At 40.3% G+C, this 72,089-nt stretch overlaps 1 protein-coding gene across 1 annotated transcript; it reads left to right on the top strand.

Moving 5' to 3' along the window:
* Nucleotides 1-13,372: 13,372 nt before the first annotated feature.
* On the top strand, nt 13,373-62,810 carry LOC126395970 (metalloprotease TIKI1-like). Its single transcript, XM_050053772.1, has 6 exons — nt 13,373-13,459; nt 13,721-13,867; nt 14,362-14,536; nt 50,985-51,075; nt 55,394-55,666; nt 61,268-62,810. The coding sequence occupies exons 1-6, from the start codon at nt 13,373-13,375 to the stop codon at nt 61,470-61,472; spliced, it is 978 nt and encodes a 325-aa protein (XP_049909729.1). The 3' UTR covers nt 61,473-62,810.
* Nucleotides 62,811-72,089: the final 9,279 nt, after the last annotated feature.

Genomic DNA, 72,089 nt, shown 5'->3' with positions numbered 1-72,089 from the left:
GCCCCAAAAAATCTGTATCGGTCGGGCTCTAATTTAGACTGTGTTTTTATCAGTTCTTTTAACAGTTGTTCTCATGTCTTGTCTGTTTTAATTCTTGACATGTAAAGCACTTTGTAACTGTGATTTTAAAAGCGCTTTATGAATAAAGATTATTATTATTATTACTATGTTAAAGAGGAAAGAGATAGTAGCCCAAGTAGATTTGAATTTTTCAGATGTTTCCGCAACAAAAACTTGATATTCTCCAATTTTAGAAAAAAAAAAGCAAACACTAGATCCCTCAACCACATATAATTGGATTTGGATGGTCCCCTTAGTATGCTCCTGTCTTGGCCAGGTCTCCCCCTCAAAAGAAATTTCTGATTTCAATGGGACTTCCCTGGTTAAAACTGGGTTAAACAACAGCAACAAAAAAGAAAAGTCCTGAAAAGGTTTAGAAAGCAATTATGGGTTGAAGATTTTGAATACTGTATCTTTACTGTATCTGAGTTAGCCCACATGTGCTAGCTGCTAATTCTTACATTACACAACAGAAATTTTCACAATATTAAACTAAGTTTCTGCCCTTCAAATTCACCTGCATGAAATAATAAAAGTATGAATGAAGTATTTTCCTCCTGTAAGATTCAGGCTTCTGAAGTTGATCAGTGTAATTTATGTGACCGTAGTCATGCAGTGGTCCATGGGAAGTCCATTAGTGACCTTTGGAGTCTTGAAGAGGTCAAACTGTCTGACCTCGGCAGAAACTACGTGTATATGTGTATGTGTATTTATTTCTGCTTTGAAAATAAGAAATGAGTAGTGCTGCATTGGGTCAGTGGACGAGGTGTTGGTGATGAAGAAAACTAGACTGTTTATGTGGAAACACGTTGGTCATCCTTGTATTGATAAAGGATTTTTACTTACAATCAAAATGCCTGGGATGCTTTTCAGACTTCCAACTGATGCCATTGACTTCTACTTTAAGTAAGCTGTCATTGACAGTCATAAGATCACATGAACTACTGTATGACAGCATGTTGTCTAAATACTCGTGCACTGATTATAACTAATGTAGTGACACTGGAGACCATTTGGCAGGTGATAATTAATCTTTCAGTGGCTGCAACAGACATTTTGCTGCATGAATGCGGCTAATCTGAATCTTATTTACTTCTCTCTCTGTTTGCGTGATAACACACACACGCGATATGAATGCTCAGATGGTCAGTGTGTATCATGACTAAGTGCTCGCAGCTGCCTCGGTTAGAATCTCGGCATGAAACAGTGTTGTTCTTGACTCATGCTGTCCTAAAGATTAACAGCGCTCCTCCAGTCGACAGACAAGTCGCAGAGATTGATGGCTGTTTTCCTTGTGGCTCGCTGTGTTTTCAAGACCCTCATGTTGTTTCTTAGGGGACTGATGGGCTCGGTGGCTCGCTAGCTGCTGTGCAGAGTTTTGTATGTGCGTGTCTTTGTGTATGTGTATAAGAGAGATAGAGAGAATGAGAGAGAAAGGAGGAGTGACAGACAGAGGCAGAAAGTCTCTGAACAGTCGACGTCTTTTCTCCTGTTTGGTCACTGAGTGTGTGATGACAGGTGCCATCGTAGTGTGTGTGGTGTGTGTGTGTGTGTGTGTGTGTGTTTACAATTGTTTGCATATATGTATATAATAATGAAAGAATTCAATTTTGTATGTTGTTAGGCTTAGAAAAGTTATGTTTCTCATGTTTCCGCTTTTTTTCCATTGATAATCAGGTGATTCTATCGATAGTTGCAGTGTCACAGACATTGATATTGTCGGTAACTTTTATTTAAATAATTGTACAATCTATAAAATGTCAGAAAACAGTTCAAAGAGTCCAAAGTGACATTTTGAAATGGCTTGTTTTTCGTAAGACGTGCGATTTTTAATGATGTAAAACAGAAAATTTTGCACATTTGAGAAGCTGAACCCACCTAACATTTGACATTTTTCCTTATCAATTGATCCATTATCAGAATTGTTAGCAAATAGTTTTCTGTCAGCTCACTGATTGGCTAATCGCTGACTATGACTGACCCTTTTTTCTTTCAATTTTCATTTGTCATCCAATGTTTTATCATGATAGATGTGTGTACATATAGTGTTGGCATGTGTGTGTCTGAGGGTGTGTTGGTTGGGACTCATGTTCAGCTTGTTCAGGGTGTAGTGAAGCAGGATAGAGTGGGGGGTTTGAGAAGTCAACATTTCAATCACCACAATCCCCACTACACACACACACACACACACACACACACACATGAACATGAACACAGACCTCCAGCCATTTGGTTTGAGGCTGATTCCCTGTGACAGCCTAAATATTTGGCTGCGTCCGGGCACCAAGGTAAGTGCACCCCACAAGAATGTTTTTACAGGGCGAGAGTGCGAGCAAGAGAGACAGAGAGAGACAGAGAGAGAGAGAGACAGAAAAAGAGGTTTTGGACAGAGATAAAGAGAGAAACAGAGAACACACACACAGAAAGAAAGAGAAGACCAACTGTATTCACAGCTACATATAAATGTGGTTTGTGTGCTGGCCATCAGTGTGACCTGCATGGATCAAATGTTCATTGTAACAGACCTCCCATTTATCATTTCAAGGCAGTGACAGTTGTAGGCACATATAAGCATATATTTATGTATTTGCCAACATTTAGGCTGGAGTATAAACAGATGATGAATTTGAATATAGTAAAATACCAACCTGTTCTCAAACCCAGGGCGTAACATGCAGCAGTCGCCATCGACGTCTTATTCCGATGCACAAGGCACCGTTTAGCATCTGTATAGGTATGGAGCTAACTCAAGTGTAAACCTATCTGCGGCAATGATGTAGTATAAAGAGCACAGAATGGGTCAAACAAACACAGGACTTTCACCTAGGACGGGGGCAGGCAATGTGCAGCTGTGTGTATGTGGCTTTTACAAAAAATGATGTGGATTTGAATAACAGTTATTTTTTTTAAAACATTTTAATAATTCATTGCTGTAGGCCTGAAATGATTCTTACATTTTCCAGTTGAAAAAATGTGTAACCTATACACCCAAAGAAAAAAAAAAAGTTACATTCCGAAAACTAAAGTGTGCGTCATATGTCTATGAGCTAACCCTTCTCCTAAATTTTGGTGAACCTAAATAGTGGTGGCTAGTCATAGACATGACACGTATAATGTCATTAAAAATGACGTGCTATCTATACGCCTTCCCATGAGATTAGGTTGAGGGGACCAGTGCTTGTCACCTGTGTCACATGTTCTGTAGTTAGCGTCACGAGACATATGTGTCGTGTCATATATGTCACACACATGTGACACGTGACATAGTCGTTAGCTTATTTAAATTATGTAACAAAGTACTTATTTTAACCCAAATCGTGATTTCCTTTTCTAAGCCCAGTTTTGTTGCCGTAACTGAAAGCAGTTTTGGTGACAAAGCCCACATTTCCTGTGAACGCTGAAGTTTACTTTGCAGAAAATGAAACGCCACCCCTTAGTTTTCAAATCTGAGAGAATGTGTTGTAAAATAGACTTGTAACATCTTTAACATCTAAATTTCTAAATAAACATGTAAATGTCTCCATAGATGCACACAACTATATAATTTGACTACTGACTAAATGTTATTTAGTGCTTATAAATACTAAAATAGGGGGGTTAAAGAAAGGTGTTCCATTGGTGGACTGACAGAAAATGAACAAACAATACATGATAAAACATAACTTGAACTTTGATACATAAAACAATTTGTCAATTTGATAGCATGGGGGTTAAAATGATTTCTTACCCTGTTAGACCTTTCCTTCTATAAAGTTTTTTTTCAAGTAAAAAAAAGTCAAGTGTGCAGTGGTTGAAGCCTCTCAGATGAGTCGAATTATTACTTTTTTTTATCATTGCAAACTGATTATTTTGGATTTTGACACATACAATATGAATATGGTGTTGTGTTGTACGGTGTGATGTGCTGTCATTGTCTAACATTTTATAGATTAAAAGATTCATTAAATCATCATTAGAAATAACTGAGTAATCAGTGGAAATAATCATTAGTTGCAGCTATGGTAGAAATGAAAATACATCGTCTACTTAAGATCAAACCCGGCTTAAATATATTCCGTCCAGTGAAAACTAAAAAGAGAAAGAAACTTTGTGTGTGCACACAGACCTCAGCTGTCTGGCTCTGTGAAAGAGCTGTTCATGTCAACATTCATTGATTGAACTGTTCAAGATCAAAAGGAATAGGATATATCAATTATACCCGAGGATGGATTTTCCTTACAAAAAGAGGGGGAAAAACAATTTTCAGTCATCATTATTGTCAAAGATGTAGGCCTGGGGATTTTTCTCTGTGTGGCTTGGCGATGAAATCATCATCTTTCTTTTTGTCTTTTTTTTCTCGGTCTCTCGTATGTAGCAAAGCTAGGCCCCATATTTCCTTCCTTTTGTCTCGTATTTGAAAATTAATAAACTTATCTTCAAAGGTCGGCTTTGAGCTCTGGAGAGGCTGCCATAATCCACGATGATGAAGCATTTAAACACACACACACATGTTCATATATACATGGTCAGACGCATACATGTACATACGAACACACAGAGAAAAGACCTAATTTTGCACAGGTGTACACACACTTACATGCACGGAAACACACACGTACGCATGCAGCGAGGAGGTCACGAGTTACCCGAGGAATGCAGGGGTCAAATCTTTAAAGACCTGGCTGATAGAGGGGATGTATAGGATCAAAGGAGAGAGAAAGGGAGGGAGAGATGGATGGAAGAAGGGATAGGAGGAGGAGGGAGGGAGGGAATGTACAGGATCAAAGGGGAGAGGAAGGGAGTTCAATGATGGGAGGATGAATGGAGGAGTGAGAGTGGAGGAGAAAAGAAGGAGAAAATGTGCTCCGGGGGGAGTTGGAAGGAGGGACTGGAGGAGAGAATAGGTGGAGGTAGGGGAGGAAAAAGAGGTGGATGAGGAGGGATAGAGGGACAAAGTGTAAAAACAATATAGATAACTCAAACTGACAGGTGTGTGTGTGTGTGTGTGTGTATGTGTGTATGTGTGTGTGTGTGTGTGTGTGTTTAAATAGTGGGTTGTCAGCCAGAAAGTGAAAGCTCACTTGTGCAGTGGTGAAAGATTTATGCATGTGCAGATGTGTGTGTATATAAGTGTGTGTGTGTGTGTGTGTGTGTGTGTGTGAATGGGGAATGTCCGTGAATACCTGCTGAAAGAAGCTGTGACCATTTGTTGCAGCTGTGGTACCCATTGGCTGCTCTTGACAATCATTTCTTTATAAATGTGGGTTCATTTGAAAATAAATATATTTTCCCCATTTTGGAGCCCAGTTCCAGTGGTGGGTAGTAACATGGTAAACTTGCTCTGTTACATGTACTTGAGTCATAAATGTCACATTAATTGTTCTTCTTGGAGTCACTGTTTTGGAGAATATGTTTTAGTCTTAATCGAGTATATTTGGGCTAAAATATATGTACTTCTACTTTCCATTATTCAGAGCAACACACTTCTTGCTACTTTTACTGACCCATTTAGTGATGAGATTCCCTGACATGAGACAGCTAACCCGTTCGTCTTCCCAGGTCATCAAATACCAATGCTTTGCACACCCCCTTACACATTGTAACATATGGTCAACATTAGTAGGCGGACGCTTTTAGACCTAGGCAGTAAAAAAAACCCATCATGTTTTGGGTTAAGATAAGTACGCTACATGACGTAAATATGTCACATGACTGAAGTACATCACATACCTACATAAGTTATGTAACGTTACGTTAAAACAGCGTTAACCTTTGGTTTACCATAACATCAGGAAACGATTATGTGGAGCGCCCACTAGCTTGCCTAGTAGAGTGGACGCCCCATGTACAAAGGCTGTGTCCTTGCTGAAGTGCCTGCAGGTTTGATTCCAACCTGTGGCCCTTTGCTGCATGTCGCCCCCCGTCTCTCTCCGCCTTTCATCCTGGATCTGTCCTGTCCATCCATTTTCATTTACTTATCTGGGGCAGGGTTTTGGGGCCAGCAGGCCAAGCAAAGCACCCCAGACGTCCCTCTCCCTAGCAACGCTTTCTAGCTCCTCCTGTGGGAACCCAAGGTGTTCCCAGGCCAGATTAGATATGTGTCCAGCGTGCTCTGGGTCTGTCTCCTACCAGTGGGATGTGTCCGGAACCCCTCCAATGGGAAGTGCCCAGGGGGCATCCTAATCAGATGCCCGAACCACCTCAACTGACCCCTTTTGACGCAAAGAAACGGTAGCTCTACTCCGAGCTCCCTCTGGATGTCCGAGCTCCTTACCCTATCTCTAAGGCTATCTCTAAGATCTCATTCTTTTGGTCACTACCCAGAGCTCATGGCCATGGGTGAGGGTTGGGAGGTAGATGGGACTAGTAAATCGAAAGCTTCACCTTTGCTGTCCTGTCTAATACTCTACTACTTTATATAACAAGTTTGTTTTGACCTCACTCCCTCTAGACTTTAGCTCTTTGTTTACTTTGCTCACCTCCGTTTCTCTTCTAATGCACTTAGCTGAACTGCCAATGAGAGTGATTTCATTACTGATGGGCTCCGCTGTGCTTACACCAATACAACTTGTTGAATCGGCCAAAAAAATCTGATTGGGGTGACAAGGGGCAACAGTGTGGGACACACTGCACAGACAAAGGCGGCACAGGCTCACCAATCGCCCAACTTTGACCAACGCCCGACCATTGGCTTGGTGTGTCAGGGCCTTAGAACTGTGACCTTAGACCTCACCATTTTTTGGGTCCCATGCATTTTTTACAACCCTGAATTCTACTCAAACAAACAAAATCAGTTGTGTGTCTGTATCTGCTGCTGATATGAAAACCTAACCCCACGTTGTCTGGAAGATGACATAAAGGGCAAGTTATTTCCTGCAGTCCAAAGAAAACAATGTCGTCAAATAACCAGGTGTTGGTGTGCAAATGTTGGACAACCTGAAGACTATACTCCAGAGTCTCTGTCACACCCTGGCAGTGCTGCCGTGCTCCTGATAGGTCTTGTTTTAAGGCTGACTGGCCCGACTGACATTTCACTGATAACATCACTCAGCTCAGAGTCCCTATCCTTGTCTGTTTCTGTCTGCCTTCATGCTCTCCTCCTCCTCTGAGATTTCACTGATAGCATCAGTACGGAGGGTCCATTTCTCTCATTATCTCTCTTTCTGTCTTTTCTTCTCCCTCTTATTGGTTCAGCTGTCATGTTTCTTTCTGGTAGAAATCATAGACTGCTCCCCTCTCTCCGTCTTACTTCTCTGTGTATGATAGAGAGGGGGAGAGAGTTGTATTACTCTGATAACATCAGGGAGTCAGGAGGAAACAGAGGAGTTGTTGGAAGTCTTCATTTGTATTTGGGAGATGGCCAAGGCTCATTGAATTGGCTGCAAGTGCTGTGTGTGTGCATGTGTGTGGCTGTCTGAGCACATGGTTTGTCAACACATTTTGGACAGGAGGCTACTTTGAAACTCTTGTTTCAACCCAGACACACACTTCTCTGCTAACACACACACACTCGCTCACAATCAGTCAAAAAAACAAGAGAAAGATAGTTGCATACAGGCACACACACGCTCCTCTTTCGTTTCCTATCAAAATTAAATTGGAAATCAAGTTATCGAAACATTCTCCAGCTCCAGTGCCAGCACTTACAACCAGAGCAACATTAATTAGCCAGAGGCTTTACCATACAAGGAGTTTATCAAGTGTGTTTACAAGCGGCTCACATTGCACCAGATTCATACTGTGACAGGACCTCACATACAGTTTACATACTCTATACATTCATATACAGGCAAAATGTGTTGCTGACACATTGAGATTAAATACCTCAGGTTATCTTATCTACGCTTGTTATGTCTATAGCTTAATAAGACAGCAGAATTGAGGCTGAAATACACTGGAGATGAAGCATGAAAGAAGTCCACGGTGAACTGCGTTTGAATGTTTTAGGCTCTCATGCCGTCATCCATCCTGCTGTCTCCTCAGTACAGTTCAAGTAACTAATTATCTGATGTGCATAGATTAATACAGGTACACTTAACATTTAATGTGTAATGTATCCATACTAGGATCAAGCCTTCTCAAATTTCGGGGTGACACATAGGCACCCATCGAACCCAATTTCATTCAGATACCTTGAGGTGCGAGTTCAAAGGAGCCGTTTGGAGATGGCCGTGCCAGTTACCTTGCCAAAGTTGAGCCTAAATTTTGAGTAGTATTTAGTCGCCTTCCTGACAAGCTATGCTGACATGATTCGTACCAAAGGACGCCTTAGGTTGTCTAGTTTCAAGAGATACCACCTTTGTGCTAGCTTAAAGATGATTAGCCACAGCCTCTTAAAGACTGTAATGTTGGCCTTCATTTGTTTTTGCCAAGGGGACAAGTGGGGGGGGCAGCACTTGAATCCTCCCCTCACCTTGGGGGTGCCACTGCCTCAGTAGGGCTGTCGCTTTTACTCATATACTGTATGAAATAATGGACGTAGCTATCGTAACATCACCTACTTTTTGAGGGCTGCCATTGAAGCCTTGAGTTTTATCATTTCGGTCATCCCCATTGTATTTTTTTGGAGCCAGACGCGACCATATTTGGACAAGAGGGTGGAGCTGTGGAGGAGCAAGGGGTGAACCTGACTCAGAGACTGTGGTGACGCCTCACAGACAGCCTGTCACTCATGTAGTCTCTTCCTTAAACATGTGTAACGTTAAGCTTTAATAAAATGTAAATGGTTGAGCAATACAAGAATTCACCCCCATACTGTTGTCATGAATGTTGAAATTAGCTATAGAGACCAAAATCGATTTTTGTACCATGCTGTAAACTTATTGGTTTTAGCTGTAAAGTTGGGCATTTTAACACGGGGGTCTTTGGGGATTTACTCCATTTTGGAGCCAGCCTCAAGTGGTCATTCGATGAACTGCGGTTTTTGGCACTTCCACATTGGCTTAATTTTTTCAGCCCAGAGGTTGCCGCTTGGTTTCACGTCAATGAATGAATCACAAGTAAAGAAAATGCAGTAAGTAGTTCAAATTTCACCCCACAGATTTCATCCCCTAACTCTAAACTGTGTTGTCAAGTTGCCGTTGCTCTGCTCATTTATGTATTTGTATTGTTAAGGCTGCATCTGCCTCATTTCTTTGAGAAGCAGACAGGTGACTCCTCAGATTTGTTGTCATGGCACAGACTACTTGATATCAGCTTGATAATGGCACAGTGATGTAAAATTTTGAGACCTAATAGGAGTATTTTATCCGTTGTGCTTATAGACTATGAATTTTGAATTTGACTAGATTATCACAAATTGAGTATTCACTTTTTTACATGGTCCAATGATGAATTTCAAATAAAAAGTGACAGCGCAGAGACTCATTAAGCTGCCTCCCTGCTGTAGGTGCTGTAGGAGCTGTAGGTGCTTGTGTTGAGTGTGTAGTATACTTTAATGGAACTTCGTGAAGCTGAAATGTCTCACTTCTAATGATTTCGCTGCTGGCAAATTGATATTTGGCTCCAGTGCGTGCAGTTGATGAATGGACGTTACTGTTCTCAACAGACTAATGGTTTTTATGACTGTTGGAAAGTGATCCACCGTTTCATAAATGCAATTAATGTAACCTCTCCTCAGAGATGCTCTGCTAAGCATGCTCGCTACTTTTCTTGCAAATCCTAAGCTAAGCCAACACACTTCAGAGCGAGAGCAGCGAGGGTTTTTTCAGCCGAGCCGCCGAACACTCCAAATCTCCACATGTGGGAATCTGACTGTGATGATGTTTGCTCTGGATGCACACACCCACCCCACTCCATCTCAACAAGAGGGGACATTTCCATGACAAAGGACAATTATTGACTTTCATTGGCTCCGCTTGCTTTGATATCAGCAAGGGGTGTGTCTGTGTGTCTGTGTGTGCGTGCTGGAGGGGGGGACAGGGGGCAGTGGTGGAGGAGAAGAAGAAACAGGGGGACCTGATGAAAGGAGCCGAGTGGGAAAATGCACCCGCTGACCCACGGTGCACTAACAGAAGAGGAGGATCACAGCAGAAAGAAAGAAATCATTCATTAAGGTTTTCTTTCTTTCACTCCTCCTCTCTGCTCCTGTTTTCTGTATCCTTCCTCACTTTCTTGCTTGTGTTTTCTTCCTGTCTATCTCCTTCCATCCTTTAACCTCCCCCCCTTTTTTACTTTCTTTCTTTTTATCTGCCTATGACTGATCCTCCCCCTCTCTCTCCCCCCTCCTCCTCCCCTCACAGCCATAATTTAAGGGGCTGAAAGGCACGGCGAGCGGAGAAAGAGGAGAAGAGAGAGCTGAGAAAAAGGGGAGACCCTGCAGATGAGGGCCTTCCTTCACGGACGTGGCACAGATGTGAGGGTGTTTTTGTGAAATGAGTTGGGGAGGGGCGGCGATAGGCTAATTTGCGTGGCATAAAGACGGGGCCCTTTTCATATGCAGAGCGCTACTTTGATGCGCGGCCGATGAAAGCTGGAGGGAGCGCAGGGGAGAGGAAAAGAGAGGGTGACGGAGGGGTTCTTTGTCCCATGACAAGAAGGCATCTGCTCCAGGCTGCCCTCCTCTCCTCCTCTCCTCTGCTATACCGAAGCTCCCACAATGGGCCAGCCCAGAGAGAAAAGTGTCATCAGAGCACCTTAGAAAACAGAACGTGAAAAAACCACAGTCGCTTGGGTCGGCCTGTTTGGAGTACGGGCATGCATATCAATACTGAATTCATTTGTCAAAGATCTGAGAGTACGTACACAGATGCACACTGGATTGTAAAAACACGCAGACATACTGTAGACACATTTACATACGGTAGTTCCACAGCTGACAAAACACATCTTCACTTTGACTGATTGCTCCCATTGAGAAACAAATAAGCCATACAAACTTTCCTCTTTTATGGGACTGGAGATCAATGGCTTGCAGGGTGAAAGGTGTGCATGTGTTTGTGTGCGTGTGCGTATGGTGGAGAGATCAGAGGGAGAGCATGTGCTGAGGTGAGTGGCGGTGGTTTCTGTGCGTCCGTGTCAGTCTTGGCTGTGTGCGGACTATAGGACCTTTAGAGAGTGTGTGTGTGTTTATGTGTGTTTGTGTGCATGTATGCATATGTGTGTCCTCGTGGTGCTGATCACAGGCGGCAGGCTCACCAGGGTCCTCTCACCAAACACTGGCCGATTTCACGCTCGCACAATAGCTGAATCTCCGCAGCAGAGCAGAGGGAGTTTGGCAGGAAGAACTCAAACTGTCTGCTTTGCTATAATAATTAGTTCAGCAGATATTTTACTTAGTTAACCCCCTGTTTGGGTTTAAGATCACATCTGGGTTGCTGTCACTCAAGAAGGTGTCATAAAAAGATGTGTGTGAGATGTGTTTGTTGGTCTGCCCACCACTTTGGCTTCTACTCACGATAACTATTGGACAGATTGAGATGACATTTTGCACAGATGTTCCTGGTCCCTTGATGATTAACACTACAGACTTTGGCGATCATCTGACTTTTCCTCGCATGCCACCATGAGGGTTACACATGTTGCTTTGAATGAAAATTCTCCACAACTTTGACTGTCATGACATTTTGTACAGACATTAATAGTCCCCACAGGATAAATCATCTTAACTTTGATCCCTTAACTTTTCATCCAGTGTCATCATCAGGTCAATGTACATACTTTTTCTAATACTTTATGACCAGGGATCTCATTTTTAAACATTGCGTACGCACAAAACGAGACCCGAAAAAGGCCAATTCCTACGCAAAATGTGTGACCTATAAAAACAGACTTGATGGGAGAAACCTTGACCCACACTTACGAACATTTTGGAGACAGGAAATTGGCGACGCAGATGGTGAGGAAGTATTATTTGGCACACAGCATTTTTGGCTTTGTCTGTACGTACCTTTTTAGTTTGGGTCCTACCCACTGTTCTATAAATGAGACCCCAGATACTCAAAAAACTTGTGACATTCCCCTCATTCTCAGCTGTAGTTTGATTTCAGTGCAAGACTGTATTACAATGATGGATGCATCCCCAGCGATGTCACGACGTTTGTGGACTCCTGTTTTGAAGCCTCAAGTTTGGCATTTTGGCCGTCGCCCATCTTGGATTTTTGAAGCGACTATATTTGGACAAGAGGGTGGAGCCAGGGGAGTATGCCTTTCTGTTTTTGTTTTGGTTGTTTTGTATATTTCTGGTTGAGTTTTTTGGCATGAATTCACCAGAAAACATGGTGAGCAGCATGGAGCCTAATGAAAATGTTACTGTGGTTACCTCTTTTTTATATCTCTTATTCAGTCTGTCTTTCAAACTAAGTGCCGAATAATTTGGAACAATGTTTGAGTGCTGCTTAGATGGAGACAGATGGAATTTGTGGTGGCGCGTCATTGCATCTCATTGGAAAAGGGGTGAAAATTAGCACATCCACCCGCGTGTCATATTTCCATGACTGCTGATCTATAGAATCGGAGCTGGAGTCGATAAATACCTGTGACTACCGCAGAGTCATTTGTCCTGGGAATGAGCCTGATTTTAACCTTTCCCATTAAAGACAAAAGTCAGATGTTAGTGGGTGTTTGTCTTTTTTCTCCAGTGGGAAAGGGGCTATAGACTGTGGTGATGGCTTGCAGACAGACTATCAGTCACTGAAAGCGGCCATGCTCCTCGTTATGTGTAACAATTCACCCCTCGTACAGTACACTTTGGGAAAATTAGCTACAGAGACCAAAATTGTGTTTTGTACGAGGCTATAAACATGTTAATTTTTAGCTATGAAATTGGGCGTTTTAACATGGGGGTTTATGAAGCCTGAGTCACTCTCGGAGCCAGCCTCCAGTGGCCATTCGAGGAACTGCAGTTTTTAACACTTGAGTGTCAATACACATTTGTAGTACGACCTCACAGAGCCCCCAGCATGGCTGTGGACTGTTGGTCTTGGTTGGATATGTTTGCATCTGTGATGAGCTGCAGATGAAACAAATCTTCTGCTTCTTGAACTGAAACCCATTTTCAGCTTTTTAAAATCTGTTTTCTGTCCCTTAAGATCACATCATCCATCTATAATCCCCCTTCGAAGGTAGAAATATGAGCATTATGAGCAACATGAGCAATTTTAAATTTCTTGAGTCATTTTAAACTCAAGGAAGTTCTCCAACTTAAGTTAAACACATCCATATTCGTAATGCATTATTGATTCTGTAGCTTAATTTATTTACTCAACGTACTTTGCTATGCATAAGTTGCATCGATACTAATAAGTCAAATTCCTCTGCGTGTACTTGCTCTTGCTGAATCTGTACAACTATGGGGTTTGCAAGGAAAGAAAGCCTCTGGGGCTTCCAACTTACCATGGGGCGGCTGTGGCTCAGAGGTAGAGTGTCGTCCACCAATGGGAAGATTGGCGGTACTATCCCTGGCATGTTCAAGTATCCTTGGGCAAGATACTGAACCCCAATTTGCTCCTGAAGGCTGTTCCCTTGTTATGTGAGTGTGTGTGAATGCTTACTGAGTAGCAGGTGGCACCATGTACGTTAGTCTCAGCCACCAGTGTGTGAATGGGTGATATTTGTGACATGTGGTGCAAAAGCATTTTGAATGTCAGAGGATGAGAAAAGCGCTATACATGTGCAGTCCATTTACCATTTACCATCAGGGTAAAAAAAACCTAATAAATAAATTGTTGTTGTCTCATTCTAGGTGATCTTTGCCCTGAACCAGACGTTATTACAGCAGGAGTCTTTAAGAGCAGGAAGCCTACAGGTCCCGTACACCACCGAAGACCTCATCAGGCACTACAACTGTGGAGATCTCAACTCCATCATCTTCAATCATGACACATCACAGGTCAGTCTTACATATTGCTTGTCTTGTTTTTACCTGATCTTATCTGATCTTATCGAGTGGACTTTAACTACTTTCCCTCTAGTTATTAAGCTAAGGGTCATTGTGACCCCTTGACCTTTTGGAGTGTCCCAGTGACATGACCCTTCACCTTTTACCTTCACCCCTAACCCTCTGACCGACCTTTCATCCCCCCACACCTCCTCCTGCCCACTCCCCTCTACCAGCTTCTCTATACTATCACCAATTTAGCTCTTCTGTTCCTCCTTCCATCATCCTCATCTTGCCTTTCTCGCTTTTACTGGCTGTTCTTCCATCTAATAATCCCTGTGCACCTTGGTTAGTTCAAATACACATTTTGAGTAATGGGTTTTTAGATTTCTCTTTCTTTTGAGAAAGTTGTTTGAAAGCGCTGGGAAAGCCAAAACAAATCCGCTTCCCCTCTTTGTCTTTTCACCTTCATGGATTGACTGAACCATCACCCCTACACCCTCCAGGTCCCTAACTTCAATAACGTGACGCTGCCACCCAGCGAGCAGGTGACCGCCCAGGAAATAGACAGCTACTTTCGACAGGAACTCATCTACAAGAGGAATGAGAGGATGGGGAAGAGGGTCAAGGCGCTGCTGGAGGAACACCCTGATAAGAGCTTCTTCTTCGCCTTTGGAGCAGGTTGGTGTTAAACACACACTGTCAAGGAACGATATTTTGTGATATTAAAGCATCAGCTCCACAGATGCCAGTGTTTCGGGCTAAAATGTCAACACATAGGTCTTAAAAGTCCCTGTTCATCAAAGCACTCAATAAGATTACTTTTATCCCTACAACAAAATGACTTGAATTCCTCTTTTTGTTAGCAGAGCACTTCTGCAAAGGAGAGCTTAACAAACTGAGCAGCTTAACAAACTCATGCAGAGAAAGAGAAAACAAAGACAACTTAAGAAAGCTGAGACAGAAATCCCACCTGATCAGCTTTCTCTTTCTGATCTGCAAAGCATTACAGCTCCATTCAGACGTAGAATTAGAGTATATACTATAATATACAATATGTTTCCTCATCCCTCTTTTCCTTTTTGGATGGGAAAAATATCAGGATTAGCAGATTTCACATTGTACCTCAGGACACATCTCAGATTTTTGTGTTTCCCATCTCCTCCTTTGTTGACTCTGTTTGTGAAACTGGTATCGACAAGCAGTCCTGCAACTCATCAGCGGCTTAAATGACTAAACTACACTCGACTAGACTCCGCCATTGATCCACAGCTTTATCAGCTCAGGGTCCAAATAAGACAGAGTTGTCTTTCTCTAAAGCTTAGGCTCAATAAAACATCCTTTTATCAGGGCAGGGCTGACCAGAAACAGACGTCCGGCCTGTTTGAGGTCTTTCACATAGTTTTGGAAATGTCAGTTCAATTCTTTAAATACCTCATAAGTAGCAGTTGCCTGATAAGAGACTTGACTTTAAACAGGGAGGATAAATAGACCAGATAACAGCAAAGAAGATTCCACATAGTTGTCTACTTAAACATGGATGCCTCTGTGTGTGTGTGTGTATGTGTGTGTGTGTATTCGTGTTTCTTGGGTGGACAATGTATATCTAAGGCAGTCTTTATCTGGTGGTTGTTTCATCAAAGCACAGTTAACACCCAATAAAAAAGACAAGGCTGTTTTGTGATAATTTACACAGGCAGGTTTTCAGTCTAGATAAAGTATTTTAAATAGTTTTTATGTCATGCCAAACACGTATCCCTTCCCACACAAAATGGGGCTACATATCCAACAACAAAAATAGAACAAGACTTCTTGGGCATATGCACACAAAACCAAAGAATAAACATTAACTGTAACACCATATGTACCAGTGTTAATTTTGACAGCTATTTTAGTCTTAGTCATAGTCATGAGACAAAAATGCTTAGATTAGTTTTAGTCACATTTTAGTCATTTTTATCCTCCATAGTTTATCTTCAAACTTATCCAGTGAGTCTAATTCATGTGTTAGAAAATATAATTAAGGTGACAGGTTGTTTAAAAATTTCAATTAGACAGTTTTTTCCACAACTACAAATAATTTCTACACACTTACAAACTGTCATTTCCAGCAGTGTTTGACAGGTTTAAGGGGGGATTTACAAACATACACTTACTGATCGTCATTTGAAAAGCTCAACATCTTTTGATTTATGCTCTCAAAAACTTCGGCACCACAAATAACTAATCTGAGACAACTAGGATTTGTACCCAGGTTCATTTTAAACACTGATTTATCGATCTCACTGTTACGAAGCAGAAAAATAACTTGTGTACCATGTTAGTCTGGATGTCTCACAGAGTTGGTGATTAAGACTTAACTTTCATCTCTGTCTGAGAAAACTCTGCTGAGTTCAGACGGTTTACTCGCAGCACAGCTACACTCACAGATAACTCAGCCTCCTACCTGCCTGTCAGACAGCAATCAGTCCACAAACCCTCTTGAGACAGTCTGGAGTTAGTGGAATCCTGCGGAGATCAACAGATGTGAAGTCTGGCGGCTGATGGCTGCTTGCTCTGCTGCCATTCAGCGACTTACAAGCAGAGCTAACTGCTAACAGCCACCACTGCAACCAACAAACTTCCACAAATCCACTTAACACTTCTGCCAGTTACAGTCAGACACACACGGCTGATTATTTACTGCTGAATTACAGCTTATAACTCAAACCATCGGCTGACGCTGCTCTGGTGTGCATGTTTTCCTAGCTAGGGGAACATCCCGGCACAGACTACTCACTGGAGTTTACCAGCCTGTCGCTCATGCAGCATTTGAAGATATTTACAAACACGGCCATTCTTGGCTTTCAAAGTTTGATAGTCCACCACGAACATTTTTGTCATGTCTCGTCTACGAAAATGAAACATAGATATCGTCTTAGTTTTTATGATCATGATCCATTTTTAGCTTGTCATCGTCTCGTTTTTGTCATGGAAAAAGGTTGTTGATGAAAAGATTTTGTCATAGTTTTTATATGTACATAGGGTTAAATTATAGACCACATAGCAGCAGAAAGAATAAAAATGCTACAGGCCTAAACACACATCTGCAGAAGTAGATAAGTAGTCTTAGTTGTAGTGGCCAGATGTCTTCAAACTTTATTTTATTTTGTTTCCAGCAGGGTCCCTGTACCAGGAATGAGACATTCAGTAAAACCTTCGTTGTTGCTTGGAGAAACATCATTTATAGGGCTGCAACTAACAATTGTTTTCATTGATTCTTTTCTTGATTCATCAGTCAATCAATTACTTTGTCAGTAAATTGTCAGAAAATATTTAAAACAACAACACAAAAATAGCGCATTACACTTATTTGGCCCTCAGTCCAAACCCCAAACAGATTACATTTTCTATCAAATATGATACAAACATCAAATACTCACATTTGAGAAATTAAAAATGTGCATATTGGCTTGGCTACTAAAATGATTAATCAACTGTCAAAATAGTTGTTTACTTTCAACTGACTAATTGATTGATCTTTACAGCTGTAATGACTTTTTATTTACAGATACACATATTTGTATTTACAACTGTTTTGTAAATAATTTTGAAAAAACTTTCACTCAAGGAAATCACCAGAAATCAAGTGTCCATGAGTCAGTTTCGATGCAGACTTTAAATACTCACACAGAGAAACCAAAAATAAAATCCGGAGTATTAATTCATTAATCTATCATCAAGTGTGACAAAATAATGGTGTCGACATTATAATTTAATGAAAGTGTGCTACAGATTAATGCTTCAGCACATCATAAATTTGTAGTTCATCACACTCCCAAATAAACAGCACAACGTGGACTCGTCAATTTTTCATTGAATCCATGAAAACCATCAGATAATTTATGATATTTTTACAGAACACATACACTTTGGAAAGAATCTGTTCGCCCCAAATTTGATTTAGCTCATTATGGGATATGTATGCAGGAGAGAGGATCACGTTTCAGTGCCATCAATTTCACAGTCAGATTTTCCTCTTGATGACATCGTCAGAAACGTCCTCATCCAAAGTTTCTTTGGTCATTTAGAAGCAGAGAAGCAGCAAACTCTGAGCAGCGAGAGAGAGAGAGGCCTTCACAGTCTGTTGGTCTCCGAGCTGGCAGGAAACAGCTGAGGAAAAGCAGACACACACACACATGCACACACACACACTCAAGCCCTAACAAGGAGTACATTTCACGGCGTGTCCCTGAGGAGGTGCCTTTACAAGGGCTTGGTCTAAAAAGGTGTGTGCCTCTGTGTGTATTTATGAGTGTGTGTGTGTGTGTGAGAGCTGGTGAGTGAAAGTGATACGGGCAATCAGCCCAGAAGCACTAGTCTTAGACGTACGGAGGGCAGGTTGGGTCGGCGTGTACAAGGAACGGGATGAGGCACATTAGGGTGCATGCACATGTGCATACACACAAACACACACACACACACACACACACACACACACACACACAATGAACGAACACACACCCCCCAGCCCCCAAGACGGACATGGGTAAAATGTGTCCTTAATTATCCCTGGAGGGGTCAGAGGATACACACACATAGACACACACACACACACACACACACACACTACAATGGAGCCCATTATGTTGGCGTACTCAACTTCCCTGTTACATCAGGTGTGAGACCGCTGTTATCCGTGACCATCTCATGTCTCTCTGAATCTGTGCAGAACAGCGTCTTGACAGATTCAGGATGTGATTATTGTCTGTTCTGCATTTTATACTTATATATTTTTTGGCTAATAATTTACTGAGCTGTCTGTTTGACATGTTGCAGTGGCCAGAGAGAACTTAAATTGTAATGCTGCAAGCTTTAGGTAAATTATGATTACTTGAAATTCATCCAGACTTCAAACTAAATCGGATTCGGAGGAATTAGCCACATATTTAGCATACCTCTCTTCCCGAGTAATGATCCCATTAGCCTGCAGGGGTTGGCCTGCAGATTCCTGACTGACCTATGTGGAAAAATGTTGAGGGTTTTCATTTTCCCCAGTAATAAGCTTTATTGCCACAACAAGTTAACAAAACAGTTTATACATGATAATTTATTCCCTGTCAAATTGCCCAGTTGGATGTAGATTGTGCTTTGCCAAAGGAAACTTAAGATATCACGAGAGTTAAGCGCAAAAGGGGTTTGGGTATCCTGGTGATCTGGTGTTTATGGAAGCCTCATTCATGTTTGTTTGTCAGGATTGATGACCGGACAGAGAAAAAGTACATTGCAGTAACTTTTAATCCAAGACGGAAAGCAGCGTAACCTTTGCCAAAGAGGACCATCACATACACAAGATGATGAGCCTGCACTGTTAATCATTTCTTAAATGAAATATATTTTTGCTATTCATTGCTGCTGCAGTAAAACAAAACATTCCTCGATCAAAAATCTTGATCCGGGGCCAGATGCATAAAACTCTGTGTAGATTTATGACTAAAACTGTGTGTATGCACCAAGGCAGAAATGTGCATATGCATTTTTTTGTCAGATATTATATAACCATGTGTACGCCTGATTCTGTTTTATTAATCTTGATTATTGTGGTGCTTGTTGTACGTACACAAGCCTCATTTCCTCATCCACAGTTCAGCATACATGGAGAAACAGCCATAAACATAAGCCCCGTTTCCACCAAGCATTTTCGTATGGTATCTTTGGAACCAAAAGTAACCCGTCAGACATGGTACCTAGACCCTAGCGTTTCCTCCGCAAACAGTACTCTTAAATGTGGGCCGGGTTGTTGTCACTCACTGCTCCGTTCAGCACTCACTGTACTTCCTGGCTCTTCCCCGGTGACACAGATGGAAGTCTGCACCTCATTTATCGTCCATACAACGGGGCTGCATGCCGACATTTGCAGAATAAAATAGAACAGGCGAAGTGAGAATCTCTCTCCATGGGATATTTAAAAATAGCGAGTTTGTGCATTTAGTCCTTCTCAGGCAAGCTCAGGGGTTTAGTGTTGTCATAGTTCATAGGAATGGCCCTCCACTATGCTTTTTTTCTCCACGTGAGGATTAGAATATATGCAGTTCACATAATCTGGTCCAAATTAATATATATTTTTAAACACTTGAAGATCCACTCGTTACTAAAAGTGTCTAAAACTAGTAATGGTCAAAGTTGCCATATTGAAATTTAAGGCGTGTTGATGGATTCACGTCATCAACTCATGTATTAAGTAACACGACAAGTTATCGTTCCACCTTAAAAGTTTCCAGCAGTCAGCCCAGTGAATTAATTTTTTTTTCTCAGTCTACAGCTGCTGCATGAGGCAGCAAAACATCCTTTATTTTTATAGTTACAGTTTGCTAATATATGTAAGACTTGCCACAATTATGTTATTATTATTATTATTATTATTATTATATTATAATATAATAATATATAATATAAAATAATATATTGTTATTATTTATTAATATGAACAGTGGTTACAGAACCAGCCACAACTCAGCTCTGAGCAGAGTGACTGTCTGCTATCGACCAATCAACAGACTGCAGTGTTCACAGCTCCACCTTTTAGTACCAGATCTGTGTGCTAGGTACCCCAACAGAGGGGGGACCAAAAATGGGNGCATGCCGACATTTGCAGAATAAAATAGAACAGGCGAAGTGAGAATCTCTCTCCATGGGATATTTAAAAATAGCGAGTTTGTGCATTTAGTCCTTCTCAGGCAAGCTCAGGGGTTTAGTGTTGTCATAGTTCATAGGAACGGCGCTCCACTATGCTTTTTTTTCTCCAAGTGAGGATTAGAATATATGCAGTTCACATAATCTGGTCCAAATTAATATATATTTTTAAACACTTGAAGATCCACTCATTACTAAAAGTGTCTAAAACTAGTAATGGTCAAAGTTGCCATATTGAAATTTAAGGTGGGCTGATGGATTCACGTCATCAACTCATGTATTGAGTAACATTACAAGTTAACGTTCCACCTTAAAAGTTTCCAGCAGTCAGCCCAGTGAATTAATTTTTTTTTTCTCAGTCTACAGCTGCTGCATGAGGCAGCAAAACATCCTTTATTTTTATAGTTACAGTTTACTAATATATGTAAGACTTGCCACAATTATGTTATTATTATTATTATTATATTATAATATAATAATATATAATATAAAATAATATATTGTTATTATTTATTAATATGAACAGTGGTTACAGAACCAGCCACAACTCAGCTCTGAGCAGAGTGACTGTCCGCTATCGACCAATCAACAGACTGCAGTGTTCACAGCTCCACCTTTTAGTACCAGATCTGTGTGCTAGGTACCCCAACAGAGGGGGGACCAAAAATGGGGACGTACGGAACAGTGCCATTGGTACCATCCACAACTTTTAACAGTGGAAACGTAAAAAATGTGTACTGAACTGAACTGAACTATACCGTACTGCTCAGTGGAAACGTGGCTTTACCGTACTGCTAGGTGGAAACGTGGCTTTACAGTATGTTTGCATATCAGTACTTGTGTTCCTCCACATTCATTAGACCTCTTAATGAAAAAAATATGGTTAAGTGCAATTTCACTGAGTTCTCCAATGGTGCCAGAACAGCTGTTATTACGCACAACTGTTGCTATGCGTAGCATCCGTACCACTAATTCTTTCTGCAAACCATCATGGTCAGAAGGATGATCAATGATTCATTCATAGCTCTCTTGTTGAAACTGACCTTATACAGAGCTTCACGGGATAACAATAAACTATCATTAACAGGGAGGTGATGGCTCAAATGTACATCTAAGAGAAGGAAATTCATCACTCACAAATTTAAAAATAAATGTATAAATTTGCCTTTGATTAACATTACAGAACACGGTGAGGTGCGCACATTCTCACCACACATTCTTCCTTTATGAATTCCAGTTTATGTGTGGGAAAAGGCATGCGCATGGTTTTTGTGCGTACACATTGTTTATGCTTCTGGCCCCTGTAGTTGAATAACTTCTCTTCATATGAAGCAGAAATGTTCATAAAATCATAATTGAAAGAAGCTGAACTCCACAACAGTAAGATCATGTAGTTTATTAAAAGTGAAACAGTAGTTAAGGAAAATGGATAAAAGTTGCTGTTTCTCATTGTTATCTGTGTTTATGGGGAAGAAATATTTAGTGATTTTTTGCGGTTTTGGAAATTGTTTATGGAGAAAGCATTAATGGTTGACAGTCACACACTGCCAAACCAGAGCTAACGTTTTCTAACCCTAAATGATTTCTCATGTGCTTACAGCACAACACACACACACACACACACACACACACACACACACACACACACACACACACACACACATAGGCCTACTTAGTCTCTTGTTTTCTCTTGTCTTGTTTTCTGTGAGTGTCTGCACTTTGTGGACCAAGTCTTGAGCCACTATTAGATAAGATCCATTTTTATGCTTCCACGCCGGCGATAGCCGTGGCCGGAGGTTTTGTGATTTTGGGTTGTCCATTTGTCTGTAAGTGATATCTCAGGAATGCCTGGAGGGAATTTCATTACATTTGGCACAAATGTCAAGTTGGACTCAAGGATGAACTGATAAAGTTGTGGAGTTGGAAGGTCACCGTGACCACACAAAACACGTTTTTGGCCATAACTCAAGAATTAATACACTAATTATGACAAAATTTTACACAAATGTCTGATAGGATAAAATGAAGTAATGGCATTTTAAATCCAAACGGTAAAAGCTCAACACTCCTGTAGCCATTATCCAACACCCATGACACTCATCTTGGGTATCCACCTTAAAACTGTGTTGACTGTATAGATCCTCTGTGCTGACTGGTTGAAGATGTGTATGAAGAATCCACATTTTCAAATGTGTAGCTTCTTTACAGCTACATCCAAATTCAAAGCATTGTCTGTCATGGCTATACACATGACAGATATAGATGTAAACTGCAAGGGTGGCTTTATACTGCCGAGCCTACGCCGTAACCTATGCACTTGGCCTATGCCATTGTGAGCATTTACACTTGTGCGGTGGTGTGTCTGGCTCTGCAGATACACCTCCAAAACACTAGTCGGTGGTGGGGCTTCTGTAAAGTGCTTTAAAGTTTAGTTTATTCAAAACACACATCAAACATGGCGAAATAGCAACAAGTCAGCTTCACTATAACTCGCAGCATTCACAGACAAACCACTTGTCTTTTGCTGGACACATTTTTCTCACAAATACAACATGCTCATATTATTAGCACAGGCCTATGGCATTTTACATTGTATAAATTAGCCTAGCGGCTAGTGGAGATTTCCTCTACTCATATGAAGCCAGGAACACCAGCAACATTCAACAAAAGTAATGTCACAAAATGTGGCTCCATTACAACTCACAAGGTTCACTGACAAAACAACTATCTTATACTAAACACTTACCAAAGCAAATACAACAGGCTAACGTTATTAGCACAAGCCTATGGCATTTTGTATTGTATAAATTAGCCTAGCGACTAGTGGAGATTTCCTCTGCTCATATGAAGCCAGGATAAATCACACACAAGACTTACAATGCTATTTTAGTGGAGGCTGTAAATGAAAGCTTTGTTTCCACTGAGGGAAGTTGTTCCAGCTTACAAAAACAGACAGGAGGTCTGAAAAATTCCTCCCATACAAAACTTCCTCACACCAATTCTTAGATATTGATTCTTTGGTTGTATCCAGACTCACCAGAATGAGGCCTGTGACCAATGTTGCATCCCAGCCCTGGCTGTTGGAGAAACATTGTTTTTACAGCGGTCTGGTCAGAGTAGTGGTCAGAAAGGCAACAGTCAAACAAACAGAAGTGGTCACTGGTCAGCCGAGAGGAACACACACATCTTTCCCTGCCTCTCTCCTTCTCTCTCTCAGCACACTTGCTCTCTGTCTTCATCCCCACCTCCACCGTACTCTCAGTTTTATTTCGTCTGTCAACGATCTGTCTTCATTTAACCAAGTTGTGTTCTCCAGAGACTTTGTCAGACTGCATTTTTAGCTTCATTACACAGAACAGAGAGACGTGAACAAAGAGAAAAAGAGAGACTGGACGATGATAACAGCTGCTTACAGCAATGTTGTGCTTATGTAGCAAACTCATGATGACCACCCAGTAGTTTGTTTAATATTACGAGGGTGTGGAGAGATGATTCATGGAATAAGAAACTTGTGTGCATGTTACACAGAGTTCCTTATCATATCATGTTTTTTTCTGATTTTTCTGAATATCTTTCAGCCTCTCTGTGCTAAATTAAACAAAAGAGGGTCAGTAGGGTAACAGCACCGTTGCCTCAACCTTTACCGACAGCCACATTTAACAATCTGTGAATAAAAATGCTCTGACAGCAGTTTTGGAATTTGGCAAGCTTACAGTGATCTGCTTATTTTTGTTACGCAACATTACTCCAAAACTTGCATACTGGCTGGGATAGTATTTTTGACAGATAAGATTTGCCAGTTTTTACACTCTGTCAGGAAGCGTTTGAGTCTCAGCAGGCCTGCAGTATTTTTGGAAGGGTAACTTAGATGGGACTTATCATAAAGAGTTCTAGTCTTCAGAAGTGTGGACTCGAGTCAGAAGACTTGGACTCCAGTCAGGGCCAAATCACAAATTTGATGACTATAGACTCGACTTGAGGGAACCAAAAAAAGACTTGCAACTCAACTTGGACTTTAACACCAATGATTCGTGACTTGATAATACTTACTTCTTCCTTCCCTCAAGCCCAAACCATAGGCTGTAACTATAATGGACGTAGCTACCATTAGGTCACCCATTGGTTTGCGGACTCCCACTCTGTAGCCTCGAGTTCAGCAGATCACCACATGATTCCCGAGCGCGGCACCGCTGCTACTCACCGCTCCCTCAGGGGATGGGTCAAATGCGGAGAACAAATTTCACACACTCGTGTGTGACAATCAGTGGAACTTTAATCTTTAATTTTTAACTTCGGCTTTCGCCATCTTGGTTTTTTGGAGTCAAAAGTGACCGTACTTGGGCGAGAAGCTGGAGCTGTGGAGGCATGAGGGGTGGATTTGATTGAGAAGCCGAGAACACTACAGACAGACAGCTTATCAGTCAAAACAGCTCACCTTTAATTATGTGTAAATTTAAGCCTTAATGAAATGTAAATGCGCGAGTTAAAAAAAAAAATTAGCCCCCCATACAGTTGTAATGAACAGGGAAATTAGCTATGAATACCAAAACCGTTTCTTGTACCAGGTTGTAAACATGTTAGCTGTAAAGTTGGGCATTTTAACATGAGGGTCTATGGGGACTGGCTGGCTTCTTGAGCCAGCCTCAAGTGGCCATTAGAGGAACTGCAGTTTTTCATACTTCCATGTTGGCTTTATTTTTCAGCCTCAGAGGTTGCTGCTTGGCCCAAACCATTGAAATGCCAAGAATCAATTAATTTCCCTTCATTTTCTGAATCAGCTAACATTAACACTCATCATTCACAGTTGACACTTAGCTCTCCAGATCCACTTTGTCTGAATCAATTTGACATCATTTAGTCAAGTTGCAGTAGAGAGCCATGAAGAAGTAACGTTATGTTAAAAGCCAGTTGGAAAAAGTGAAACCAAGCAGTTTTGTTCACATACAAAACCTATGCGGTCGCCAACAAAAAGTTTATTGCATTATGCAAAATGTACAGGTCAAAATTTACAACCTGTTTCTGCAAATAAGTACAAATTTTAAAAAGCATTTATGATTTTTGTAAATTTAATATTCTGTTATAATGGCATTTCATTTGGTGAAGAGTGCATCATGACTTGTTTCGGAATAAAACAGTTTAGGGCTTAGGGCTTTGGACTTGACTTTGTACATGAGTGAAAAGACTTGAGACTTACTTGTAACTTGCGAAACAATTACTTTGTCTACCCTGGCTAGTCGTATCCATACGGACAGAAATATGACAGAAATATGAAGGTTTTTCCAGTTTTCTGATGCATAACTAAGCTGCTGCCCTGTCTTACCCTGCTTTGAATTTAGGGTATTGTCATGCCTCGCTATACTTTACTGTACTGTAAGTAAATACCTCCTGGAAATTTGTCTTTTCCCCCCATCTGTTTGTCTGAAATACCACGGCCATCACTCAACGTAAATGATGATGTTTAAAAAGCGCCATATGTTCAGACAGCCATATGGAAGCGGTTATTGCTGCGCTCCATAGGTACAGTAACCCAATCCATGTATACAATCTGAACCCGTGTTCCCTTTATAATCTCTGCCATACCCTGGCACTCTTGACTTTAATAAAATGATGTGTTTACATATCGCTGAAGGCCGAGGGCTCCGTTTCTGCAGGCTCTTACTGATTCTTGTCTTTTTTTTTTCCCCCCTCGCCATGCTGAACTTGAATGCATCCATGTTTCAGTTTCAACCCCAAGCTGCTTAGCACATCATGATTCCCCTCAAACTCCGCTCCAAAACCACAAATTTAAATATTTGCGGTGGTGTAATTGCCAGTGTGGTTGACAGGCTCTGACGGTTACTGTACTTTGAAATGTTTGACTCTTTTCACAGACAATTAAGGTTCGCCTTTGGATCTTTTGCTATTTAGGTTGGTAGGGCCACGCTAAAGTGAATACCCCTCGGTCAGTGAGCTGTTTAGTGTGGTGGGTAGCCTGTAATAAATGGATGGCTCTTGGCCCGTGGGCTGCGGCTCATGACAGAGGTTGACATGAACTCATAACTCACACAGAGCACCTTGAGTTGTCAGTCTGTGGGTAGCTGTCGGTACTGGAGCGGGGAAATAGTCACTTAATACATTGTACTTCTCTGCAGTTAAGAGTCAGCACCATGTCCTGCTTGAGCCAAATTTATATTTATAATAGTGAAGAAGAAAAATGACATAATGAGTGTTAAAGGTAGCATTTTTTAAGTGTTTTTTGGTGCAGAGTAACCTTTAGCATGTGATCCTTCGTGGTATCTGAAAATAGGAATATATAAATGAGACAAAAGAAGAAACAAAGAGACTAAAACAGCAGTGTTTTATATTTTAATTTACTGTGTGTGACACATGCCCACAAACCACAGGTGCTTCGAACCTTATGCAATATATATATTGTTCCCTGCCCAAGATAAATTAACTGTAAAATGAATAAATATAATTAATGAGACTGTAGTAGTGACAATTGTAAATTGTGGTGATATTAAACAAACTGCAAGACTCACAAAGTTAAGCTAGTAATCACTAAATACAGTAGTAGTTCTCACCTAGGGCTGAATATCGCCACTGATTTTACTGAATCGATTCGATTTCCATTCACAAAGTCTCAATTCCATTTGATTTCCGATTCAATAGTGATTCAATTGAGGATATATAAGTTACAATACCAATTTTCACTAGAATGTGAGAGAAATTCATAGATCTATATTTACATCTATATAAAGTCACAATATCAACTCAATACCTCACTTGAAACAAATCTAAAATGTCATAAAATGTCATTACACACATTACATTACACCAAAATAGAAAAACAGTAAGTTAACAGTTACAGATAAAAGAACTGTTAATATGGGAGCTTCTTAATCCTACTGTCGTTAATAATTTAGCACCACAGCTTGTTTGGCCTACTATCGGCGAGATTAACAGGGTCAATGTTTCATACATCCATTGGAAAAAGCGTATATTAAAAGATGGATTTTATGAACCGATATCGGGTCATTCCAGTGAAGATTGTTTTGAATCGGATGAATCAATTATTTTAACCCAGCCCTATTCTCAACCACGGGGCCGGAAACTCCCAAAGGGGGAGTTCCAAGCGGTCCCCAGAATTGGAAATAGCTTATTTTCACTGCTCAAGTCATTATAGAAATGAGCCCAGTATTAGTAAAAATCAAAAGAGCGACTGTTCTGATGATAGATTTAATTTCCTCCATGGTTATCTTCTCAACTGTAGCTGACAGCGATAGAGGTCTGGTCTTAATGGAATGCTTATCAAATGGGGTCCATGACCTACAATGTGAATCAGTTTAGGGGCCCATGACACACATTTGATTGAAAACCATTTAAATACTGTATGACATCATGACACACTCATGCAGTGCAGCCAAACTTCATTCAAACCCACAGAACTTATTTTGAATTCTAGTGGCAGCTCAGTCTCAAGAGGAAAATATCGGCAATGTACATTTCTGCAAACCATAGATACATTAAATATCTACTTACTGATCATATCAATGTTTCTAAAGTGACGTAGTATTTGAGTTGTCATTGGGAGGTGGAGGGGATGGTGGATGGCATGGCACCTAGGTGAGATGACTGGCAAGCTGCAGACGACTGCTTGAGAGTCATTGCTGTATTTTTGGTGGCGTTTGTGCCACCAAACGTGGATGTTTTAGGGCAAAAAAATATCTTTGCTAACCAAGTGGTTTTTGTGCCTAAACATTAATAACCATACTTCAACCACAGCGTTGTCGAAACGTAAAAAAGAGTAAGGTTTCAGTGTATCCGCTACATAATAATTTCCAAGTGTAACCTAGCTGTGGTTTGCAGAAACGTACAATGCCAACATTTATTCTGGAGTTAGGCTTGCCAGGGTAGATCTCAATATGTCAGGCCAAAGTGTATGGAAATGATGCACAGGACATCTAGTATATTTCTACTGGATTGAAAGATGCAGCCAAAAAAAGATGGAGTATATCCCTCAGTGTAAACATGATATAGCTTCAATAAAGAGTTGGAACAAACTGATGCAGAATACACAGTAGGCTATATGAGACTGTCAGACAGTGTGTGGAGATAATTTAAACTAATTTAGTGAGCAGACGAGAGAATTCAGGGAATTTAAATAGATGTCTTTCCAATGTATTTTGTAAACTGTGCTTTAACTTCCCCTGTGTGCAGAATAGTTCAGGCTCAGAGTTATAGCTGATCGACTGGACATTCCTATTCAAATCCCCAGCCCAAACCTTACACATACCTGGCCCGAATCCCTCCAGTGTGTTTTCACACTGAGCACTACATCACTGCGGTCGCTTGCCCTCTTTCACTTTTTTCTTCCCCAGATGGTGTGAAAGTCAAAAACATGGTGCTTTTTTCACAGCACCTCACCCTCATAAACAGCCAGTTTACAACTGTTTAGGGCAGTCGCTGACATGAGTACACACATGTCATACAGCACCATTAAAATCCAGACCAGACCTACCACACACTTGGTAGAGAAGCGGGCATGCAGGGACGAAACGCCTGCCAAACCTGGATTAAGTCCCGGATTTAAGTTTGAATGACACCTTTATGCTGCAACTTATTTTTTTAAAGGGTTTTCAGTTTTTAAAGTTACATCTTGTGGGACTTTTTTTTTTTGCTGGAACAGAGAATGTTTTGCTGTTCTTTTTTCTCTAGTGCCTCCCAATGAGTTTGAGATCAAGTGGCCATTTCATATTTCACTGTTACCTTAGTGTGTGATTGTGTGGTATTGAGTTTGCACGGTAGGCATTTGTTCAAATACCACATTCTGTATGTGTACGTTTTCCTGACAAGGACCTCTAGTGGCCATGTGAATTATGAGTCTAGTCTGTGAGAAGTAAAGGTAGATGTAGTGTCAGTTGTTGTAGCACTGCAAAACCTCAAAGGGATGGATGGTTCAACAAGACACAGGACTTGGTTGACATTGAAGACTGACACAATCATATCCACAAAATAACCAAGTAGAATTTTACCTAAACCTCACCAAACAGTTGTCTGAATTATTTACTAATCATTTAATTAATGTTCTTTTAGGCTACTGACAATGATGTCCAGCCAGTAGGGGTATTTGAACAGAAAATGCTCATATGGCTGATATTGAAAAGCAATGACCAACAACAAACAGTATGTGTTGGATGGTTTGTTTTTTCACCACTCTGCCACTCTAATTTTATCAGATTGGTCTTGGATTTAGAGTTAAAATCCTTAAGATTTCAGTCTTGGTTTATTTGGCAACACCAACGGCCACTGGTGGTAACAGCAAGCATGGTTGAAGGACAACCCAGTCTCACTGTTAAGAAGTCGAGATTTGGTGCTTGGGTAGTGATTTCCAGCGTCAGACACAGATGAAAAAAAAACGTCCTTTAATGTCAGCATGATACACAGCCAGTCGCCAATATAGTTTAACGGGGTCCGGTGGCATCAGAGGGGAACATGACTGGACTAAAACCAAAGTTAAGGTGGCAAATGTCCGGTCCAAAAGTAGGGTTAGTGGGAGCGGTAGTGGGTGGATCCAACAAACACTGGCTTTCACCTGGGAGAGCGGTGTTCGCATCCTGTAAGATTATAAAGCCGAACCCTGTTCTTTTTTACTAAACCTAAACACATGTTTTTGTTGCCTCAACCCAACCACGTGCGTTAGTTGTTGAAGGGAAAAAAAAGTCAATTTGGGATGTTGTATTGATGTAGTGCGTTTATTTTCAAAGAGACTGAATGTAACGGTAAATTTTCTGTGAAAACCGAAGTATATTTTGAAAGAAGACGGTGCATTAACAAGCAGAACTTGAAACAGTGTCCTAGAACGTCAATAACCAACACACCCAGAGTACCTTGTACATATCTGGATGTGGAAAGTTAATGACCAAACGTCAATATGTGACAAGGTCAGAGTGAGAATGTGTTGTAAAGGAATACTTCACCCCCAGATGACCATTTGTGTAACAATTACTCACCTTGTGTTACATTGAATTTGGCTAGAAAACTTTGTTTTTTGATCATGCCTCCATGGTGAACAAAGAATCCAAAAACTGAGAAAATTCTTAATAAGTTAAAGTCATAGGAGTAAGCATTTAACTACAGCAATACTATGTATTTTTGTTACATTTTGCTTCTTATCCCCTATCCACAGCAATGCATTGCTTAGCCTCCGTGGTGGTGCTTCTGTCTGCTTCTCCAAACTAGGAGCACACAGACCACCATCTACTATATGTAATAAACTAACTATGGATAAGTACCTCATATAACCCCATTTAAAAACAAAACAAAACAAAACAGAAGTACAGAAATACAACAGAGGAGCATCTTCTGTTCCTGTTTACAGTGCAGCCAAACAAACCTGCATTGCTTTCATGAAGAAGTCAGGCAATAATCAAATGCACTTCCTGTGACTGCTTTACAATAAAAGCCCTGTGTTTCGCCAGTTGAATGCTTTTAATGTAAACTAGACGAAAATGTTTGCTTTGCATTATTAGTAACTTATCTACGGCTGTAGGAAAGTGAAAGTAGACCGTGATATGAGTGAGACAGAATTACAACAGCATTAGTCTTACTTTAATGGGACATGACACACTGACTTACTGACCACCTGTCACTGTTTGCCTTTCTGTCAGCATGGATCTTCCTCTCCATCTCCTTTCTCCCCAGAAGCGTAATATTAGCTTACATATTTACAATCCTAAATACAACACAGACAACCATGAAAAACATTTAACCGGTGGGATGTTAACATGTCAGGAGCATCTGCAGTGTATCATGTGGTACATCTCTGTCTCTTCTTAAATGGGAGGATAAACCTGTCAGCCGCTCTGAAGAACTAACTGGCTGTTAAAGCTGCTGAGTGAGAGGCACCTAAACATACACATTTTGTTGCACTCATCGGGTCAAAGGCCTCAGTCTCTGCACTTGAAAGACATATTTCATACAGCCCACACTTCTCTCCCAGTCATAGCAGTGAACGCTTGTCACAACAGCTTGTGTTGATTTATTGAAAGAGTTGAACTCCTCACCCCTGACCCCATTCAAACCCAGCAGTATTTCCTTATGCACCTGGAACGGGCTCTTAACATGCCTGCCCAGGGGCTAAACTTTCATTTCGACCAGAAATACCTCACCACTCTATGAAAGGGAAAGGGAAGGGAAAATTATATATGTAGCTAGCAAGCAGCAGTGCATCTATTGATGATTCTGAGTGGGAATTGTTATGAAGGAGCTGTCCCTTTTCATTTTGAGGCGAAAACATAAAGGAGAGCAACACGCTGCCCAGAGGGGATGAAGATATGAAGAGACAGAGGAAAACATGACTTGTGTGATTTGTGGCTTCCACTCTGCCTCTCACTGTGGAGTTATTGAATACTTTATTGTTTCGCTGGAGCGGAGAGTGTTCTGGTTCACCGTATGAATGAGCCTGTGTTGTTGGCCGTGCATGGCGTGTGCACAGTGTCACACAAGCTGTGTGAGTCCATGCTGGATTCTGGGACGCCACAGAGCACCAGTTTGAGTTTTTATACTCAAATTAGCCTCATTATATTTAAATGTGGCATCCTGGTGGGAGTGCCAGCTCAAGATTTTAGGTTTCTGGGTCTATTTCTGCACCGATATGGATATTTTTGAAATGACAACTTCCTTTCTCAGCTTAAGTGCACACAGCATAAGAAATCACAAATCGTGGCTGAGTATTTGCAAAGAACACAAATAGATATAGAAGGACGTGAGGTCAAAACCAGTGTTGGGCAGTAGCATCACTACAAGTAGAGTAGCCCTTCTGTGCGGAGTTTGCATGTTCTCCCCGTGTCAGCGGTGGTTTTCTCTGGGTACTCCAGCTTCCTCCCACAGTCCAAAGACATGCAGGTTAATTGGTGACACTAAATTGTCCGTAGGTGTGAATGTGAATGTGAATGGTTGTCTGTCTCTATGTGTCAGCCCTGTGATAGTCTGGCGACCTGTCCAGGGTGTACCCTGCCTCTCGCCCAATGTCAGCTGGGATAGGCTCCAGCCCCCCCGCGACCCTCAAGAGGATAAGCGGTTAGAAAATGGATGGATGGATGGATGGTGGTAACATCACTACTTTCTGAGCCAAATAGCTTCTCAGTAGCGAAGTTAGTAACATCACTACTTTCTGAGCCAAATAGCTTCTCAGTAGCGAAGTTAATTAATTGACTGATAGTGCGGTGCCGTCCATTAAAGTTACAGGCTAGCTCTGATGTGCAGTGGACTTATCTTCTGTGGAAGTCTGGATAAACGTAAGGATAATAAAACTGAGGATAAGTAATGTGACTGACGCTACTGACGCCACACCGAGGCATGTAGACGAGGGAAGCACTTCCCCATGACATCACATACTAATACTTCAGTATTTCTGCTTACTGCTTTAGCTATTGGCTATTCTTGGCAAGACCCGCCCTACTCTGCCTCTTATTGGCTACATCACACTTCCTGATGTGTCTCTTACAGGTTTTGCCCATAGACTGTGTCTATTTAGTGGATTTGCAGTGGACACCAGAGAAAAAACAGCCCCATTTCCACCAACCGCTTTTGGTATGGTACCTTTGGAACCAGAAGTATCCCTTCAGACATGATACCTAGACCTAGCGTTTCCAATGCAAACAGTACCCTTAAATGTGGGAGGTACCCCAACAGAAGGGGTACCAAACATGGTAACGGTACGAAACGGTTCCATTGGTACTATCCACAACTTTTCGCAGTGGAAACGAAAAAAAAGTGTGCCGAAGCGAGGAGTAAGAGAGTGACATAATGATGTCACATGTTATTTACAGGACATGTCCATGTTCTAATGTCCGCAAAAAAGAAAAGTTCTAATTAAGGTCTATTATTTTTATTGTCTATATTACTGTCATGGTTTTATTCACTGAAAAATACATTTTAGAATTCTGTTTTTGAATTACTGACAGAGCCAGACAGCCGACTGAAAGAGGCAGAGACAGAGAAATGCATTAAGTAGGCAGAGGAGAAAGAAAGAGAGACAGAGTAATAGGCCGACTGATGATGTCATGTTATTGGAGGACATGTTCAAATGTCAGAAAGTCTTCAAATTTACGTCTGTTATTTTATAATAAACAGGTTAACTGAACATTTTTTTGCCTGCCTATTTGTCCTATCTGACATTTTTTCTTATCACTCAGATACTTTTGCCATTTTCTAGTAGCTCAGTTTGCTACATTTCTCCTCGGGGTAGTGAAACTTCAATTTGATGTGGAGTAACTGGTAGCATAGCTCACTACATTTTCCAAGTAGCTTGCCCAACACTGGTCAAAACTCAAAGAAAAATGCTCTTTGCGATGACGTCCTTGTTCGTGATTATTGATACGACTCTTTTATATCTTATAATAATCCTGAAATAAATTATTTAATTCACCAAGTGCCTTCATCCGTTTATTATTCAGAGTTTCTTAAAGAGTTTCATTGATCCCATATCCCAAAAGATATTACGCAAACAAAAGCAGAGAAAGCTTTGTGAAATCGTGCGATGCTATTCTCTGACTGTGTTGAGTGCAGGAGATTATTTTTTATTGCAGAATCAGCAAACAGCCTCAGTTCTAATTAACTTATGTCGGAATTACTGTAGTAGGTTTTGTAACTTCTGTTTTACGTCACCAAAGATCTGCAGCAAATGAAAGATTGTAATCATAAAAAACACAATTTTCTGTTTTTGTTGAGGCTGTTGCAGATGCTTTAGTTGGAGCAGATGTAAAAGTTGGCCTTGTTTGGTTGTGAAATATTTGCAGGGAGGCCGGAGCCTTCTCTGGAAAACTAAGCCTGCTATTCAATCCACAACACACTCTGGTTATCTAGTTAGTGAGGGACAGAGGAGAGAGTGATTAGAGATGAAATGGGATGAACAGATGTTTGGTAATTGACACAGGGAGACATACTTTGTGTTATCGTAATAAAGTCTGTCAGAAAAGGAAGATAAAAGGAAAAAAAATGACACAGGGAGAGATAAGACAGCCAGAAACAGCCTGTGTGAATCTACAGGCCTGTGGATCTGCTCTTAGTTATAATCTAAACCTAAATCACTGATGATCTGCAGGCCTCATTTGACATCGACAAGATCTCTTGCAGATTATGCAAACTAAATAGGCACAAAATTGCCCTTTAAGCCACATGTTTTAGATGGAAGCTCTGTGAGAGAACATCTGAGAAAAACTACGATGTGGAATGCCTTTTAAAAAGCGAGCGGGCATCCCACTCCCCCTGGTATCCTTTTTCTGGACTGGGACAGTTGAAAGGCTGAGCTTAGACGCGCAGCAGGACGCGAGGCTGGCAGGGGTATGTGTGTTTTCAGAGGAAGCAGTCTCGAGGCCGCAGTATGCAAACTGCAGGAATACATTCTGGCAGGTTCGGACGAGAGAAAGCACACGTCTGTAGAAAATAAGCACTGTTATGGCTTCAGAGCTCCTGCTGCGTGAACGCTTGTGATCAAACCTCCAGTGCATGACTGTCTGCAGTTTATTTTGAAGTATATAACACTGCGGATCGTGTTGTTAGATAGAAAACAATCTCAGTGTCCTACTTCAGTTCATTTTGGATGAATTTCTCTTTGAATAATTTAAAATGTTTTGTTACTTGTTTAGTTTCACAGCTGCCAATTGTCCTTTTGAACCTGCTATTTATCTTTTTAACTCTGCAATGTGTGTAGCCTCATTCAGTCAGTACGATTTCTGACAGGGGTTCACTACTTTTTGGCTTGTAACTCTTTAAACTTACACTTGTATCCCCTTATCACAAATTGCATCACAGTCTGTCTACTGTGTGTGTGGTGGCTGTTTCAGCCAGAGACTGAGATCATTTTATATGGCCCCAAATATGTAATATTATCCAGTAATTCATCAGCAAAGTGCAAAGATTAGAAAAAAGTCAGAAAAAGTGAACATAATTTGTGTAGCAGAAATGTGTCTTTCTGCTTTCCTATCTCATTAAAGGAACAGTTCACCCCCAAATCAAAAATACATACTTTCCCTCTTACCTGTAGAGCTATTTATTAATCTGCACCAGAGTTTGTTTGTAACCTGACCGAGACCACCTCTTTAAGAAAGTCTCGGTCCGGTTGTTTTGGTGCACACCTGAGTGTGATTGCTTTGTTTACACCTGCCCAAACGAACCACACTTAGGGGGCAAACAAACTTGAGTTCGATTGAACTGAACCAAACAGGGCAGATGTGAAAGCACCCTTAGCCTCTATTAAATTTGGATCTGGTGGTGCAGTGGGAGTGGGTGCTGCTCTTAAGTACAATTTTTGAGGAGCTTTATGTACTACTTACACTTCTTCTACTACCGCAAGGTGTAATATTGTACTTTTTACTTCCCTAGGTTTATTTGACAGCTATATTTACAATTCAATTCAAGATTTTACACACAAGCTTTTACATGGCACTTTTACAGTCAATATGAAAACCTAAGATCAAGTGGGCAGGTATCCCCCCACCTCTCTTAAACTGCGTATAAAATCTCCTTTCACTTGCCTCTATAGTAAGAATATTCTCCGAGACAGTATTTCTAAGTAAAACGAGACGCTCAGTGGCAGAGACATTCAGAGCTGGCAGCACTCCGGTTTACTTTGTCAAAAACTGCTCACTTTTACAGAATTTTCTTACTTTGATCACTCTCTCATACGACCACAGTGAATGAGCTGGTGTGTGCTCAAGCACCATAATTTCTTGGCAGCAAAGGGCAAAACTGAGAGAGAGTGTAGAGACTATTGCAGCCTGACAGATGTAATCCCTAACACGGCTCCAAAGTGCTGTGTGCCACCACAAATTTTGAGTGAGGGTTTATTTAAAAAACAACCTCACACCACAGGCCTCTTATGTGCTCTGCTTCTCATTTATTCTCAGCATAAATACAAAAGCTAAAGTTGCTCGGGAGAACTCGTGCAGGCGATTTAGACACTTTTTACTCTAACGATAAACATGGCGAGACATAATTCACGTAAAAGAAAAGACAAAGTAAAAATCCGTGGGCATGTTTAATGATCCATCTTTTTAATTTTCAAAAGTGAACATAAAGCTGCTGCAAATTATACTTTTGCTTGCAATTTTGCTCATCAAACTTTCTTTGTAAGCTAAACAAACCACCTCTCCCATCATTCCTGCCAAATTCCCCAAATACTAACCATAATAAATTTCACTTAGATGCTTTTTAACAGAGCATCAGTCCAAAACATTTGTCTGGGGCGGCGACATTAGTCCCAGAAACCCTGAGATGATTCAACTTTGAGTTCATAAATTAGCTCTCATAAACATAAGGTGTCCTGATATGTGAAGATGACAGATGAGGTGGAAGTGAAGGAAGCCACAACCCACATTTCCTCCGCCGCAGTAACAACTACTGTATGTTTAAAGTTTTCTGATAGAGGATTTTAAGAGGTGAGGAGATCTGGTTCGCATTGTTTCAAAGATTCCCTCGACCCAGCCTTCCTGATTTAGCTTTGGATCAAGAGATTCCGAAATAAAAATGGTTGGAAAACCTGCATGCCAAACTGAGATACCACTTCAAGCAGCCGCGGCTCCACTCCTGTTTTGTATAGCAGACTTTACATGGGCACCGTGTCAAGACACAGTCTACATAGTCTTAGCGGAGAAGTGTTTTAGTCCTAAACTGAAGGCCTCACAGGATGCTCAGCTATCACAGTCTGGCATCTGACGTCTTAACATTCCTGCGTTGTTTTGTATGCCTTTCCCTTTTGTCTCTTTTCCTGTTTGTCTTTCCGTGTAAAATTGACATCAGCGCTCGTTTTGCTCCTCCAACATCTATCTGTCTTGAATTGCTTTTTGTCTGCATCTCCATCCAGCCTGTTGTTCTTGAATCTTGCTTGTCTCTCTTTTCCCCTCCATCTCTCTTTCAACAGCCTGTGTCTGTATACGAAACAGCGATCGGTATCAGTTTTACAATAAAAGAATAACCTATTGAATCATCCTGGTTCTGAACTGTGTGCCTCACTATGGCTGAGAGAAACAGAAAGAGAGATGTTTTGGTGGTTGTGGAGTTGTTAGCATTCTTTGGCTCGCCCAAAGAAAAGCTTAATTCACAGGGCAGAGGTGTGTTTGTGCCTTCGGCTTGCTGTTTTGTGTCTTTCAAATTCACACAACCATATCACAGCTGTCTTTTATCACAGCTTTCTCATATCATGGCTATCTCACATTCAGAACCATATCCTGGAGGAGTTTGAATTGAAAAGCTGTCTGATTCTTTGGAGATGTTGTTTATTTTCGCCATTGATGGTGCGCTTCAAGAAGTGCCAATAACTATAATGACGATTTTAAAATTTTGTGGCCCTCGGCAAGTCATAACAGATGGTGAAATGCATTTTATTGTTTGAAATCACATCACAGTGACGTGTATTTTAAAAGCATATATCTTCCAAATGTCTCTTTTGGCAGATTGTGGGAAATAATGCAGCATTTGATACTTTTTTTCTGTTTGTTCAAGTCTTCAATAAAAAGAAGGCAGACAAAATACAAACCATCATTTAAGCCCTATTCGCACGGGAGTAGTGTTACTATGGAACCTCATGTGATTTAGAAATTACGCCCCCATGTCTGTGTTTTATGCGGCACATTTGCACGGAATGAGCAAAGTCTGCATTTTACTGGAATTTACTGACGTTATTCCCTGGATACGATGCACAACTGTATTCTACACAACACAGAAACACTACACAGCACCACGAGGGGTGATGATGTACAGTGTGAACCTTGGGTTCTACTTTTTTTATTTTGTCATGTGGGTTAAAGAAGCAGAACTGATCCTGCCACATATTGTCATCCATCTCATCATCTTTTGAGACTTCACTCGTCTGATGGATTTGAGTGTGCTTTTGCTGCAAACGGTCTCCATGCTGTGTAGTGAAATGAGCCTCCAGCACCCAAACTCTTTCAAAACTTTGATTTATAAGGTGGCGTCTGTAATGCTTTACGATCCTTCACGAGTCTAATATTATCACATGACCTCTCGAAATACGGTAGGCAATTTGCAGTCGGATTTCTACTTGACAAATTACGGACATGGCAGATTTGCACGAGATTAAGTTCAAGACTACCTCTGCAAATATAATAGATTATTTAATTCGGCTCTATAAAGAATATTTCCGGTGTTTAACAGGCAAACATAGACTTTCAATAAACAAAACAAGGCACAAACATGAGTTGGGATAAAATTATTTTACAGGTAAGCTATTTAAACTGTATTTTTTTATCTCACATTTTACTGCTGTATTTATATCCTCCTGAGACCCCGGCTTTTGTTTGGTATGCATTTTTAATTTCTCTGAGCTATTTGGGAATGCAGGACCTGGTAAGTGTTAAAAACTAAGCATTGTCTTTGAACAGTAGTTGGGGAAAAAAAGATGTCCTAATATGGGGACGATGGGTTTATTTTTAATAGTCATAAAGGTGTAATAAATTATAAAACTGTTTTAGTTATTTCAATAACTGAATATTGTTGTGCAAAAAAAAAAGGCAATAACTTACTCTGTATGTACTCAAACGAGTACTTCCTAATTAACAGCATTTTAGCTTGTTACTGTTGCTAAACTTGGTCAAATTTGTTTGCAGTATCAAACTACAGACATTATTTAGCACAAACAATTAAGTTTCAACCATAAAATTTGATCAAGTTTTGTACCTTGTCCAATTTTGTGTTGGGATCGGCTGCAGACTGAGGATTAAAGTGTCCACAAACAAGGACAACAGGACTAAGTTAGGCAGAATTAAGTATAAGGTGCAGGAAACCCTAAATGTGATGTCCTCATATGAGGATGCAGAGTCTCAGGAGATATGCATGAATTGTAGAACTATTTTTGTACAAGTTTTAACTGACCTATGATACTATTTTGAGTGATAATCACTTGGAAACTGTAAATTTTGAGAGGCGTCTATCTATTTTTGGGGGGTTCCTGGCAGGCTGAGGTACCTGAGGTTGTGCTGAAAAAAAGAAAAAAAATGGAGTAAAGACAGTTTAAAAGGTGCTAAACAAAGACAAAAATTAATGCATAGAAAGTCAGCAAAATGTACCAAAATCAACCTGAACTGAGGGTAAAACAAATCTATATATGATTTGTTTAGACATGCTAAGACTGTAGCTCCGTTGCAGATGTTGCAAATGTTTTTCATCTATGATCTCGTACATTGTCTTAAGGTTGTGCTCAAAAATATAGATTTGAAATGTTTTATGTACTGAAGGAAATTATGACATCATCCTCAGAAACGAGGCCCATACAGTAGGTCATTAATGACTGAGCAGCAGAAGCACTAAAACAACATGTGGAGGTTTAGTTTGGCTCCGTCGGCAGTTTCAACCTTAGGCTGGACTCCTCTGACTCACGTCAATCTAGTTTTTTTAATATCCTTACACATATAAGTGGGCTAAATCATATGTAGTTTTGTTTTTAAACTGTACCATTTAATTTTATGAGATAAAGCACAGAGGAGGGAGGATTGAGAGATGCAACAGATTGGAGCTAAAATTTAATATGCTGTAGGTTTCAGACTTATTTGAACCAATGACAGCCCAAGATTTTTTTCTTCCAAGATGAATTTGTGGGCTTGTATGCAGACACATTTACCCAAACATGTCTTGGTTTTGGCTACCGACGTTCTCTCCTCTGCTATTATATTAAGAGTATCCTTATCCTGCAGGGAGTTTGGATCAAAATGACAACATATAGTTGCAAGTAACATCATACTAAATTGATTCCAGGCGAAAACATCCATTTTTTGGACCTATTTTTCCATGGCCCATCCAGCGGTAAAGAATCTTGGTGCCTGCTAGGATGAATATTATATTAACATTAAGAGACTCTTAGGTCTCGACACCACAAGTTGGCTACGTTACATAAATTATCAAAGTTTGACTTAAAAAAACAACATTAACTGCTGCTATCCAGTAATTGAATTGTGGTTAAGATTGCTCAACTTAGAAAAATGTAGTGCTTCTTTGCTGCATTCCTGTCCTCCTGTCGCCATCTAAGTTTTTTAGCAATGTGGCTATGGGGATGCCAGTGTTGGTAGGTCCACCACTTTGGTCCAGACTGAAATATCTTAACAACTTTTTGATGGATTGCCATTAAATTTTGTGCATTCATGGTCCCAAGAGGATGAATCCCTCTCACACTGGCGATGCCTTGACTTTCCCTCTAGGTCTCTAATAACGAATTAAACAAACCATAAATAAAATGTACAGAATCAGTGTGTTTAACTGCAAGCTATGGAACTTTTAATGTATCTTACCACAAATGATTAAAGAGTGAAATAAAGACTGATAGACTACATTAGAAAGCTACCACATGTAATTACTCTCAGCCAGCTTGACAGTATTTAATCATATTGTCTCTGTTTTGAGACCAGCGGAGTCCTGTTCTTCTCAGACAAATTGCACTTGACTGATAATAGATGAGGTTTACATTTAATACAGGGAGGAACTGACTGTCCATCACAGACATAAAAAAAAAACAGTATGATTTCACCAGGGATAAGAAGAAGTGCTATGTAAGCAGAGCCTGTTTTTCCAGACACATGATATGTGTGTTAATATAGAGCTGGCATTGTTTGCAAAACACCAGGATGACTTTGTGATCTTTATGCCAGTGGATAACCAATAATTTTCCTGTTATTTGTCTTTGACGTGACTGTCACTTTTATGGATGGCTGCGTCTCCTTGACTGTTGAGGACACTGAGGTTTTATCCGACTGTTAGCGGCTCGGCAAGCCAAAACAATGATGTTCCAGTAAAAATCTTTGGCTTGTTAGTACTTCCGATGTCCTAGAAATGTCAAGTCCTACGATTCAGCCTATTATTTAGTTTTGACAATAGTTTGAATCACTTAAATCTCTCTTTTTTTAATAGCTCTCTCTCTGCCTGTGTAATTTATGCGCGATGGATGTTCCTAAAACCACTGTAGTGTCAAGTATCTACACACGAATGAAAATTTGGCCAGTTGCAAGGTATATCTAAGCCAGACGTTTGTGGCTTTATGTCACTGGCAATAAAAGTTACTTCCAGGAAGTAACACACTGAATTCTGGACTGTAGAAAGTACCAGACACCTCGCTGTCATCTTCCTCAATATAAGGCTTCATTCAGGTCTTAGCAGTGGTGATAATAGGCTGCTGGGGCCAGCTGACTTGCAGGGAACATGTGTACATAAACAGCTAGCAAAGACTATATGGGGCAGAATGGCCTCAGTGCTGCCTGTGGCGTTTGTTTATCCAACATGCTGTAATGTTATGAGAACTGCTGCTCGGGCCCTGGTTACAAGTTGTAATGTAAATATTGATGCGTATGGAAAAGGAACGCTATTTAAGGCTTACCATATGTTCTAATAATTTGAGCCGCTGATTGTGGAGACTGAATGTCTTTCTAAGGATGGATACCGCTGTGGTTCTCATCTGGTGTTCCTCTGACTGAGCACAGGTGTGCAGAAAGGTTTCATTCAAGATAGATACAAATCTGTTTTCAGAAAGGTAGATATATTCCTCACTATTTACTCTAATAAAAGACATTTATTAAAAAGCATTATCAGTTTCATGGTGGTATATGAATGTAACATCTTTGGGATTCAAAGAGGAAGATTGAGAACAGCTGCTTTTATTTGAATTATCCAACCTTGTCTCCAAAAATCGCATTAATATACAACAAATTTACTTTTGGAAATATGCTTTTCAGGAAACATAAGGCAGCAAGATGAAGTATTTTTTAACAGCATAACAACGAAACATATGTAGAAAATGTACAGTACTGCAAAATGTCCATGGTCAACATATTTCCTCTGTTATGATTTTGTTATCTTGACTTAAAGGGCCCCCCTCAGGCACGTTTTACTTGTACTAATACTAGTATTTTGTTTGACATGGTTTCCCAAAATAATAATAAAAAAAAAATCCACTCTATCTTCTTCATTGAGAAATTGGCTTATGGTAAGCACCTCCTGCTTTCTCTGGAGCTGCCTGGTAAAAGAGCAGTGTGCATCAAGATGGCTAGCATTAGCTTTAGAGGAAACATTTGAGAGATTCAGTCATACATGTTTGACCCTCAGTCAGATCCAGACTCAGCTGAGAAATCTGTTGTGCATCAAAATTGGCGACTAACAGACGTATCAGAATAGTAATTGTATTTAAAATCTTTCTTTTATTTTGTTTGTTAGCTTGTAGGCTAGCTGGCAGCAGCTGGTAGCAGCTGACACATTGTTAGTGTTGGTGAAACATAAAGTAATATTAGATACGATGGGGTTTTTGGTAGACAGTGGAAGGAAGGAAGCTCCTTTGGTTTGCATCGAAAAACTGCCTCTCTACTATATTTGCTGTCATAACGTCCACTATGGTAATATAAACTCTCGCTCTCTGACAAGTTCGCTCTGCACTGGAGGTTTCAAGTTTCTTAGCCAGTGTTGTGTCACAGTCTGTTCCTCCGTCGACATATGTTTCTCATAATATTAGAGTTTATACTTTATTAAGGATTTATACTTGTATGTCAGCTCTATGCAGAGCCTACGCTGTAGCCTACGCACATGGCCTATGCCATTGTGAGCATTTTGTGCGGTGGTGTGTTTGTGTCACTCTGCATTTACACCTCCAGACCACTAGTTGAGGTTTCTGTGAAGTGCTGTAAAGTTTAGTTGATTCAAAACACACATTAAACACACATTAAACATGGCTTAATAGGGACAGTTTCAAACACAAGTACACAAATCAGCTTCACTATAACTCGCAGGATTCACAGACAAAGCACTTGTCTTTATCTGGACACATTTTCCCCACAAATTCAACATGCTAATGTTTTTAGCACAAGCCTATGGCATTTTACATTGTATAAATTAGCTTATCGGCTAGTGGAGATTTCCTCTACTCATATGAAGTCAGGGACACCAGCAACATTTAACAAAGGTAACGTTACAAAATTCGGCTCCATAACAACTCACATGGTTCACTGACAAAACAACTGTCTTATACTAAACACGTTTTGAAAACAAATATAACATGCTAACGTTATTAGCACAAGCCTATAACCTTTTACATTGTATAGATTAGCCTAGCAACTGGTGGAGATTTCCTCTACTCATATGAAACCAGGATAAATCACACAGAAGACTTTAAATGCTATTTTTGGGGAGGCTTTATTGTCTACACAATTTATTGTTTCTTATCTGTGAAATTAAAGTAAATAAAAGCTTAATTTCCACTGAGGGAAATGGTTTCAGCTTACAAAAATAGACAGGAGGTCTGTGTTGCCGCAACATGTAGTTACATTTCTAGGGAGGTGCACATCAGGCTACAGCGTAGGTTATGGCGTAGGCTCTACGTCAACACAGGTATGGTGTCAGTTCGACGCAGAAGTATAAATCCCGCTTTAGACAGTGATTGACTTTGAAAGTAAAAGTGTGCCTAATCTAGCTTGCCCGGCATACATTTGAATCTCATATTTTAGGGAAGTGCATGGACGTCACCCCCTCAGTAGAGATATGTGAAAATACTTCTCTAGTGAAAAACTTTGCACAGATACAAGACAGAGTAGTCAGACTTTTTAGTGGACATAAACAGAAGAAAAACAAATTTGTAAGTGAAAGGGGACTTTAAAGGACTTGGTCAAGGTTAGGGTCATTTCAGAAACTGAAAAAGTCAAGTTGACTTGAAGCAGAAGATATCAACTTCAAGTCTATCCCCTAACCTTTACCAAATGTGTTAGGAGCCTTAGCCTAAGAACATGTATAAGGGAGGACATGAACTCTAATGTGTAAGAGTTGTGTGCTTTGTACATTCAGCCACACACACATGCCCTACAGTACCTCCTCCTCCTGCAACTCCTGTGCCATATAGGGAATGTCCCACTCGCTGGATCGAGGCAGCAATTGTGTTTCCTCCAAATGGAGGAACACTTATAGACTGTTATAAAAACTGTCACTTCATAGAAAAGTTCAGTAAACATATAAAAACTCTGTAAGTTTCTATAACCATGACATGAGCTAATCTGTGGATGTGTTGCCGAACTCAGCGGTGCCATGTATGAATGTCGCTGCGTGTAGGGAGTTAGCTGTGAATGAGAGCTTTCAGGTCTGTCCCTGCTCTTTATCTCTACCATCTCCCCTCTCTCAGTGCTGCTGGAGAGACATACAGTCTACATATTGTGCATTGATGTACATGTTTTTGGCCCGTTTCATTGATTTAAAATGTATGAAATTGGCCTAAATAAATAATCTGTGGAAATATATGTCAGATGTCACAGATGTCACTCCAGAAGTGTGCTTCTTAAATTGTGGGTTGGGTCCTAACATGGGCTGGAGGCCTGTTTCTAGGAGCCTGAATGGATATGACTGCCACTATTTCTTATGAGGGGAAAGAAAAGCAACATTGAAGTGACATGTTTTGGGCCTTAAAGCTCCAGTGTTTAAGATCTGGGGGATGTATATTGGTAGAAATGGAACATAATATTCATAACATAACTTTAATTACTTTATTACTTTTTTTTTTTACTTTATATCTACATACAGAGCGTGTCATCTTTCACGGAGTCCGCCATGTTGTTCTACAGTAGCCCAAAATAGGCACACCAAACACAGCTCAAGATAAAGCCATTTGCATTTTCGCATCAGCCACCATAGTTCTCCTACATGCTTGACACACGGGAGAAGTTTCAGTTGGTTGCAATCTGCAGTCTCACCACTAGATGCCACTAAATCCCACACACAAACTTTTAAGGTAGAAACGCAAATAATCTTCAGATCAAAATAATTAGAGTTATTTTGTTAAAGTTAAATAGTGCGGAGAGTGAAATTATGCCCTGTAAGATGTTAAGAGCTGGAGTGGAAAGCAACATTTTTACTACTTCAATTAGGAGGTTATGTTTTCAGTGCGTTTAGTCTGATTATGGAAAAATCACAGGCCCGAATTTCCTGAAACTTAGCATAAGGGTACAACATGGACCTAGGAAAAGATCTGAATCACAGGGTGGATACACAAATTATTTTTCACTTTGGTTAACATTGTGAGACAGAGCATTTGGCATTGACAGAATAAATGCCATACATTGTAAAATCAAGAAGATGGTAGTTAAGTTCAGTAGTGACAAACATAGCTAATTGTAGAAATACAATAACTCCATATCACAATCTACATTCAAGGGTACCAGTAATCCTCTGGAGTAGCCTACACATGAAGATGCTCAAAATTCATACAGAAAGCAGCTGTTATGGGACACTCAGGGACATGGTTTTGATGGGAGAACTGGTACAACTGTTACACCACCACAATAGTAACAACACTTTTCTCTCAAACACAGATGGACACATGAATACACACATATCGTGCAACTACTTCTATTCTTATCCACATCCAAATGTGGAGTGTCTGCAATAAACTCCACATGAGGTATTAAAGAAATACCTCACCCATAAAATTACCATTTGTAACTGATTAAGTTGTGCCGTGTTATCTTAAATTTGTGAAGAAAACTTTGTTTGTCTTGCATGCTTCCATGGAAAATGGCACACATTGTCTTTTGATGAATTGGGGAAGATGATTAACAACAGCAAGACTATATCAAAACATCTGTTTACAAACTCTCACACAACTCGTGCAGAATAATCCAAGTCTCATTTTCATTTTTGCCAGAAAAAAAAAAAACCTTAGTATTGGAGTCTGGTTTTAAAGAGAGCATAGATAAGTTTCATTTTCATTTCAGTTTTAAATAGTACGTTTTTAGCAAAAGAGCTGGATAAATGAGACTTGGATTATACTGCACAAGATGTGTGGTAATTTATAAATATATGTTTTAATAAAGTTTTGCTGTTGTCATACATGGCCCCCAATCAGTTGATATATCATCATGTTCTCCGTTTTCTGTGGAAGCACGCAAGAAAAACAAAGTTTTCTCCTCAAATTCAAGGTAACACGGCATGACTAACTGATGTACAAATGGTCATTTTGTGGGTGTAGTTTTCCTTTAAGGAAACATATCCAGACGCACACAGTGGTTTGCGCTATTTGCATATCTAAGACTTGACTGTCGGCCTTGGCACAGGCCTGCGACCGTGAATGCCCTTCTAGTTTGAATTTGTCGTGAGACAACCAATAACCAGAAAAACTGATTGTGATACTGTGAGTCAACATGTTCAACGGAGCCATGCAATGAAAACATCTGTGAAGCCAGACTGGCAGACCCAAATTTAACACAGCGCAGGAGAATGCTACAGTGTTTACCAGCGAGCTCCACGACGTCAGCATTTTTACAGTTATCATGTGTGCTTTGTTTTTGAAGCAAATGTGGAAGTACTGAAGGAGAAAAGTATGTATGGAAGTAGTTTTGCTGTGTGCAGTGAATCACTGTGTGAGCCCTAAAGCTTTTAAAACGTCCTCTCTGACCCAGGTGTTGATGCTCGCTGTGTCGCAGTGGGATTGTTTGGCAAAGGATGCACAGGTGTTTCTCACCGCAAAGCGTTGTCAGTGTTTTCTGACCCCTGAGTAGAGTTTGACCCCACAAAGATTGCCATATAAATTGTTTTCTGTAGTATACTGCAGAGAAAATTAATTCACCTCCATGAGCAGAGGAAGAATTATAAATTTCACATTGTATGTAAGATTGGTATATAGAGTCCTTTCTTTCTTTCTAACACAAAGTAATATACAGCTTGGTTCCAATCATTAGCAGTATGAGAGAGAAACAGGGAGAAGCCGTTGTCACAAATCACCTGCCATATTTAGGCCCCAAAGTTCATGCCAGTTGCCAAAGGCTACGTCATACATGAGGCCTATTTCAGGAAAATGCAGACCTTCTAAAACATAATTTTCTGCCTCTTTCCGGGCCATCAATCATTTTTAATCAAAGATGTCTGAATTTCGTTTTTGTTTGTAATTCCATGACTTCGGCGCAGCGGCAGGCTGCAGGTTCGGCCTCTTTTTTCTAAGTGTGTTCTTGTTAAGGTGGACTGCTGGTTATAAAGATGGCCTTCATGTGCAGTGCTTGCAGCGTGCTATTTCCTTCAAATTCATGTGTCATCTGTTTTTAAGCATCAAATCTCAATAAAAAATGTTTCAAGAACAGGCACGCTCAAAAATGTGTGTGAAATTGTACAGCTGGTTCATACTGAGAGAATAACGCAGTCGGTGCCATCTATGATTTTCTGTGATATTGCTGAAGGACACACTGGCTGCTCCAAAAATGGAAAGCACATTTGGACAAAATCCACTGTAAAGGAGATTTTTTGTTTATATGATGTCATAAAAAAAGCTTCTTCTAATTTTTGGATTTGCGGTTTGGACTTGTTGAGTCAAATTTTCAAAAACTTTTCAACATTTTCTTCTTCTTTTCTTTTTTTTTTTAAATTTTTTGTGTATGTGTGTGTGGTGCCACATGGTTATTCAAATATCTCCAGTCACAAGCATATAATAGCTTTTTTTCAACTCTTCAAACACACACTCGGCCCCCAAAATCACACTCAAGCCTTTGGGGACACGTCAGAATTGATGGTTTACCTCCTATTAGAATTTGCGTGTGTATACGTATTTGTATGCGTGTGTGTCCCTTTGAAGTTCTGAAGTCCGCCCACCCTTCTGTGGCCCTACATTGTGCTGAACAGCTCCATTTGTCCCACCTTAATCCCCTGACGTAAACTCACATAAATCACACTGAGTTGTTTCTAAACGTGGGCAGGCTGGGAAACTCTGTCCCTCTGTCTGGTTTCCAACTCCCATGGAGAGTTTAAGAGCTGCAGGGCATTCATTTGACTGACCACCTGTATTGATAATGGTTTCAGCTCGAAGCAGAAAATAAATTCATGTCTCTTTTGCATGCTAGCCATTGGTTATTCTTTGACAGGAGCTCTGAGATGATTTAGAGAGGTGCCCAAGTAAGATAAAAGCACCTTCACTCAAAGAATGGTAAAACATAAGGTCAGAGACAGATCAAATACGAAGTAAAGACACGTACAAAGCTTGTCAGTTTTTTAAAGGTCCATCAGGCTTCATTGTTGCTGGACATTGTTCCTCTCAAAGTGGCTAAGCAGACGAAATTCTCTTGCGTTTACCAAGAAAACTTGTTTAAAAAAAGGTTACTAACAATCAAATGTTGACATTGTACTTTTCCTAGTACCCCCTTGGTTGTCTTCCATGGCCGTTCCACACTGGGACATAGTTTTAGCCAACCCTTATTAGTTCTAGAGATGGGGCAGCATCATGGCACCCAAAGTGCATCGAGGCCAACCTCTCTCTATCGATGGCTCTGGGCCAGATTAAAGTGCCGGGGCTCATTGTTTACACAGCTCTGTGGTGCCACGGCTGAGCAGGCCCAAACAATGGGCCCCTGCTCCCCCTTGTCAGAGTGAGGGGAAGAATGGAGACCTCTTGACATGGCAACCTGAAGCCTCAATGCCCCCACTTCACGTAGCTGAGAGGGTCAGAGCGAGAGCGAGAGGAAGAGGGAGACGAGGGGAAGCTGGAGATAAGGAAGGAGGAGAATGGAGAGATGAAAATAGAGGGGGAAGAAAAGATGGCAGATATGAGGGGGGGTGGGTAGGGGGGTAATCAAGGACTGCGGAAGAGAGAAAAGGAGGTGAAGAGAAATGAAACAAAGGGTAGTCCGTGAAAAGAGAGGAGTAGAGGAAAAAGGTGAGGTGAGATGATTACGCATGGAATGGGTGAAAGCGCTCAGTAGCCAGCAGAAGCATGAAAGGACACAAGGAGAAAGAAATAGTTCAAAATTTCGGAAATTATTTAATTTGTTTCCTCAATGACAACTTTTCAAGTGTTTCCACTGTGCTCCCGTGATCCAGATCATTTGGTGTACGGTGACCATAAAGCTCAGTCCCAGCTGTCACAAGTCAGTTTATTTCTTGTATGGATATTTGACAAAATGTTTAATGTTATCGTTAATTTTTGGTCACATACAAACAAACAATAAAGTTCAATGATGTGAACGTTGTCACTGGGAAGACAGTAAACATGAAGGAGACTCTGGGGAGGTACAAGAACACAAACACATGTTGGTTCCATTGCACTGTGGAAAAGGAGGAGAAACTGGTGGAGTGAACAAGAGTCCGTGTTTAATTCGTGTTCGTGTTCATCGGATCCACCAACAATTTATGACACGGTTCACCTCTCATTCTCACGATCTCCTCTCAATAAAATAGCTCAACTAACAAAACAGACGCTGGTAGGGAGCTGAGGGGACAAAATCCAAAATGTAAAGTTTGTACGCAACTACAGTTTATCTTAATGGATTATACCAGGGGCGATTGCTCTGAGACAACAAGGGAGGCTGAACTTCCTCTAAAATTTCATAGAAGAAATGGTCAAATATGCACTATTGAATTTACATTAAAATAAGAATTTACATTGCATTAAACATGCGCTAGGATGCATTTAACCTCATGCCTATGACGTTCAAACGTCAGCTGTTTATCACCAGTTTTCAAACGCGACCTCCCTGTCATACATTCTCGTGTCAGCACGGTGGACACGGAGCCTCCAAGCATTCCTATGAGACAGCGCTGAGCAGGTTTTTTTTTCATGCATCAAAGCGAGACGGTCATTTGATAAATGCGATAAAAACGTCACTTCCAGGGAGGCTCAGCTTCCCTGGGACCTAATGGAGCGATAGGCGGGAGAGGACGCTCGGTGTATGCATGATGATTGGAGGAATTGTATAAAAGGCTGAACCCCTTTGTGATTGACAGCGCTTTGGAAATACACACCGGCATCGTTGCATTTCGAGCTCAGTCCCATGCGCATATTTGCGAGTGGAGTCTTCTGACAGAGTGCTGTCTGGAGTTCCTTATTTCCATAAGCGATATAGCTCATTTTCACCACAGTTCAGGTGTTTAAACCCACCTGAAAATCTATGGCTTGAGTGTGGTTGAAAAACTAATGTAAACTTAAAGTGAGCTTCCCCTGTTTGAGACCAGCAGCCGCCACTGGATTATACTGATGCTAAATTGACAAGAATACTGTCAACATATGAGGCCTTTTATCTTATTTTGCTAGAGTTATGTGCGTAAGGAACTGTTAACATGTCATGTTTCTTAAAGGGAGTTTGGTGTAATATTGTCCTCCAGGAGCAGGATGGGAATTAATCTCAAATAGTGACCCTGTGAGATCCTCAGTCTTTGCAAAATCGTATAGTGTGTGACTACATGCGCGAGGGTGTCAGACTTTAGCTTTACTTACTAAATAATGTTGCTATGCTAATGTGTATGCTAAGCCAGGCTAACTGCCTCCCAGCTCCAGCTCCATGGTTAACACCAGTCCAACACCTTTATCTCTGTATTTAAACCATAGCAAGGACTTCATTACACTTTTCCTATGATCTTCTGAAACAGTGCAGTTAGAAGGATCGTATATGTCTTATTTCAATTTGCTTGCTGTTTCTCATTATTAGCATTCAGAGGTGGAGGTCATCACTTTTCTTTTTTTCGGTCGCAGGTCACTTTCTCGGCAACAACACAGTCATTGATGTGCTTCGCCGCCAGGGATATGAGGTGGAGCACACCCCTGCTGGGCAGCCCGTAAACAGGTAAATTTACTGCCTTAATTTCCCACACAACACACACAACACACACACACATAGTAACACACACACTCACACATACACATCATCTAAATTTAGTGGACTGCATTTTGTGTTTCATCATGTGAATACATGTGTATTTAACTAGTGCCCTAATATTATATGAGCTCCTAACTTTACAAAATTACTGCAGTTTGTCCTCCTGAAATCAAATTTTTTTCCCCCTCTAAATACTTGAAATTGTAGTGTCAGCTAAATCGGCCACAAAAACGCAAAAGCTTTAGTTTCACTGATGACAGGAAATTGTATATTGCTGCTGAGCCTGATTTTGGTACAAATCTGGACATGATACAAACTTTAAACCTTTCACACAATCATTAAAACTCTAAAAATCAACCTTAAAATGATTTATAATGTGGCACATGTTGGGTTAGGTGAACTAATTCAGGGAGACAAAGGTAAAGGAATAATTTGTTCAGGGCTTTTTTCAGTTCCAGCAAGTTTTTTGAACAATTTCCCATAAAAACCAGAAGAAATGTCTGAGAAACGAGAGAAGACAGAAGAGACTGACCAAGAAAATTGCTGAGAACGTGAGAAATACGTAGATGACGGATGCAGAACTAGGCAGAAAATATTATGTTTCGCCATAGTTGTTGCACATTATGATTTCTTCTGAAAACATGAGTCTGTAAAACTCGAAGGCCCATATTTTATCACTTAAATGAGTGTAAGGTTTCATGTCCCGGCCACATTTTACAGGGCAACCGCTGCCTCATGGCCCTGACAGGAATATATATTTCTTTCAACTTCTTCACTGACTGGGTTTCAAATGGGAAATCATTTTCCAAGTAAGCACAACTCCATAGTTGCTCTGTGTTGGTTTGCAGACCCAAAACAGATGTTCAAGTTCTGCTGGCCCTTGTTAGAAATGCGTTGTCTGCAAATAATGAAAAACTGCTCTCAGTAGTTATTTGTTGAGTGATTCTCCTTTTTTGAGTACTTACCGTCTACAAGTGTCCCGGAACATGAGTATTTGTTTCATTGCCTCATTTGTAAGATTTATTCATTTACCTGCACTACTGACACTGTAAACCACAAATCTACTAATCACGTGAGAGACTGATTTTGGTGTCGACGTTGTTGATCACTGAAAAGAAATAACCGGATTCATAGGACTGTTGTTGTAAGAGGAGATAAAAAGGACCGTCATTGACTTTAAACTTTAAGCACTAAATTTATAAACTTACCTGTGCTAACACACCGGCAGCAAATGTTGTGTGTCAAAAAATACGCCCTTATTCTTTTCAATGTACACGCTCGTCAGCACTCCTGGATGCACCACTATACACCACTGTCCTATTTCCAGCCTCGCCGCCCCTGGAATTAAATGCCTTTTCCTTCACTCACTGTCTGCTTGTAATACCTGCTCCCGTAGCAGCTTTTTTCTCTGCTCCTGTGGCAGCTCAACTCCTCTCCTCACATTTGATGTACAAAGAGAACTCTGTTGCTGTTGCTTTGTCTTGTGTGTGACAAAGAATAGATGACGAGACACTCGTTGTTCAGGGCGAGAAATATCCCAAGCTAAACGACCCATAATCCCGTCATTATAAAGACTATAGCCAAAAAGATATTGCCTGGTGAGTCATAGCTCTGGAGATCAGCTCTTCTGGTGAGAAATCAAGTTTTATTCGGGGCTCTCCACACATGATTTTAAGCTAATGCAGAGGAGGAAGCACAGATCTTCCAGTAAAAGAAGTAATAACTGTGTGTGGTCATCTGTTGACGAGCTGCAGCGCAACGCGTCCAGTGTGTGCTAGGGGCGGCACTTGACACGTGTCACATGACGCGTCATGCTGCGACGGCACTGGTGTGTTTTGAGCTTTATACTATTAACTTTAAATAGGATTAGCCAACAGTCAACTTTACATTAATTTGCTCTCTTTTGTTACCATTGTATCATTCTTAATCTGAAACAGACAAGCTGTGAACATTATCCATTAGCAGTGAGCTTTCAAGTTTTAATCCTTAATATTTGAATGAAATCAATACCAAAGTCTTTGAAGCTGCTCAATGTATTCATCTCTCTCTATATTAGTATTTTCTTGATGTGGTGGGGTCCGCCATTCCCGTGCTGAATATATTTTTGCCCTCGAGGCATGAAACAACACACTGTTAACTATCCCAATGCTGAATCAGAGCTGTACTAAGTTACTACTGCTGCTGAACTTGAAAAGCATTCCACCTGTGAAGCACGGACTGGTTTTTGAAGTAGAGAAATATCCCGAGCTGACTGCGACTATTCATAAAATGAGATGTTATTCTTGCATTGCCTATTTGTCACCTCAGATGTTTTCGGAAACATATTTTAGTGCACTGTTTAGCTGTGAAATGAGAAGGTTTGCTTAGGCCAGTGGGGTTTGGCTTTGTTTCGGGTTGACTGTTTTCAACATGGTCACAAACTTTCTTATTTTACAGCTAAACAGTGAACTTAAATATGTGTCTGAGAACATTTGAGGCATGACATAGCGAGCACGAGCATGATTGACAGCAGCGTTAGAGACTCTCAGCTCTGATTGGTTGTTTTGTTCAGTACAGTGGATTCTTGCAAATGCCAGGGGAAGCACTTGGAGGAAGAGGAGGAGAAATATAACTTTTTTTTCCTATATATTATCTGTCCCACATGGTACCATCAGGATAGAGTGACAGTTTCATCAAATATGGCAAAAACATTTTTATTTTTACATTTTTTATAAAAGCCAACTACAGTTTTAAATAACTATAAACATTTCCAATTTATTTTGTGCTCCCACATGTTGTCAGAAGATTTAAAAAAAATATGACTTGTGGCTATGAAACTGTGGAACTCAAACATTTACTTTAATCCAAGCTTGAGTTTTTTGCAAAGGGAAGTCTGATCGACGGAGCTGCAGTCCCTTATGTGTAATTGAGTACTTGGAGTCAAGGAGTGTGGTGCGGTGGTGGGATAGCTGTAGGGATCTCATGTTTGCTCTTTTCATTTTTAAGGAAAAAAATATGCTCAGTGATGTCCCGTATTCACTGGGGCTTTCTTTTTTTTTTTTTCCAACTATGTAGATTGCAGCACAGATAAATCTGACAAAATCCCCACCGGCCACCAGTGAAGTGTTGTTGAAAAGGCCAACCTCAGCAGAGTTCATACCTCCTGCTGTGAAGCATGTAGTGCACTCTACCATAGCACACTGTGCGGGTGGCTATCTCAGTGCAGATCTGTGCTCTGGTGTGTGTGTGCGTGTGTGTGTGTGTGTGTGTGTGACTAAATGAATGAGTGAATCTACTTTCACACACAGGCTCTGTGTTTGATGCAGGATTATGAGCCTGTGATGAACCTGCATATGGCGCAGTCACACTGGACTGCTGTCATAGGTTAATCTCTGGAATTCTCCATTCACACAAGACCTGGATGTGCACTGCACATATCTGCTAAACCTCAGCATGCGTGGTGATTGTTGACAATAGTTATTAATCCCATTAGAGATGGCCAGCAGCTCATCAGAGGCAAGATTGTTTTTAAAGATGGGTTTTGGTTTTGTTCTCATACTTCCCATTCCGGTGCTTTCATTTGTTTTTCCAGATTTGTTTTTAGAAAGTCCGTGATGGCCTCCTCTCCTCCGCTCTCCTTTAATTTAATTTGGCCATGGTTGCACACGTCCTTTCCAGGCTGCAGTGACACCTTTTCAATGGGACATTCACTTTCACCATGTCACATGAAAGGAAATCTATAAATTCAGCATCTGTAGACCTGAAACTGTTGTAGAGACTGGCATCTACTGTATATAAGGCTGTATTCACAACAGTTACAGTGGATTCCAACGTCACAGCTTAAACATACCAAAATATATTATAACATCCATAGAAAACACTCAGCAGCGTAATCAATTTCTCCGCCATTAATCCATTTGTTCAGGATCTAATTCTCACATGCGCTTCATATCTGCAAGATTCCACCTGAGGTGACTAAGCCCGTCTCTTCAAACCAAACTCAGTTATGTACTGGCATGAATTTGGCCCATGTTGGTATTTTGCAAAATGTCAATTACCACGCACCCCACTGAAAGGGACATGCATTAATGAAATACATGAAAACAAATATTGCTGAGATTCACATTTGTCAGTCGTAATTTGCATGCAAACAATCAAAGTCTACAGTCTGTGCTGAACTAACAAAGCCTCCGCAGGTTCTTGAACTATAGAGAGGTAGGACACATGACATATGCTGACATTAAATGTCACATTTAACTGTTGCAAAAGTCTCCCATCTCATGTTCCTGTGATGTGCACCCTCTAGGAGATCATCATCCAGGCCCGACTCGCCAGGGTCAGAAGACCACCACGACGAGTCCCCTCTCCTGGAGCCTTTCCTCCACGAGCTCCCCCACAAAGAGGACGATCAGGGGCGTCCCCTGGAGGATGACCTGCTACCCCACATGCTTCTGCCGCCAGATAGCCTGGAGCTGCTGGAGAAAGCAGAGAGGAAAATGCTGAAGAAAAAAAGGAGGAACAAGCAGAAGAAACAGCGGCACCGGCATTTTAACGACCTCTGGGTTCGCATCGAGGAGAGGTAAGAGGACGGGGAGGGGGGGGGGGTCGAGGATGAGCGTGTATGGGATCTTGTTTCACATAAACATATGTCATCAATGACTGCCTCTTTTACTGTGAAAGGGGGGTGAGGAGAAATGTAGAAAAGGTCAGACAAAGGGGCACAGATGGGAACAAAAGAGAAGAGTGTAACGGGAAAGGCTGAGAGAAGAAAGACAGAGGATGTGAGGGTAGCGAGGGGAAATTGGAAATGTGTAATGCAGTCCTTCCACCTGTCTATAGAGTAGAACTGACACTTCCTGGTGTGATGCCGCAGGCTCAAACAGCCACCGTATCACATCACCATACTCTTAATGCAGTCTGCACACACTTCACCACATACACACACACACACACACACACACACACACCCTGCAGTGTGGCATGAGTCCAGACTAGTTCCTAGCTGGTATAAGTGTCTTGGATGTGAAAATAGCAGCCTGGGAATTCCTACTAAGTATCCGGTTTTGGTCTCACAGTAGCTCCAGGCAGGGACTAACCGGACAACAAAACAAGCTCACCTTTCAGACAAAAAGGAGACCTCTGCACAAGGTGTGGTCTGCCGTGTCGGAACTTATTTTAGTTTGTTGTAGACGCAAAATGTTATGTTGTCAGGGATACGATTATGCATGTGGGCAGAGAGCAAAGAGGTTAATTTGAAACCTACATCCATTTTCTACACCCACTCATCCTGCTCAGAGTTGGAGGCTGTCTCATCATATACAACACATATAGTCAGACAACCACATTCACTCACGCCTGCAGGCAGTTTAGAGTTTCCAGTTCACCTGACTTGCACATCCATAGAGTGTGGGAGGAAACTGGAGCACCTGAAGGAAACCCACTCGAACACGAGGAGAACATGCAAACGTCACAACAAAAAGGCACCAGGACCTTCTTGCTGTGAGGAGACAGAGCCACCTATCCACCTTGCTGACCTCTCGCTGACTAATGATTTTAAATATATTATATGTTATATTAGAACAACTCAACTTAAATTCAATACATTAATTAACTGCACAATCATCAGCCTAAAGAACAAGGTGACAAAATTATCTCTTTAAAAAATACATATACATTCACCCTTCAATTTGTCTAGCTACATATTCAAAAAGCTGTTGAGTAATATTGTCAGGAAATTAGCATTTGATTCCTAGATAATATATAATATAAATCAAATTAATATTCTTTTTATCAATGTTTGTGTTTCTTCTTTTATCTGACTCCTGAATGAGCTTGTGTTTGCATGCCAATATCAACCCTCCTATACTCACATTAGTTTGTGTGGAACATAGAGCTTGCTTTCTGTGGCTAGTGTTAACATTATACAGATGGAGGCTGGGTCTGTTTATACAGAAACATAAACTCTGGTCCTGTCACAGCCGCAGGTGACCATTACACATTGTTTTAGTACAATATTTAAAATATGTGGTTCACATTTCTAAGTTGTCTGCACATGATGGTACTTTTCCCAACTCTTCCTCTTACGCTGTTAACACCAAGTGTCAACTTGTATGGCTGAAAAGTAAAGCTAATGTAGAAGTGACAAAAACTGCAGTTCCATAAATGGCCACTTGAGGCTGGCCCCAAAAGTGATGTTGAAATGCCCAGCTTTACAGCAGAAATAAATGTGTTTACAGCCTGCACAAAAATGATTTTGGTCTCTTTAGCTAATTTCTCCCTTCATGACAACTGTCATGTTACACATAATTAAGGATGTTGCCACTTTGAGTGACAGGCTGTCTGCGGACAGCGTCCTTGGGCTCCCAGTCAGATCCACCCTTCTGAATCATTTTCCCCACAAATACAACATGCTAATGTTTTTAGCACAAGCCTATGGCATTTTACATTGTATAAATTAGCCTAGCGGCTAGCAGACTTTTCCTCTTCTCATATGAAGCCAGGGACAACAGCAACATTTAAGGAAGATAACATTACAAAATGTAGCTCCATTACAACTCACAAGGTTCATGGACCAAACAACTGTCTTATACTGAACATGTTTTCCAAACAAATATAACATGCTAACATTATTAGCACAAGCCTTTATACTTTGTATAAATTAGCCTAGCAAGAAGATTTCCTCTGCTCATATGAAGCCAGGATAAATCACACACAAGACTTAAAATGCTATTTTGTGGAGGCTTTATTGTCTTCACACTTTATTGTTTCTTATCTTTGAAGCTTTGTTTCCACTGAGGGAAATGGTCCCAGCGTACAAACATAGACAGGAGGTCTGCGTTGCTGCAACGTGTAGTTACATGTAGTAGCTGTCAGGCTACAGCTGAGGGTACAGCATAGGGTACAGCGTAGGCTCTGCGTCGATGTAGGTATGGCGTCAATTCAACGCAGAAGTATAAATCCTGCATCACTCCTTCATAGCTGCACCCTCCTTCATAGCTGCACCCTCTCATCCAAGTCACTGCTGGCTCCAAAATCCAAAATAGCGACACCCAAAATGCCAACTCAAGGCTTCCAAACATGAGTCTGCAAACCAATGAGTGCCATCAAGGTACCTACGTCCATTATTTTTATTCAGTCTATGGTTTATACATATAGCTTCGAATTCTAATTAATTTTTAATTTGGGTGCAACTTACTTTTACTCCCACCATCCAAAGACATGCAAGTGAGGTGAATGGGAGAATCCAGTTTATCCATTTGTGTGTTTTAGTGTGATAAACTGGCAGCCTGTCAAGGATGTTTCCCCTGGCTTGCGTGCTGGGATAGTCTCAACAGTTCTGCTATATGTTCAAAGTGTGAGCAGCTTTCAGTCACCTATGTTTCCTATATTAGTAGATGACAAGTTGCATAAGAACAGTGCGGTGTTCTGTGAGTCTTGCACCGGGTGTGGGCACTGGGTGAGGGGAAAAAAAGAAAATATAGTTTGGTGTTGCTGTCTCTTAATTTCAGTTTTTACCTGGTTAGCCTATAATTATGCCAGTGATATCTAAATCCTCAATATCAGTAATTGCAGCTAACTGACGGCAGGTAATGGTTTGCAAAATTGGACCCTGCAGGACTCTGCTCTTAAGCATCTGGGGATTTTTTGCCTCCATATGAACATGTATTTTTCCATTTACAGTATACACTATTCCAAATTAGAGACGGAAAGAAAAATCCAACCATGTAGCGTCTGTTCTTTGCGGGAACAGAGGGGGTTTGTGAACGTTTGTGTACGTTATGTCTGCAGAAATGTTTTCTCTCGTTCTGAGAGACCCTGTATTTTGAATGGAAAGGAAACAGACTGTTTGTGTACACATGTTACAAAGTGTACACGGTGCATGTCTTTGTATATTTGAATGTCTGAAAAGATGGCCGTGTCAGAAAGGGAAAGAGGGAGTCCAAAAAGCAGAAGCAGAAGCAGTCACAGTGGCACGATTCTGTGTTTGACGCTTGGCCTCAGAGCGATGTGACACACCTGGTTTCCTTACACAACTTCTAGCCCTCAAACCTGAATACACCCGCTTTGTAACTTCTTTAAAAATCCTAATGTTTTCTCTGTGACTCTTGAATATCTGCTTCAATAATTTACAGAAACTTAACAGACATAAATCTTGCCGAAAAGGTACCAGAAGCCGCAGGCAGTACAGCCTTGAGCCAGTCATTGTAAAGCAATATGTGATGGAAATATCTGAACTTTTGTAAGCTTAGCATTTCACACTGACCAGTATCAAAACGAGTTTAATCTGCAAACAAGCTTCTGTTTGATTCTGGAGTGGGCTGTTACTGCTTTGGCTTGTCACCCGCATCTATGTCCTGTTGCCTATTTGTGTGGTTGTTCCCTCATCTATCACTGACTCGCACACAGCATATTTTGGCCATCTTTGCTGGGCTGGTGCTCAACTCTTCAAACTTTTCCAACTGTGTCCCTTCCTCAGCCAGAGAGATTGCAGTCGGCCATCCAAGCTCATTTGTCTACAACAATCCCTGTTAGCACACTCTAATTTGTCTCCAGACAAAGTCAGAATGAGGACTGATGATAGAAATTTAGGGCTTGGACATAATTTAATTTCTCCTTCTTAAATGATGATAGAGTAATTTTTCTTCATGTTGATGCTTGTCAAAAAAATCTCTCCCAATAAAACATAAATCCAGTGATTTCCAAAATTGAAAATTACTGTTTTGCAATGGCTTTTCTTTAATATTGAATGTTACAGTGTCGTGCCAAAGTGCCGTCGCAGCCCACTGGTATGAGGAGATCCCGACTTCAGGAACTCGTGTGTTTGTTTTGCCTGGCCTCGTCCCAGTCAAAACCACACAAGCGCTGCAGTCTCCACATCAAACAGGAGAGCAGAAATGATTTAATTGCCAGACTTGTTTATAAAAGGACAGATAAAGAGAGACAGACAGGATGTGTAATATTGGGAGAGGAAGAAAAAGAGAGCAGGCAGTCTGATTGGCTGTTGGTTTATGGCCATGAGCTGATCAATGTGTTGCACGCCCAGGAGTTTTGTATTTGTAAAATCTCTACTGATTGGTCAGTGCTGTAGCAGTGGATTCCTTTGTCTAGAAACTTTCCTTTGTAGCCTTCACCATCATTAATATTTCCATTGTTTTTTTCCTGCTGTCTGCATATTTTCTCTGGCAGTTGTGAATGGTATGGGAATGTAGAGAGTCCTGTTCTTGTGCAGATTACTTCTTGATTTTCCCCTCAGTTCCAAAGATCATATAGTGGCTTAGCAGTGCAAAGATAAAACAGAAGGCTGCGTGTTTAAAAATACATGTATGTAAATTAGTGTGGAAATAATAAGGTTTTACCCAAACTGCTGTAACTCAAGAATTAGGGGAGGTTTTTGAGTTGAAACCCAGAATAAATGATTCCACACAGCTCATTTGGACTGTCTCAGCCCTTTTCTGAAATGAATGCAAACTGGACAGCCGGTTTTGCAATTAAAATTTACTTTTGGGTCGTTATGCTCATAACATATGTCAGTGGCGCCTGAAAACTTGGTGTAAAATTCAAGGTATTTTTCTATAATATTAAATAGCTATATGTAAATAAGCAGCAATCAAATTTAAAGCTAGGAAAAAACATACTTTAGATATTAATTCAGCACAGCCCCTGCAGGACAGCACATTCTCACTCCCAACTTAAATAACCATGCCTGGTCAGTGGCCCTAAATGTCAAACTATTGCCCAGTTCAGCGCAAAGATTTGTAACGAGACGAGTTGAAACATGCAACTACTTGCAATGTGCTGTTCTGCAACGTTCTGAAAACCTGCCGGTTCACACCAATGCAACTAGATGAGATGGTGTATCATCTCTATGCAACAACTCTCTGTACTTCTGTTCTGATATCCAGCTTTTCAGGCTTATTTTGTGGCTGAATATAATTTGTAGCTGTAGTGATAGTGAGATACTGGCTACAGATGCATTTGTAGTAGTGATTAAACGGTAAAAAACAGAAACAAAACAATCATTAGATGGACTGTATTCATAGTAAATATGCCACAGTAATATAAATATCCAGGGCGGCATGGTGGTGTAGAAAGTTTTTGTTTGGGGGGCTTTAAAACATAAATAAAGATTGATTTTTTTAATCTAATGTGTCTTTTCTACTCTCTTTTCTAAACTTTACAGCTCTATGGTCCAGTCTCCGCCTCCCCCACTGGTTCGCATCATCAATGGTTACATCACAGTGCAGCCACCTGACAGAGTCCACAGCCACCACAACTACCACCACGTATCTTCAGCACCGACCACCTCCTCGTTCTCACCATCTTTACTCGTCTTCCTCTGCACATTGTTGACAGTGATCCCACAGACATGGACTGCGCTCCTTTAGTAGAGTATCAGGTGGGACTATATAAACTCTCACATGTGGTTTCATGTGTCAGCGCATGTAAAGCGAGGTCTGGCGATGCGTCGTGAGACCTAGAGGAGGCTGCGAGAGTGTGGAGACTCCCAGAGACTTTAATGAAAAAAAAGCATGGAGAAAGGATGTGAAATCAGCTCTAGCTGTCAGGTAACAGTACACTCCACGGATGTTAGGTAATATAACGTTTGTGTTGAATGGTAAATCATGTCAATAGAGCATGTCTCTTACAAAGTGAGGCCTCGAAGAGCATGCAAGTTCATAAAGGTTTCTTGGAACATAAAGGTTTCATGAGGTTTTAGTTAGCAGGAGCGAGTACACAGAATGCAGCAGGAAAGAAAAGCAAAAACTCACAAACAGGAAGTGTTATCGGACATCTCGCTGACATTACACAACATGTCGGTTCCCTTATGGATTACAGTGTTACAAAAGACACAACATTCAAACCTCTGAGAATATGAGCTGTCACTGAGGCAACTGTTTAGTGAATGAACACGAGAACATCGCTGAATATCAAATACCTTCAGTAAGTACAACTGGAACCATATGGCCTTTGTGTGTGTGTGTGCGACTGTGTATGCGAGTAAAAGAGAGTGTGTGTGTGAGACAAACAATATGTCTATCAGCTCTTAACCCCCCCGCCCCACACCGGCCTTACAAACAGGGGTATTCCTCCCTGGACCTTAATTTATTCTTCCATTTTAGAAGAATCTGTTTAATGTTTTACTCTGGGGGAAATTGTACATATTGTTTCTATATAGATGTATTTTAGAAATATAAAAAAAAGGAAATTATCAGACGTTTTGTTGTTGTTTATATGAATATATAAATAGATATGCAGTATATTTTTAAAAAGTGAAAATCAGGAACTAACCACCATAGCCCGCGTCATGTGTCTCACTGACATATGATTGTATTGTACTTTATGTATCAGTGTTATCTCTTGCTTTGCTGTATGTGTCTGCAGAAAGGATTCACGTTATGTGTGTTTGTTTCACATAGAGATCATGTGTTTAATTTATTTAACTACGATAGTTTTGCTGTAGGCCATATGAAACATTCCCAATATTTGTTTTTTTTTATATATATTTTTTGCAGTCACTATGGTGTCCAAATGTGTTGTTTCAAATGTTTTCCAGTATGATTTTAAGTGCATATGATGGTAATAATATTTCAGTTTTAAATACCTGTCTACACAGATAGACCACATGCAGCATAGTGCTTTAGGTCTTTCACATTTCACTTATGGCATGAGATGATTGTAATAGTATTACCATGGCAACAATAAAATATTTATCTAGATGAAAATATGAATTTATTGCTCATACTTCACTGCAAAGCAAATTAGTGGGAAAAATACTTTTTATGCTACCGCTTGGAGTAGATAAATCCATATTTTCACGTTAACAATTGCTCAAATTACTGAATGTGTGAAGGGGGTTGCTTATCATGACAAACCTGAAGATAAATAGCACCTGAATCCAGAGCATCTTAGCATCTTTTTTAACTCATTGTTTTAGTTTTATGTCCCACAGCATTATTGTTTAGGTTCAATCTCCGATCTCACCAGTGTAGTTTTCAGCACCAGACAGTACACTGACAAAACTGTCAACTAGTTGGTAAAAATAACCGAGCATTTAACGGCGAAAGAGACAGGAATTTTTCGTAGGAGCTGGTGGAGACCAAAACAGAGCTCAAAGGAGAGTTAAAAAAGTCAATTTTCATCCATCTGGTAGACAAAGAAAATGACTTTAAATGATGCTAATATTGCTCTTTATTGGCTGGATGTGTACATAAACAACTTCTTGTAAACAATCTCATCATTTTAACTTTATAAGATGATAATATGTCAGCGTTGTGTTTACGGCCTGTGTTGCTTGCTTCCCCCAAGTGGCCCCAGAAAATGGTGCTTTGTAAACTTCAAGACAAACTACGTGGATTTTCCAAATATCATAAAGAAAACATGGTTCTCATTTGTATTTGAAAGCAAATTCATAACAAAAACATTCATGTGTTTTTGTGAACACATGGAAAGAACATTTGGAAAAAAACATTTATGCATTTTTGTTGGACCGCCTAAGTTAGCAAGATAGAAGGGAAAATAAAACATTAAAGGAATAGCTTTTCATCCCCCAAATTACCATTTGTATATCGATCACTCAGTCCTCATTGAGTGCGAAGAAACATGTTTTTTCTTTATTGCCATGGGTGAATGAAGAATCCAAAAAATGGACAAAATTCTTGATAAGTTGAAGTCACAGGGGTTTAACAACAAAAAAATGACTAACTCACACATCTTGTGCAGTATAATCCAAATCTCATTTATCTAGTCGTATGCATAGTACTTCCAGCGGGGCTGGTCTACTGCTGTCTAAATCAGTTAGTTAGTTAGTTTGTGTTATTGTGTGACTTTGGTGTTTTAAAGTATTAGTTTGGATTCACCAAAGTCACACAGTAACACAAACTACTAATTGAAGCAATGGTAGACCAGCAGCTCCTGTGTTCAGAGAGGTAAAATGGCTTTGAAGAGAGCATAGATTAAGTTTCACTTTCCGTTTAATTACTTTGGGAGTACTGAACATATGATAGTGGGGCGGCATAGCTATAAAATTGTTCATTTTTGTGATAAAAGCACCAAATTTGGCAGATGTGTTGACAAATATACTAAGAACAAATCTGGATATTGGGGCATCAGAAACTCGCCCCCTGGTGGCCAGAGCAAGCAATTGAATTCTACCTGCCCATGAACCCTTCCTGTTAATTGGATCCACTCCAAAATGTAATGGCTTCTAAGTTGGACCATGCTACATGCCTCCACTCAATTGAGTAGACAGTTATTGTATTGTACAAGTGTTTGTTTGAACCTTGGACTTGTGGCAAACTTGCTCTAGTACATGTGTAATTAGGCATCATGTTTATCTCAAGTACATATTTACATCAAAGGAGATTAAATGCATGCATCACATAAAAATGTAACATGCCTCAAGGCACTTTTAGGCAGATTACTAATTGTTGATAGGAGTCAGTATAGTCTGATATCAAACAGCAGAACACTGTTCGTGTGTTCAGGCTGTTCTGAACAAATTGATGGGTGGGTATACACACACACACACACACACACACACATGCTGCACTCCTGCCCCGACCCAGGGTTCATGCATGTTTATGTGAGGTTAATGTGCTGTGATAAGGCTGCTCTTAGAAGCTGTTTGATGTGTGCATGTGGTCCGCCACGAACAAGGCGGCTGCCCTGGCAGCGCCTGTCGATCCTACAGGAAACAAACAGGAAACCAGAGCTAACGTTCTCTTTAGATGTACAGGAAATGAGAGTTAATTGATTTGTTTTATCAACAGGAAAAGAAAGCTAATTGACTTGTTAGTTTGTGCTTTGATTTAGGAGTGACCGTGTCCCAGAGGAGGTCATAGAGGTCTTTGTATAAGTGATGTGCAGGAGCGATGTTGAGACAGGAAACACAAGATTTATGGGTATAAATGAGGTGTGAGTAATGAGAGGTAAGTGACTCAATCCATTAAGTTGTTATAAGATGTTACTGAACTTTTTTTCTGTCTGCTTTTTTGCATTACAACATAAAAAAAACTGCTGATCAGCACTAGGGATGCACCTCAAAATCCTGTTTTTCCCACACTATGAGAGAAGCACTTGCAGTAGAGTTCAGAATTTTCGTGAATGAAAGGGAATTCTGGGAAATATAGTAAAACCAATAATTAAGTTTGACAGCAATACAAAGGTGAATTACTTCACTCGATTGCTAAACAACAGCTGGAACGTAAAGGCCATCATAGACTAATCATATGTAACTCAAACAGCATCTGGTTTTCCCTCCATGAATTATTTCAGCCTTTACCTCTGACACTTTGATTTATCGTGCAGCATTTATAATCTGTCTCTCTAACAAATTATACCCCTGAATTTTTTCCCGTTGATCTTATGTGTAAATGCACAACTGAGCACATGGCACATCTGTAACTTTCATTGTGCTAGGAAGAAGCTTGTGCAGAAAAGTTAAATTATAACTGTGGCCAATGCAAACTGCACAGAAAACACTAAACTCACATATATGACTCTTAAACGAGATCTTTCCTCCGCTCCGTGTAACACAAAACTCTCAAAACAACAGGCCTTGTAAGTCACTCAGTCTTTCTGTAAAAGGATAAACAAACAAAGGTGCAGGTCACCCCGCTAATTGCCTCCCGTTGAGTGCTTTTGCTGACAGATGTTACAGCTCATTTACCATCAGAAACATGGCAAAAAGAACGGTGTGAATTCCATAAGTCAAACTGAGTACGCTCAGCTGACTGCAGACAAGACAAAATGATTTAAGGACACTGAACCGAGATCAAGACACAAGGTTTAACCTCTGACATTTACCTCGACTCCAATTATTTTTTCTTAACTTTATTTTTTACCTCTCTTTTACTTTTACGATCAGGTATTTCACATGTAATTTAAGCTTGTAAAGCCTGTATGTTTGTAACAGGTGAGTCTGATTCCAGGCTCAAACACAGGAGTTTATTGCCAGCATACATGATGGACATGAATTAGCTGGAGGATAGTATTTCAACCAGAATCAACTGTATCCCCTTTGCATTGCATGCAAAATTAAATTCAAACTTCTATCTATCCAAAGAGGCAAATCTTAGATAACACATTCAAATCACTTCCATCACACAACTCAGGCCCCTTTTTTAGATCTTGTTTCTACACCATAGCTTGTGGGGTTTTTGCTCTCATTATCCCCTCATTCGTCACATTCATATGAAATAAATATGCTCCTGACAGACATCTACTCCTTAAAACACAATCAAATAAGAAAACGGGTCTTATAAAAACACACCGCACCGGACTGGCGGTGGGGTTGCCAGATTGGACAAAGTAAACCTGTAGGAATTGAAAGCAGATGTCCACGCAGACGTCTGTTTCCTGTGGAGCACAAAACTAGGCAAAAAATAAAGACATGGCATTGGAAATCTTTGGTAGTTTACTGTATGTCCTATTAATAACTCTGGAAAAAATTGGAATCGTCCACTGCATTTTGGCGCCGAAGACCTTGTTAAAAAATATCAGGTCTCTCATGAAAAATCGGAAAATCACACCTTGCGATTCAGAGCTGTATAAAAGACAGAGCTGTAGACTGTAGAATAACTGATTTTGTTTTCTTTGATGATTTTAGAGAGACATTTCAATGAAAATAGGTATTTCTAAGACTAGTAATACTTTTATAAATCTATTGACTTTGACATCTTCCCTCCATTGATCCAGATTAATCAGTAATTGTCACGTTTTTTGCTGCGAGGACATGGAAACTAATTTAACCCAATCCATTTAAACCTCCTTCCCCCAAATTACGCTTGTGTTCAGCCATGCAGACAGCCGCTCCCTCTGTACAATTTGAGCCATAAGGTCAAATCACTTCCCCATTGTTAAAACAAGCCCAGCGTATTATTGTTTATCTGATGAAGCACCGGTCAGTCCCTCACAGTCTTGCACAAATAAGCCTGTGTGTGTAGAGGAGGTCTCGCTGTGGCTATTATTAAAGCATCAGTCTAAAAGAGTCATAGCAGTGTGTTAACTGAGACCCACGGTAATAAGTGCTCTGTTGAGTCCTCTGTATATTTATACAATAAATCTCCTTGGGGTTACATGTAATATGTTATCAGTGCAGGTTAGAGCTGCGACCAAAGGGAGCTCATAATGTAAACAGCAGGATTTCTCTGCATTAGAAGTAACTCTTTTCTTGGATTGTCAATCAACATTTTAACATGGAGCATATGTGTGTGTGTGTGTTTTGTCTTTGCTCCATCTTTTATTTTATCTTTTGTTTTGTCTCTGCCTGAGTGTCTCACTCTATCTCATCTCTTTTCCTGCCTACACTCTCTACATTCTTCAGTCTCTCCGAAGACAACTATCTCAAAAGCTTTTGAAGCTCAAAAGTGAAAGTGTGAGTGAAAGTCAAAGACTTCATAACAAATTCCAAGAGACATCCTCAGATTGCATTGTTCTCATAGATGTAATAATACTTGTAATTATACGAAACAAAGAAAAGAAGCAAGTCCTTGCAACTGCAGACCTGGTACCAGCAAATGTTTGCCATTTTTGCTTGATGAATGGCTCAAATAAATCATTTATTATCATTTTTTATGGATTAAAAATTATTTCGATTAACAACATCTTATGTTGATGAGGGAAATATAAATGCATGCAACAAATTTAGTGTACAGTCAAGGAAAAATCCATGTAAGTAATTAAATTCTTGCATTTGAACTGACTTTATTTCATAAGGAGGCAGTTTTATGACACCGAAAATTACATATTTTATGGTTTTTCCAGCCCCTAGTAGACATCATTACTTTTCTGCCTGTGCCATTCAGCGCTGGTATACCTTCACAAGGGGACAGTGGCTCATGAGGACTGCAGTTTTAGACACCATTACCTTTAATGCTGCTGCTGCTGGGTTTCCCGAAGGCTTGGTGGATTGAAAGTTTTCATAATGCCTGCCTCCTCTGTGTAAAACAGCTCACAGGAATACTCAAAACTTAAGGAACCGATTAGTCTCAGTGAATTCAAAGCAGTTGTAAGGACAATGGAGGATGCATATATTGGAAATATTCGGGGCTTTGATTATGTTAATTGCAGAGGTCTGTGCATCTGTTTCTCCTCCTCTGTCTCCCTCTGTGCTCCGTACTTTTCCATTAAATCTTTTATTCTGAATTATTACTAGTTATTACCATATTTAGATGGTCCTTACAACAATGAAGGACGGGGACTGTGATTTTGGGGGCTTACTCCAGAGGGTCAATTTACATACCAAGTCTTCATTCTGAAGAACAGATGGATAAATAACTGAATGGACAAACAGTGGCGACAACACATGGTCTCCCTGGAAATTATGTTTGTTGCTGGCAACACAGTGATAATATTGAAAAAGCAGCCTGACATATAAATGAAACACCGCCACCTGCTTGTGCTCAGGTATGTAATAAGGCAAGTTGAGGTAACACTTTCCTTGAAGGTTTCTACATGAGAGGGACATGACACTGTCATAACTATGACATGACACTGTCATGAACCTGTCATGAACATTATGTACATGTCATAAACATTTATGTCTGCTGTCGTTAAGTGTCATTCGGTTTTTGTAATGACAAGTTGACATTGTTTGGGTTGCCTTGATTATGACAACTTGACATTAATCAAAGTGACATTACCAGAAGTTGTCTTTGTCCTGACAAGTTGACATTACATTTGTTTGGGATGTCCTTATAATGACAACTTGACATTAACCAGGATGACATTACCAGAAGATGTCTTTGTCAGAACAATAATAATTATGTCAACTTGTCATAAACACAAAAAGAGGTGCATTTCTTGTTAATGTCAAGTTGTCATGACAAAGACAACTTCTGGTAATGTCATCCTGGTTAACGTCAAGTTGTCATTATAGGGACATCCCAAACAAATTTAATGTCAACTTGTCATGACAAAGACAACTTCTGGTAATGTCACTTTGATTAATGTCGTCATAATCAAGGCAACCCAAACAATGTCAACTTGTCATTACAAAAACCAAATGACACTTACTGACAGCAGTCATAAATGTTTATGACATGTACATAATGTTCATGACAGGTTCACGACCGTGTCATGTCTATGACAGTGCCATGTCACTCTTATGTAGATACCTTCAAGTAAAGTGTTACCCAAGTTTATTTATAGAGCACATTTCAGCAACAAGGCAATTCAAAGTGCTTTACATTCAATATAAAAATCACCAACACAAAGTGCACAAAGAACATGCGATGAAAGAACATTTAGATACATGTAAAACAGTCATTTAAGAGCTAAGAGGTTAGAAAATAGAAACAAGCTACAACAGAATCAGACGTATAAAACACAAGAATGAAACTTACAGTGCAGTGTGAGAAATGAATAAATATTTGATTTATAAAAGGCAGTGGCAAACCGAAAAGCCATCAGCCTTGATTTAAAAGAACTGAGAGTTGCAGCAGATGGGTTGCCAGAAATGTTGTCACTGTACGTTTCTGCAAACCATGAATATGTTACATTTGCATGTTTTATTCCCACTGTGTCATATCAGCGTTCGTAAAGTGACATCGGGTAGTGGAGGGCATGGTGGAGGGGGTCCAACCCAGTACTAGCACGGTGTACCTGACAAAGTGGCCGGTGAGTGTGCATCAAAGAAGGCCTCACCTCCTTTTCACAGCAGACATGCTGACGTGTCATAGTGGGAAAAGCTCAGATATAAGTAATAAAATGAATTATGGCTGAATTCCAATTAGCAGCTTCAGTTTCATGGTCCTTTTTCTACTTTGACGAGCCAAAATGTCTGCTGTTAAAGGCCTATTGCTATAAGGACATTTGATTCTAAGGACCCTTAAATTTTCGACTGATTTAAGGGTTGGGTAACTATTATTATTTTTGAACCATTTTCCCTTGAAAAGATCTTATAAACATCCAGTGTCCATCATCTCCATGGTCATATTCTCAAAGCGCTGAAGCTGCCCATTCCATCAATAATATATCCATGAAGTCTTTTAGCTTTAACTGACAGAAAAGAAAAGCAATTATGCAGGAGTTAGCTTCGACTGTATATTTTCTATCCTTGTGCGTAAGATGGAGACTGATGGACATTGAGGTATTTATACCAGGATAGAAGACGAACTAAATATCACCTTGCCACAACAGATGCATGAGTGATCCTGCCTCACAAGGGAGTGATCAAATTTTTGTAATCTGCATGGTGTAATATACGCCCTATGCATCAGTTTTACTTGTACAATTTTGTATCGAGGGCATTTGGATACCATTGCTATGTTACTTAGGACAGGCCCCCACTGGGCTGAGGTCAGGGATACACCCAAGTCCCTCTCCCACTGATGTTTGATGGAAGCTAAGCTGCCGAAACTACTCTCCTTCCAAAGGCAATCCAACTCAATTTATTATCCAGCTCCCCGTGGATATATTCTTTGAGTTTAGTAACCGTAGAAACTTTACATTTTCCACCACCACCTGCAATATCTTGATTATAGCATGATAATAAATAACCATTATCAGCATGTTTTCTATTCTGATGACAGTAGCAAAAGCATAGTTGACCTAGTATAGTGCCATGCTAAAGTAAAACTTGCATTATGACAAGCTAACAAAAACACTTTAATTTAGTGACTGTCTAAAATAAAGTGCTGTATGTACTGTTCATGTATATATGTAGTGTTCATTCTTAAGTTTTGTAGGTATAAAAGCAAAACATTTATTTTTTAGCGACAGTATGAAATATATATTTTCTCCTTCACAACTCAAGACAAACAGGTCTCTTCCCCAAGCTCAAATGAATCATCAAAGCAGTGATGTAATCCATGTACACCGTCTCATTTTCAGTTCAGTAGGAGTTTAGAGTAAAACATTGTTTACGTCTGTCAGTGCCTCTCGGGGTCGGTTTGCCTGTGATTGTCAGCTTATAAACAAATGAACCATTTGTGTGCCGGCGTTACACCACAGGGTGTCACTCACTTACAGCCTGGGTCAATGCATCCCATTCACAGGAACAGTGTTTTGGGTGTGTGTTTTATTGATAGAAGGAAGCCCACACACTGGGAACATGGACTTGGAGTCATCACACACACACTACAACTCACACACTCACAAATCATACCACCATTGTACACATGCATTAGGGAAACACACACATAGCCTATGTTAACATAGTCCAACTGGATCCACACAGGTCACCCTCAGTAGCTAAACTCTAACTCAAACTAAAAGTTACCCCCCTCAGAGGTTCTGAGATATAGCTTGAGGAATGTGTGTTCAGGGTCAACACAGTCACTTTGAGGGAGAGAACTGAAGCCAAAAGGTCATGATGACTAACTAAAAGTTTCCTCTCATCAGATACCTGTGTCTCTTAGAATCATGTAGAGTGCTCAGTCACTCATATAGTATTTAAGGAGGCTTTTATGGCTCTTCTAATGTTATACAACATTTGCAGCTTTTACCACTAGCCATTATTCTGGTCACAGGTGCCCATTCAGCAAAAGTTACATCGGCTACATTTGCTTCAAACCAGAAGAAGAGGAGGAGGAAGAATAAGAAGACTGCACTCTCTTCCCCTTTTTTATGGGGGTTTATTTTTCGTTCCATGATCTTCAAACGTCTACTGTCACACCTTGACAGTTCAGCACTACAGAATGGCCATCGGTGTGTCACTAGCATCAAATGACACTGTTAAAAATGAGTAAAACAATAAAGATTAAAAGAAAACGTTTAACAGACGAGCAGTTTTCAAAAATGCACATTCCAATATAGGCAAAAAGGCCTGAGTAAAGGGGAGAAAATACAAGACAAAATGTGCTAAATGAAAACAGGTAATGGCTGTAAGAGATTGGGGGATTTTTGCATGTGAATAATTTGCATTTTAGTAAAATATGTAAAGTCATTATGATGATGATGATGATGATAATAATAATAATAATAATAATAATAATAACGTATTTGTCTTTCCACTTTGTAAGAATCAACTGCAAATTATACAAATTATTATGACATGTCAA

This window comes from Epinephelus moara, chromosome 9 (assembly GCF_006386435.1).
Source record: "Epinephelus moara isolate mb chromosome 9, YSFRI_EMoa_1.0, whole genome shotgun sequence".
NCBI classification, from domain to species: domain Eukaryota; kingdom Metazoa; phylum Chordata; class Actinopteri; order Perciformes; family Serranidae; genus Epinephelus; species Epinephelus moara.
Note: the sequence above shows the minus strand (reverse complement) of the source record. Positions and strands in the feature narration are given on the sequence as shown.

Bases quoted from the DNA above. Each gene is read 5' to 3' on its own strand.
- LOC126395970 (XM_050053772.1), top strand. From the start codon at position 13,373: ATGGGGCGGCTGTGGCTCAGAGGTAGAGTGTCGTCCACCAATGGGAAG. The intron at 51,076-55,393 runs GTAAATTTACTG...TGCACCCTCTAG, and splicing joins GCTGGGCAGCCCGTAAACAG to GAGATCATCATCCAGGCCCG. The intron at 55,667-61,267 runs GTAAGAGGACGG...TAAACTTTACAG, and splicing joins TGGGTTCGCATCGAGGAGAG to CTCTATGGTCCAGTCTCCGC.